The sequence below is a fragment of the Euleptes europaea genome, chromosome 19 (genome assembly GCF_029931775.1).
Source record: "Euleptes europaea isolate rEulEur1 chromosome 19, rEulEur1.hap1, whole genome shotgun sequence".
Lineage (NCBI taxonomy): Eukaryota > Metazoa > Chordata > Lepidosauria > Squamata > Sphaerodactylidae > Euleptes > Euleptes europaea.
Window position 1 is genome coordinate 12,011,096 of NC_079330.1, and position 70,277 is coordinate 12,081,372.

The 70,277-nt window shown below is 47.8% G+C and overlaps 4 protein-coding genes across 6 annotated transcripts in view; all 4 read right to left on the bottom strand.

Moving 5' to 3' along the window:
• The window catches only part of OTUD3 (OTU deubiquitinase 3), an 8,292-nt gene extending 6,612 nt beyond the window's left edge, over nt 1-1,680 (bottom strand). Inside the window, exon 1 of the mRNA XM_056865290.1 lies at nt 1,474-1,680. Coding sequence (XP_056721268.1) covers nt 1,474-1,676 — 203 coding nt within the window. The 5' untranslated portion in view covers nt 1,677-1,680. The remainder of the gene's footprint in view (nt 1-1,473) is intronic.
• Nucleotides 1,681-6,621: 4,941 nt separating this feature from the next.
• LOC130491769 (E3 ubiquitin-protein ligase RNF186-like) lies at nt 6,622-7,482 on the bottom strand. Its single transcript, XM_056865558.1, has one exon. It carries the CDS (start codon nt 7,480-7,482, stop codon nt 6,622-6,624), a length of 861 nt encoding a protein of 286 aa, XP_056721536.1.
• Nucleotides 7,483-13,803: 6,321 nt separating this feature from the next.
• On the bottom strand, nt 13,804-27,136 carry YBX1 (Y-box binding protein 1). 2 transcript variants are annotated; one of them, XM_056864883.1, is made up of 8 exons: nt 26,702-27,136; nt 24,355-24,418; nt 21,705-21,738; nt 20,052-20,141; nt 19,446-19,748; nt 16,345-16,427; nt 15,985-16,268; nt 13,804-14,176 (listed from the first exon to the last, which is right to left on the bottom strand). In XM_056864883.1, exons 1-7 carry the CDS (start codon nt 26,931-26,933, stop codon nt 16,016-16,018), a joined length of 1,059 nt encoding a protein of 352 aa, XP_056720861.1. In that variant the 5' UTR covers nt 26,934-27,136; the 3' UTR covers nt 13,804-14,176; nt 15,985-16,015. The 2 variants fall into 2 exon arrangements, with proteins under 2 accessions (XP_056720861.1, XP_056720862.1); XM_056864884.1 differs by lacking the exon at nt 13,804-14,176 and having other exon boundaries at nt 15,972-16,250; nt 26,702-27,133.
• Nucleotides 27,137-32,886: 5,750 nt separating this feature from the next.
• On the bottom strand, nt 32,887-45,046 carry PPIH (peptidylprolyl isomerase H). Of its 2 annotated transcripts, XM_056865130.1 has the most exons (9): nt 44,936-45,046; nt 44,548-44,612; nt 42,585-42,608; nt 40,796-40,840; nt 39,430-39,472; nt 36,954-37,046; nt 34,552-34,639; nt 33,732-33,772; nt 32,887-32,988 (listed from the first exon to the last, which is right to left on the bottom strand). In XM_056865130.1, the coding sequence occupies exons 1-9, from the start codon at nt 44,999-45,001 to the stop codon at nt 32,920-32,922; spliced, it is 534 nt and encodes a 177-aa protein (XP_056721108.1). In that variant the 5' UTR covers nt 45,002-45,046; the 3' UTR covers nt 32,887-32,919. The 2 variants fall into 2 exon arrangements, with proteins under 2 accessions (XP_056721108.1, XP_056721109.1); XM_056865131.1 differs by lacking the exon at nt 33,732-33,772 and having other exon boundaries at nt 32,892-32,988.
• Between the last annotated feature and the right edge of the window lie 25,231 nt (nt 45,047-70,277).

A 70,277-nucleotide genomic window follows, 5' to 3' on the forward strand; every position in this document is an offset into this window, starting at 1 on the left:
ACCACCAAGGATGGAAAATTGTTGATCGCACCCCCTCGCTCCAAGCAGGGGCCTCCTGTTTCTTCAACAAAAACTTCAGCAGATGATTCTAGTACCTGCCAAAAGCTTTCAATAACCATATTCTCCCCAGTCTGAAGCTGCTAAAAGACAGAAAAGCCTGGCAGGAGAAACAGGTAGACAAATCCCAAGGAAAGTGATGTTTGAAGGGGATGGGTGGGGGGAAGAAAGGATATTTAGCCCCCTCCCCTTTCCTTAAAAACAGCCACCTTAATGGGCGGTGTGGACAGAATCAGCCCTCTATGGGCCACATGGGCCCCAGGCAGGGTTGCCAGCACCGGGTTGGGAAATACCTGGAGATTTTGGGGGCGGAGCCTGAGGGGGGTGGGGCTTGGAGAATCATCGAGTTGGAAGGGACCACCAGGGTCATCTAGTCCAACCCCCTGCACAATGCAGGAAATTCACAACTATCCCTCCCCCCAGACCCTGTGACCCCTAATCCATGCCCGGAAGAGGGCCAAGATGGACTTCAATGCCATAGAGTCCAATTGCCAAAGCGGCCATTTTCTCCAGGGGAATCGATCTCTATCGGCTTGTAACAGCGGGAGATCTCCAGCCACCCCCTGGAGGTTTAGGTAAATAAAGGTTAGCCTGCTATACAGTTAGTTAGCAAATACAAAATAGCAGAAAAACAAGCATTCAATAAATGCAAGGTATGTCTTTGTTCAATTTGGGCATATAGTTAACATACAATTATATAATCATTGTCTGTGCAATATTTTGCAGGATAAACCATAAACAACTTGTAATTACAAATGTCTGAATCCCATTCAAAGAGTCTTTGTGCAAATATCTTGCCAAACTTGCACCAAGGAGACGTGGATATACTCTCAATAACGTCCAAACTTGGTAGTAGAAATAGCAGGTATCTTCTGTTGCTGCTGTTTGGAGTATATTGACTCCCAAGTAGAACGAGTGGCAATATTATATAATTGTATGTTAACCATATGCCCAAATTGAACAAAGACATACCTTGCATTTATTGAATGCTTGTTTTTCTGCTATTTTGTATTAGCTAACCCCCTGGAGGTTACAACAATATTGCACTTGGACCACAGTATAGGAAGTTAGTCAAGAATATGGAGTCACTATGGCTTAAAAATATTATTATATATACAACAAACCAATAACACAATTTTTCTCACAAGTGTATAATAATTTTCTTAAATTATTAATTTAGGTAACATTTAAGAAAATTATTATACACTTGTGAGAAAAATTGTGTTATTGGTTTGTTGTATATATAATTTTTTTAAGCCATAGTGACTGCATATGCTTGACTAACCCCCTGGAGGTTGGCAACCCTAGCCCCAGGGCCAACAAGGCGGCGCGGGAGGTTCCGGCTTGCGCGCGTGGCGGCTGGGGGCGTGGCTTACAGCCCGGGCGACGGTTGCTGGGGGGCGTGGTTTGGCTCACCCGTCGCCCGGCACCTCCCTGAGGCGCAGCCCCAGCGCTTGGAGCTGACCGGCCAGGCCGCCCGCCGCCGCGACCCCCTCGCCTTCCGCCTGAGGCCGGTTCCGCCTCTCGCGGGCCAGGGCCCTCCGCGCCGCCCGCTCATCCCGCTTGCGCTCCGTCTCCGCCTTCCCCGGCCGGGCCTTCGCCGCCTGCTTGCGAGACATCGGACGCCGAGGGGGCAGCCGCCACTGCGCCTGCGCGAGTCGAGGCCCCGCCCTGGCTCGGCCCCCGCTGGCGTCACGTGAAGAAAACGAAGGGGGAAGAGCGCACCGGAAGTGGAACCATAGAGAGGAGGGCCAGAGCGGTTGTTGCCAGCCCCCTTCGCAAGGTGCATTGGCGGAAACAGGTATCGGCTGCCCGTCCCTGGTAGGGCCTGCTCGCGTGTGAAGGGGAAGAGGTGCTGGTAACACCTGTTTGCCGCTTGAGGCTCATTGTGAGGTTCTCCAGCCGACCTCGGCAATCCCAAAAAGTCACTCGCTCAGGCAGGCAGGTCTAAAGCAGGTAAACGTTTATTCAGGGGCCGCAGATACAGCACGAGCAATCCACAGGTTCAAAGCTGCTAATGACAAACCAAACTACAAAGCATAACTTTAAGCATTGAGTCATCCCAGGTGCAAAACCAAGCGGCCTGGGAATTAGGAGATGATGGTGCCTAGCAGGAGTAGGGAGTGAGCAAACCAAAATACTGAAGTTGCCTGCTAGAGACTCAAGGTCAGAGCAGGGCGGGGAGGCAAGGAGCGGGGATAGCTTGAACAGTTCAAAGAAACAAAACCAAAGGATAACACGTGAACAGTAATGGGCCTAACTCATGTCAAGAGCCTGCCTGGCATGACTCCTGACAGCTGGAACATCAGAGAAACAAACCCACTGGATACACTTGAACAGCAGAACCAATAGATACACTTGAACAAAAATAAGCATGGCACTTGGCATGACTCTTGACGATAGATACACTTGAACAGAAATAGGCATGACTCTTGACACTCATCTGTATTAATTTTTGTGCGAGTGTACTGGAGTCTAGAAGCTTCTGCTGTTGGCTTAGAAATGTAGGGCACTTTCATACCGCCCAAATAATGCACTTTCAGTCCACTTTCACTGCACCTTAACGACCGTTTGCAAGTGGATTTTGCCAGTTCACACAGTAAAATCCACCTTCAAAGTGCATTGAAAGTGCATCACTTGGGCTGTGTGAAAGTGCCCTTAACGTTCTAGTGATGAAAATAGGGACCTTGGAATGCAAGCTTAGACACTAACACAGTACAAAAGAGGAGGAAGGACGGGGACACTTTTCTCACTAAGCCTCAAAGCGGATTACACTGCATAAAGCCAGTATCACACTCTCAGCCTAACCTACCTCACAGGGTTGTTGTGAGGAGGAGTTGGTTTTTACATGCCGACTTTCTCTACCACTTAAGGGAGACTGAAACCGGCTTACAATCGCTTTCCCCTCCCCACAACAGACACCCTGTGAGGTAGGTGGGGCTGAGAGAGGTCTAACAGAGCCCAAGGTCACCCAGCTGGCTTCGTGTGTAGGAGTGGGGAAACAAACCCAGTTCACCAGATTAGCCTCTGTCACTCATATGGAAGAGCGGGGAATCAAACCCAGTTCTCCAGATCAGAGTCCACCACTCTTAACCACTACACCACGCTGGCTCTTAGGAAACATCTGGCTTGGAGAATGCTCTGGGATGTAGGGTTGCCAACCTCCAGGTGGGACTTGGAGTTCTCCTGGTATTACATTTGCTCTCCAGACTACAGAGATCAGTTCCCCCGGAGAAAATGGCTGCTTTGGAGGGTGGACCCCGTAGCATTGAATCCTGATGAGGTCTCTCCCCTTCTTAAACACTGCCCTCTCCAGGCTCTGCCCCCAAAATCTCCAGGTAGTTCTCAAACCAGAGCTTTCAACCCTATAAAATGGCAGTGGGAGCAGATGGAGGGCATAAAGGGGAAGGTTTACTGCTTGATCTCTCCCTCTGTGTAGCCAGGGGGAACGGCTGCAGGCGGAGACTGTAACCCCAGGGGACTTGTTGTGTATCTAAGACACATTTAAGCATTGAAACAAATTTATGTTATTTTACAAATATTGCATTTTTATTCAGGTTAAGACCATAGGAGCCCTGCATGATCAGACCAAAGATCTCGTTTGTCCCACACCCTGTTTCCCAGAGATGCCCTTGGCAAACACTGAAGCAGGCATGACTGTATAGTTGGCACCCTGGAATTGAAGTTCGATGACATACTGACTCTAAACCTGGAAGTTCCATTTAGCCATCATAGAAGAAGAGTTGGTTTTTATATGACGACTTTCTCTACCACTTAAGGCAGAATCAAACTGGCTTACAATCACCTTCCCCTCCCACAACAGACACCCTGTGAGGTAGGTGGGACTGAGAGAGCTCTTAATATAAATGTGAATAGCCCAAGGTCACCCAACTAGCTTCATGTGGAGGAGTGGGAAAATAGCTTTTGATGGGCCTCCTCCTATTCTTTAAAATTATTTAATCCTAAACTATTGTGAAATAAAGTTGCTTGCCAGCTAAGCCCTGGCTCCATGAAATTTGATTTTTGGCTGTCAGTTAATGATCCTGTGGGCTACGCAGTTTTGATCTCCTGACTCTGTGCTGAGCAACTGGGAATGTTCTTGCTGCCCTCTCTGGTCCCGACCCTTGTCATCCACAATCACTGGAACCTACACGCAAGTCTATGGCCACTGCAGTCTTGTGTTGTCCCTAGATTAATAAGTCATGTTCAATTTATTTATCGCCCCGACCTCTGTACTGTATTTATTGCCTAGTTTTCTTATTAGATTCCCCTCCCTGCTGATATCAGTAGAATTTGCTCAGTTGCAGGACTGCTCCTTTTGGTTATTTCCAGTTATGCTGTAGTTCAACGTGTACCAGATGGTGATGAGGGAACAGGGCAGGAGGGCGTTGAGGCAATGTGAAACCAGTTCTTCTCAAACAAGCATTAAGTCTTTTTTGTGCAGCAACGTAACTGCTGTTCTGCTCCCCTCTTTTCAAAACTGAGGGTCCTGATTCACCCCCACAACTAGTGAAAGATGAAGTTTACATAGGCAGCTACAAGACTACTTGTAAGCAGCAGCAGAGCCACAGTTCAGGAAGAACCTGCTGCTTCCCCGTGTGAATGTGCCCCCTCTCAGTACAAGATACGGTTTTTATCAGGAAGGTTGTATGAGAACCATCTATAGAACTGTCCTTGCTCATTGGAAATACAGCAAATTTAAGATACCTTGTAAAGTCAAACAATCAAGCATCCATTGAAAATGCAAGAGAAACATGGAATGGAGGAAGTGATATTGGAGCAGCCTTTGACAAATGTTCCATTAGCTTTAAATTAACCGCTTGTCTGGATTAAATCAATTTACATGTAGGTAAAGATGTCTGTTACCAAGACTTCAGTACCAGTGTGCCTTCTTGAGATACTGAAGGATGATCAAGAGAGACAAACGTAATGAGCAAAAAGCTAGCATTCACTGTTAGAAGGAAACACCATTTTTTATCTCTCCTTTGTCATTCCGTGTAGCAAGAAATGCCCCCGAACCAAAACAGACTCACAAAATAAAGAGGCAGCCTGACCAATTACAATTGGCCCCCTGCTGCTTAATCGTAATTAGATCTAGATTGATAGATGTACTGATTAAAAACTGGCAAGCCCGCTTGCTTCATCAGGCAGATACGAAACCACGGCTGGTTGAGTCAGGCCAACGAGTAAGGTCAACAAATATAAAGCATTTGAACATTCATGCATTCCTTACCACAGAACCTGGAAATAGTAGTTACAAGGGAACCACTGTTCTCTCTCTGTTCCTTCCTGGGCATCCTGTGGTCTTTTAGCAACTACTTTAGATTTGACCCCTCCCAAGTCTTTTCCCACTGCTACCATGGCACCGCATTTTCTTGTGGTCTTATTTTTCATACCTGCGAACAAACAGAAGACCATAAAGTGACATATTTTATTGACGTTACTTACAGTCCGCCTTTCTCACTGGGACTCGAGGTGGATGACACAGAATTATATGCCACTCTAGCAGACACAAAGTGGGTGCCCATTTTAACAGCAATATTTCTATAAAAAATTGAATATGGTCGGTAAAAAAGGACCAGATGTGGAGAATCCTGTTAAGAAACTTGAACCTTCAAATACAACCAGCGTTGTCACAAAATTCAGCAATATTATTAATTAGGAAGCGGAGTCCCCCCCCCCATTCACGCCTTTCTTTCTGCTGCATGGAAAGAGCATAAAGACAGGTTAACACCCGCGCACACACAAGCGCATACTTTTTACCTAATTGCCCTGCATAATCCATGGTGCTCTTCAACAAGAAGTTTGCTGTCTATGAGAAAACTAACACTACTATCCTTTTTAAAAAGTCCTTGATTATTACTGGCCAGCAAATAGTCCATCTATTTAAAGGTCCAGGTTGGAGCAGATGTACACAGGGGCCAGATCTCCAGTTCCTTTGCTGTTCCAGATGAGCATATAAAGATGCCGTGCCAAGTCAGGCAATCGATCGATCCACCTAGCTGATTTTCATCTCTCCCTGCCAGCAGGGTTCTTCCTTCTTGGGCAGAGGCGCTCTGCGGTTGCCTTGCCATTCCTTCATGTTGCCACTCAGAATCCATGTACCAATGTGGGAAGCAGTGCACCAATCGGAGGGAAATGCACAGAGCAGCTTCCCCAAGGCTACTGCCCTGAGAAATACCCTAGGGCAATGGCCAAATGACCTCCGCCATTGCTCAATCACAGAACTCTCCACTGCCGTTCAGCGGTAGCAATACCGGCAGGGCCGGTTTACATTGCAAAACACTTTCCTCAGAACATCCCTGAAGGCAACGTTCTGGCTGCCTCTTGCATTCCTGAGAAGGCTGCAGGGTGAAGAAGAGTCCTAGAATCCATGTGAGAGAAGTGGAGAACCAGCTGTTACCTTCCTGACTCCCGACAAGTCAGCAACCAAAGGCAGTTCAATGGCACAACCTGTTTGGAGTCTTTGCAAGATGGAAGCCAGCGGCGGAACCTTGTCGAGGTCCAAAGCATCCCTGCCTAAGGGCCGTTTCAGGTAGCAGATGTGATGTGGCTCATACTCATTCACCAGAAGGGGGGTAAAACATTTGGGCAGCGGCAACGCCAGTTAGGATCGCAACAAAGCACCCCTGCCATGATCAATCCTAAAGCGACAGCGACGCAAAGGACCCACTTCATAAGGCCGCCGTACATTATGGGGAGAATGAAGATGATGAGGATCACCAAGAGCAGCAGAAGAAACAGTAGCCTCTTGGCAGCCACCCTGGTGCTGCGTTCTTCACCTTGGCTGATAGAGAAAGCGCTCTGAATCACCAGGGTCCCACTCAGAGCATCTGGAGCAAAAGGCATCTCTGTGTTTGGGCCAGGATCGCCCGAGTGCCCAACGCCTACCTTAACGGGAAGACTGCAGATCAGCCCTCCGAAGACAGTGGTGACTTTCCGGCAGACAGGACAAGCAATTCTCCAGGCGCCGTCTTCGTTCCGCAGCATCAGCTTCAGGCAGACTGCACAGAAGACGTGCCGGCAGGCGAGCACCTTGGGCTGCCGGCTGCAACTGTACCGGTTAAAGCAGATAAGGCAGTCCCATTCTGCGGCTGAGCCATCGGAAGGGCGTCGAAGGTCTGCTGGATCGGCCGAACTATCAGAACAACCCGAAGAAACAGGTACAGACAATGGTGACATCTGGACGGTTGTGGATTTCCTACCCATAACTGGTTGGTCCAAGGCACGCGAAGATGGCACTTTCACATCAGATGCCGCGTTCTCTTCTTCGGAAGCTGGAGTCCCACATCCTACGTTGCCCGTATTCTCACCTTGGTCTTCAGAGGCACTGGGGATGTCCATCCCCACCGCTGTACCTTCAGCGGAGTCACACTCGTTCATTTCCTGACTGGCAGTTCCAGGAGAGATCGCTTCCCGGCTCATGCTGCCAAACCGAGCGGCCGTCACAAAGGGATCGTGCCCCGGCCGAGCTTGGCTTCAGGGTAGCAGCTGCCACTTCCACAGCTGTTTGTGACAGCCTCGTAATAATGTCAGCAATTATCAGGTATCGGTCTGAAGGCGCTTCTGCATCAAGACTGCAGAGAGGTGGGTTAATCAGTAACGCCACAGCAACACCAGGCCCCCAACGCTTGCCAGCATCGCTGAGTAGCTGCCCTTTTTAAGGTAATGATTGAAACGTGCATGTCAAGCGGCCGCCACGTCTGGAGTCAGTCATCGTTTGCTGTAACGTAAGTGCTTTGCAGCTCTTACCTAACTTCTTCTCCCGGGGAGCCTGCAAAACAGGTTTAGCTTGAGAGAGAGAGCAGTTTTGACCAAGAGCTTTGTCAGAGGTTAAGGATTCAAACACGGAGCACTTCTAGCCAAACCCAACCCTCTGGCCCCAACCCCACAGCAGCTGCTTAATTCTTCCTGTTCCTCTTTGACTACACCATCATTATTTAAGGTCTGGAAGAGTGGCTGTATGCAGTTGGTGCTGGACACTGATCAACCAAGTCCCTTTCTGTACCCTTGCAGCCCACCTTCTGAAGTAAGGTGGTTGGCCCCCATAAGAACATAAGAAAAGGCCTGCTGGATCAGACCAGGGCCCATCAAGTCCAGCAGACAGTTCACACAGTGGCCAAACGGGTGCCTCTAGGAAGCCCACCAACAAGACAACTGCAGCAGCATTATCCTGCCTGTGTTTCACAGCACCTAATATAATAAGCATGCTCTGATCCTGGAGAGAATAGATATGCATCATGACCAGTATCCATTTTGATTAGTAGTCATTGATAGCTCTCTATGAACATGTCCACTTCCCCTCTTAAAGCCAGGTTGGCAGCCATAAAAGCCATGCTGGATCAGACTAAGGCCCATCAAGTCCTGCAGTCTGTTCACACAGTGGCCGACCAGATGCCTCTAGGAAGCCCACAAATAAGATGACGGCAGCAGCATTATCCTGCCTGTGTTCCGATGCACCTAATATAATAAACATGCCCCTCTGATCCTGGAGAGAATAGGTATGCATCATGACTAGTATCCATTTTTACTAGTAGCCATGAATACTCCTCTCTTCCATGAACATGTCCACTTCCCCTCTTAAAGCCTTCCAAGTTGGCAGCCATCACCACATCCTGGGGCAGAGAGTTCCACAATTTAACTTTGTGTTGTGTAAAGAAATATTTCCTTTTATGTTTTTAATCTCTTACCCTCCAGCTTCAGCAGATGACCCCACGTTCTAGTATTATGAGGGAGAAAAGCCCCAGATACAGAGCCTTCTCTGTTGTGGCCCCTCAGTTGCAGAACAATTCTGCCTGACACCAAGTCTGTTGAGTTTTGCCAGACGCCTCAAGCGAAGACATTGTTTAACCAGGTCTCATCTTAAGTTTTGTCTCACAGGCATCCCCCACCCCAGTAATCTTTTAAATGCTGCTTCAGTATTCTAGTGGTGTTGGTAATGAATGTTTTCCTGCAGGAGCGCTCCGTTGCTACTGTATTTGTTTTCTGCTGTTTAATATTGGAGTTCCTTCTTATGCTGTTCCATTTAACTTGGAACTTAAAAACTGCAATATGTAATCAAAATGAAACTGTCAAGGGAGCTTGGAGGGAAAGGAGTGAGTGTGAAAAGAAGTTATGCAAAGTTTCCATCAACTTTGAAAATATTTGGAATCTGGTGACCTAGGCCATTTATGCAGGGCTATTTCTCCGCGGTCACCCCTGCTGACTGCTTGAGGGCTTCCTTTTGATTATGCATGCCTTTCCCAGCCGTCGGAGGTCGCCTCACGCTTCCCGGGCGTTTCTGCGCCTTTTGCCCATGTTTTCCAGGTTCTGGAAAACACAGTAAAACACACAGAAATGTGCGGGGAGGGCAAGGCAACCTCTGATGGGCAGAAAAGGCACGCATAATCAAAAGGAAGCCCAAAGCAGTTGGCAGGGGTGACCGTGGGGAAACCGCCCTGCATAAATGCCCTAGTTGAACAATGGTTTAGTTAAACAACAGCTAGTTGCCAAATCTCGGGTGGGGGGGAAAGAGAGAACAGACCTCCCTCACCAAGATGGCCAAAGATCTTTTTAGTTTTTATATGCCGACTTTCTCTACCACTTAAGGGAGACTCAAACCGGCTTACAATCACCTTCCCTCCCCACAACAGACACCCTGTGAGGTAGGTGGGGCTGAGAGAGCTCTAAGAGAGCTGTAACGTGCGCAAGGTCACCCAGCTGGCTTTGTGTGTGGGAGTGGGGAAACAAATCCAGTTCACCAGATTAGCCTTCGCCGCTCATGTGGAGCGGGGAATCAAACCCGGTTCTCCAGGTCAGAGTCCACTGCTCTAAACCACCGCTTCTTAACCACTACACCACGCTGGCTCTTAGGTTCTTTACAGCGCACCCTTCCATTTGGCTCCATCATCCCTGGAGTTTAGGCGGCAGGCGGTTTCAAAGAGAGCATTTGGGATGCCAAGCCAGCAGTCATGACATCAAGGGATTCTCCTGAGCAGTGTTTTCTGTGCAACCGACATCACCCGCCACTAAGAACTGCTTTTTGGTGGGCCTTTCAGGTAACGCCTTCTCCTTTTCAAACAACTCTGACACCTTGTGGCCAGCTGGCCCTTGCTCAGAGGATTTCCCTGGTAGATGACACCCAGCGGTCACGGCTAGTATTAACCAGCATTGACCAAAAGAACGATGTTTTGTTCTAAAGCAAAAATCCAGCCAATTGAATATCCCATCTCTAAAGAATTCTAAAGTGCGGAACTGTTTGAATGTGTTAAGAGTACTGTCCACCTGATGGCTGGCCAAAGCATGATTTCTTGCTCAACCCAATCTATAATTTCCTGGTTAGCCAGCGGATTTCAGGGAAACTGACTTTCAAGTAGGCATATGTAGGATTAGAGGCTTGGAATGCTAGATCAGGAATAGGCTCAAACGTCGTCTGGACCCCTTCTAAGGCTACCCGACACTTAACGTTGTTGGTGCCCATCCAGTCTCTCCTTGGAAATCTCCACTTGGCACCCTGCAGAGCCCACCGCTCTTTGCACTAACAGGATAAACAGTTCTTCCCACTCCTCCTCTTGACACTTGTCTACGTTATTTCCAGTCTGCAAACAGATTACGCTCTCGAAGCAGATGGCCGCAGCCATTTCAGTCTGCGAACATGTTGCTTCCGTAGCAGACACGAGTTATTTTGTTGGTTTACGGGGGGAAATGCAGCCAGTTCCGTCCGTCCTGGCATGATCCGTCTCTCAGACAACTTCATCAGCTCTCCTCGGGATCCTTTCCAACATGCCAACATTAAAAAAAAAAAATGCAGACAGCACTCTAGCAATGCCCCTTGCTCTTGCTGACTCAAAGCGGTACAGTTACAACCAAAAATGGCATCAGCCATTTGTGATATGACCTGCCATTGTTGACTCATGTTCCATTTGTCAACTAACTCGCTTGATAGGTATTTTGGAGACAGCATCAGAGCAGGCTTGCCCATGATAAAAATGGGAAGTACTAGCTAAAGTCTGGGGGGAGTTTAATTAAAATGCAAGGCACCTTTGCCGGAGTAAAGTGGAGCAGCAACCTAATACCTCCTAATCATCTTTTGTAAATGGTTGGGCAAACTGAACTGGGCAAGGGGGCAGAATTCCAACCCCTGTAGAATACCCATATGAAATAGTCAAATGTATACCTTACTTGCAGAGGAAGGCACTGGCAAACCACCTGTTAGTCTCTTGCCATGAAAACCCCAAAAAGGGGTCGCCTTAAGTCGGCTGTGACTTGACGAACGGCACTTAACACACACACACACACACACACCTTACTAGAGCAGTTCAAGAATGTATTTTTCTTAAGCACCGAACTGTCCCCCCACCAACTCGTTAACTGATCACTTGTCAAACCACCTCAAGATTAAGATGTCAGGAAAGGCCTGCCCAGTCAGAAGCCAGGATCAGATATTGCAGCAGTCCCATCTCTCTGCCTTCCTTGCCCCCATAACATCTAGCGCTACAAACCATGTAACGTACTCCCACTGTGCTGGAAGTCCTACTCTATTTTGTGGTGATATTGGATCACACGCTTAGACAGTATGGAGGAGGCCTGAGATAATGCTTTTAGCACGTCTGCAACATCTACCTCTAGCCAGTCTCCCTCTCATTTGCACACCAGCTAACCTTCCCTTCAAGCTCTCCCAAACCCTCTGGAGCCCACTTTCTGGGCAGATTGTTACCACTTGAACATGGATAGTTCAGAGGCATCTCCTATCACGAGACCAAGACGGCTCCCACCTTCATCCAGTGCCGTTTTGCTCATCTAAGGATGATATCTTGTTTGCACACATGAAGTTAGGGGTTAGGTTTTGCAATATGGGATTTTTAACAGAAATGACTTGTTATAAGGAGAATCCTTACCAGGTCTGTTAAAAAATGGACTTCTGTTATGGAATCCTGATTAACTTTTGTGTTCCACGAGGCCATGTGTAGGATGCCTTGCTTTTAGACCAGTTTACAAGCTGAAGCCCCACGATGGAGAAACACGACTGAGCAAAGCCAAGTTCATCCAGGTATTGTCTTATGAATGCATTTGCTCATTAGGGGTCAATTTGTGACCTGAAAGCACACATTTCCCCTTCCATTGTACATTCTGTGTAAAATAGCTTGTAAAATGTTCCATTTTGTCCCTCAGCTACTAAAGATACGTAGAACTATGCATCACAAAGCCATGAGTATCACATTTACTAAAAGGAAGATTACTCAGCGTGTAAGACAACCTCCCCCTCCCCCCGGTTATACACAAACCATTTATTACTGCATGTTATCCAGAAACTGTGTGAATTTTAAGGGACCCCATATTTTTCTTGACCGTATTCCTGGGAGGAAAACTTCGCCTTCTTTTTGGGCAACTATAATTAAATCTGAAACCACAACCTAACAGCATCAACTGCTGTCATGCTGGGGCGCAGCTGCTCATGGTAGCCCTTGACACACCAGGCTCTGCCTCATGGAATTACCAGGGAACATGGCAAGCTCAAATTGAGGCATCAGTGTCACAGAAGTGGGGGGAGGGAGACACAGTGGCAGAGATTTCGCAGAGCCAACAAGTCTGCACAGCATCTACTAAACCCACAGCCGACCTGCTACAGAACTTCTGAAACACATCTTGTTGCTAACTTCCTCCCTTTCCAAGTTACAATGTACCCTTTCAAGAGAAACGGGCAGCCATCCAAAGTAGAAACACCCTCTTGTGAAAACTGGAGTCAAAATAGCTCAGATTAAGACAAACACCCCCCCCACACACACACACACAGAAGCTTCTCTGTGGAGGGGGGGGGGAGTGACTGCTCCACACCTGCTCTCCAGAATGAAATATTAGCTTCATCTGGAAGGGCAAACTCTTAAGTGTCAGCAACAGACTTTCTAGTGATGTTTCCAGGAATTCATCTTAGACTTTTGAAATGGGAAAGAGGCACTGCAGACAAGCGCTCCAACTTATCAGCTATGTATTTGCTGTTAATGCCATTGTATATAACCCAATGACTCAACCACATGTGGAGAATGAAGAGGCTACTCATCCTGCTCCTTTATGTGGGGCAGAAGCATGCCAAGCAGAGAAAAACTTGGCTTTGGCCAAAGGGAGGGTGTTACCCGTTTCCTCATGTAGGGTACCCCCTCACTTAGCAGCAGGTACAGAAAAACTGGCTCACGTTCAAAGAGATCTGAGCAATCACTGCGCCTTCCCACAATAAACCAAAGCCCCAGGTGCTTAAAAACTGCTTTGGAAGAGGTTTAAATGTCAAGGAGGCCCTACTATTTTGGCTCCTTTTTTGAGCTGTGGCAATTGTTTTCAAGTCCTCACTTCAACGTGGTCATGTTAATAAATTTTCCTTTAACTGAACCCAACTAAGCTTCAGTGAAAATGAAGTGTGACTGATGTTCAAAAGTCACAGGTTCCTATGGTCCCTGTTTTTTGTGTGTGTGTGTGTGTGTGTGTGTGGGAGGGGGGTGGCAAGGGAGGCCAGCTCCAATGATTTCCAGCATCTTCTCCCTCCTGCCCCTTGCCTGACTAATTTTCGCAATAATATCCAATGTTTCCATTCTCAGTTAACTTCAGTGCAGTTAGCATATTAAATTCAAATCCTCCATGAATTTCTCTACTTTTAGCTAGAGTATTTATCTCCCCCTCCACTGAGCTTATGGGGTAGGCTACAAAATGGGGGAGGGGGAGGAGGCTTAGTTTTATTGCTTCTGGAAAGCAGAATCAGAATAAAAAAGCACCCCAGGCAATTCTTAAGACCTTTATTAAGAGATGCTTGCAGTTTGACTTGAAAAAATCAGGTGTATTTTTCATACAAATTAAAAATGAGGTTCTTAAAAATCCCAACTTGACCAGATATGAAACAATTTAAAAACCTTTAAAGGTGTATTGAGAAAAAACAGGCCTTTAAAAAACATGTTTGTGGCTCCCAAAAGGAGACTGCTTTAGGTAAAAATAATAAAAATCCCATGCTGCATAGATAATGCAGAGAGTTCGAGTTATCTGGTCAACAGCAAAAAGCAAGCACTTAAGGTCTTCAGTTCCAATTCTTCTGTTCATTTCTTATTGCTGGAATTTCATATTCTCTTTATTTCATATTCTCTCTTCTTTGATGACTAAACTGAAAAAGAAAAGACAAAAAGAGGCCATTATCTCAACCACGTTGGGTGTGACCTCCCTCAAGCCAGTGGCAGAACTGATTTGCCTGTGGAATTATCTTGCATCCCTCCCCCCAAGCACTGCGACATCTTCAGGTATGCAATTTAGTTCTCACAAACAGTAGATGAAGTAATTTTAGATTGCAAGCGGGGGCTTATGGGATTGATTGCTCCCCCATACGAATTCCCTGCACACAGAAAGCAGATCATGGTACTTTTCTAATGCTTGCCCTTGAGGGGCTAGACTTCTGCGTGCAGGGAACGTCTTCAGCATGGCGGAGCATTTAATCACTCTGAGCCTCCACCTCAGTGGTATACCCCAGACAATCTTAGTCTTACCAAATTAAGATCGACTTGACAAAAAAAGCCCTAAACACCTATTTTAGCAGCTCAGAAGGGAATCCTCCTGAGCATGCAGTCATTAAATCCATTACCATCTACTGTTTAGACAGGCCCAATACCAGTTGTCATCTATGCACGAACCATCATCACACCTGCCTGAAGGAAATCCTGGTGAAGTCAGTGGGACCAATGTCCAAGCTTCCACTGCCACCTAAAAGATGTCTTCTGCCAAGCATTCACAGAGTTTGTGCAAACACCCTGTTTTAGCAGGAGATTGCGCCCTTGATATTCTGGTAGTATTTCCCTCACATCCCACATCCTGGCTTTTAAGACCACTAGGAAGATAGGATCAAGATCCCCCGGACCAAAGAGGCAAGCTTCTTGCCCATTCTGAACAGACAATTGCATCTCCGTTGTTAAGATTGCTCTCTTGGCATATGCATTCCAGAGATTTCACAGCCTTTCCAGGCTCATCAACAAAGATCTAGAGAGGAATGTATGATTTCTAGATTTGAAAAGACAATGACGATTATACCAGGAGAGCCAAATGCCTTGACGCTATGGCAGTGATGGTGAACCTTTTAGAGACCGAGTGCCCAAACTGCAACACAAATCCCACTTATTTATCACAAAGTGCCAACAGCTGGGTGGCGGGCAGTCCAGGGAAGGGGGGGGCTTTGAAGATGGGTGGCCTCCGTGGGGGTGGGGGGAGTCCCCATTGGGAAGCTTCCCCCGTCACTGAGGCCAGGTCTACCCATTGGTTTCTATAGAAGAGGGGGGGCGGTGGGGAAAGCGAGCCTGGCCCTCTCCGGGGCCAGGATCGCACGGGAGGGGGGGGGCGGCGGGGAAAGCGAGCCTGGCCCTCTCCGGGGCCAGGATCGCTCAGGAGGGGGGGACGGTGGGGGGGCAGGCAGCACGGCACAGTTCAAAGCCCCCGCCACCCAGCTGGGCAGTCCCTTGGGCTTTGAACTGCGCCGCGCTGCCTGCAAGCAGCGGTTCAAAGCCCCCGCCGCCCAGCTGGGCAGTCCAGGGAAGGGGCAGGCTTTGAACCGCACCTCGCTGCCTGCACGCAGCGCGGTTCAAAGCCCGCTGCCCAGCTGGGTGGCAGGCGCGTGCCCGCAGAGAGAGCTCCGCGTGCCGGACTTGGCACGCGTGCCGTAGGTTCACCAACACGGCCCTATGGCAAGCTTGTGGTTTCAATCTTGATACAAACATGGCTAGAGCCTCCCAACCCCCCAAGTAACGACAGCTCCCATCATGATCTGATCAAGATTTGAAGAGCCACCTGATTTACATTCCCGATGCTAAGAAACACAAGCGCAACATACCCATCAATAGCAGATTAAACTCCCGGTGCCGGCAAATCCTGGCCCCCCACTAAATAGGCTTTAGCGGGGGATCTGTTGCCCTCTCCGGTTAGAATACTCACCCGGATGATGGTAGAGATGGTAAGCCGGCGTTTACTCAGCCCCGCCCTGCTCGGCCTCGGGAGCGGACGTGTTCTCAGCTGGTGGTTCGGCTGCCTTTGTCTCTTTGCCATCTTGTGGTTTAGGGTTTTCTGGGCGTCTGCGTCGGTAATTGAAGTTGCGGCGGTACCGACGTTGAGGTGGCTGCTGACCCTGGGCCTCATCACCCTGGTTCTCTTTGTCTTCTTCGTTGCCTTCCTCCCTGGGCTGTCGTTGGCGAGGAGGACCCCTGAAAGTCCCAGAAAATCTTTAAGCACCTACCTCAGACTCCTAGTTCTAGTGTAAAGCAACTCAGCGCTGGACACATTTCTGTGGGAGCTCACCTGCGATAGCGTGGTCTGTAACCCCGATACATGTTCTGTCTGACAGGTCTGCCTTGTTCTCCCGCACCCTGGTTGTCAGCACCCTGAAAGACAAGAGGAGGCAAGGTGCTTTTTAAAATCCCATCCTCAGGGAATTGGGACTGTGACAAAAACGCCCCATCTTTCATTGTGACCTATGCTTGTTAAACCTAAAGAGTTAAACCTGACTTTAAATTTATTTAATGGAACTGAAGAACTGTCAAAATATTGTCGAAGGCTTTCACGGTCAGAGTTCATTGGTTCTTGTAGGTTATCCGGGCTGTGTAACCGTCGTCTTGGTATTTTCTTTCCTGACGTTTCGCCAGCAGCTGTTGCAGGCATCTTCAGAGGAGTAACACTGAAGGACAGTGTCTCGGTTGAGCTGAATCATTGTCCTGCAAAAAGTATCAAAGGTAATGTGCTAATCGTTGTCCTGTAAGTATCAAGATAATGCGCTAATGAGGGTGTGGTATGTTAATATGGAACCATTGTATCCTGAAGTGATCTGTTGATGTGTGAAATCCAAAGCTAATCTGCATAGCTATTGTGGACTGTGGTCTTTGTTAGTCTGGAGTTTTTCAGGACAGGAAGCCAAGCCTTATTCATTCTTAAACTTTCTTCTTTTCTGTTAAAGTTGTGCTGATGTTTATGAATTTCAATGGCTTCTCTGTGCAATCTGACAAAATAGTTGGTAGAATTGTCCAGTCTTTCAGTGTCTTGGAATAAGACCCTGTGTCCTGTTTGTGTCAGTCCATGTTCAGCCACTGCTGATTTCTCAGGTTGGCCAAGTCTGCAGTACCTTTCATGTTCTTTTATCCTTGTTTGTATGCTGCGTTTTGTTGTCCCGATGTAAACTTGTCCACAACTGCAAGGTATACGATATACTCCTGCAGAGGTGAGGGGGTCTCTTTTGCCTTTTGCTGATCGTAGCATCTCTTGTATTTTCTTGGTGGGTTTAAACACTATTTGTAGGTTATGTTTTTTCAAAAGTTTCTCCATCCTATCAGTGACTCCTTTAATAAATGGCAAGAATGTCTTTCCTATGGGAGATTGTTTTTCCTGAGTTTTCTGATTTTTGTTTGGTTTAATGGCCCTTCTGATTTCATTTCTGGAATAGCCGTTTGCTAGCAGTACGTGATTTAGATGATTAGTTTCTTCCTTGAGAAACTGTGGTTCACAGATCCGTCTTGCACGGTCCATTAATGTTTTGATTATTCCTCTTTTCTGTCGGGGGTGGTGGTTGGAGTTTTTGTGTAAGTAGCGATCTGTGTGAGTTGGTTTCTGGTAGACATGGAATATTTTGAAAAGACAGCATTAGAATCGGCACCTTACAAACCTACAGTCTGGTTCAGGTTTGTAGATGATACATTTACCATTTGGAGCCATGGTGAAGAAAAATTAATGGACTTTTTAAACCATCTTAATAATATCCATCCAAACATTCAGTTTACCATGGAAAAGGAAATTGAGGGTAAACTCCCATTTCTTGATACCCTTATCATCCGTAAAACAAACTTTCAGTTAGGTCACAAGGTCTACCGGAAACCAACTCACACAGATCACTACTTACACAAAAACTCCAACCACCACCCCCGACAGAAAAGAGGAATAATCAAAACATTAATGGACCATGCAAGACGGATCTGTGAACCACAGTTTCTCAAGGAAGAAACTAATCATCTAAATCACGCACTGCTAGCAAACGGCTATTCCAGAAATGAAATCAGAAGGGCAATTAAACCAAACAAAAATCAGAAAACTCAGGAAAAGCAGTCTCCCATAGGAAAGGTATTCTTGCCATTTATTAAAGGAGTCACTGATAGGATGGAGAAACTTTTGAAAAAACATAACCTACAAACAGTGTTTAAACCCACCAAGAAAATACAACAGATGCTACGATCAGCAAAAGACAAAAGAGACCCCCTCACCTCTGCAGGAGTATATCGTATACCTTGCAGCTGTGGACAAGTTTACATCGGGACAACAAAACACAGCATACAAACAAAGATAAAAGAACATGAAAGATACTGCAGACTTGGCCAACCTGAGAAATCAGCAGTGGCTGAACATGGACTGACACAAACAGGACACAGGGTCTTATTCCAAGACACTGAAAGACTGAACAATTCTACCAACTATTTTGTCAGATTGCAGAGAAGCCATTGAAATTCATAAACATCAGCACAACTTTAACAGAAAAGAAGAGAGTTTAAGAATGAATAAGGCTTGGCTTCCTGTCCTGAAAACCTCCAGACTAACAAAGACTACAGTCAACAATAGCCATGCAGATTAGCTTTGGATTTCACACATCAACAGATCACTTCAGGATACAATGGTTCCATATTAACATACCACACCCTCATTAGCACATTATCTTGATACTTACAGGACAATGATTAGCACATTACCTTTGATATTTTTTGCAGGACAATGATTCAGCTCAACCCAACCCCTTTCTGACTATATATTACTCTTTCTACACACTTGACACTGAGAGACACTGTCCTTCAGTGTTATTCCTCTGAAGATGCCTGCCACAGCTGCTGGCGAAACGTCAGGAAAGAAAATACTAAGACCACGGTTACACAGCCCGGATAACCTACAAGAACCAATGAAGAACTATCATTTGGCCTTTGGACGTGTGTGTGTGTGTGGGGGGGAAGAGTTAGGATGCCCAAGTGAAGAAAAAAACCTTTGCTTCTCACAGGTGAGCATGGCATTCTATGCAGGTTTCTCAGATATTAAAAAACGTCCTGGGAATTTCAGCGGTGTCAGCAGGCAACAGACATACTACCAAAAAAAAGCAATACCTATTTCCCTATAAAAGAGCGCTGCCAAAAGCGGGCGGGGTGCAGTGATCCAGGGCCCTGCACTTATATGGGTCTGAACAAAACACAGGGTAATAGCAGGCACGCTGGGTGTCTTCCCGCAAAATACATTTGATACAACGCCCAATCAGTTTCACCCGCCTAAGCAAGGTATTTCAATCCCACAAATGCCCACAGGACACAGAAATACGTGCACATACTTGCCCCTCCCCCGGCTAAGCCACAAAGGCAAACAGTTCTTTCCTGCCAAGTTACCTCCACTATCTCTCCTTGCACAGGAGCATTGGAATACTGTGGTCGGCGGCCATAGGGCCGGCGCATGTAGTAAGGCGGGTACCGCCTCCTGCGGTAGGGGCGGCGCTGTTGGGACTGGCCCTCTGGCAAGCTCTCCGACCCCTCGTTCTTCTCCCCGCTGTCACTGTTTTGGTAATTTTGCTGGTAGTTGCGTGGAGGACCTCTACGCCGTGGATATCGTCTGTACTGGTTACGGTCTGCCGCGTATTTACTGCCTTGCACTGGAACTCCACCAGGGCCTGTAACGTTGGCTGCCTCCGCTCCCTGAAAAGAGCCATCACAAAACACTGTGAACGAGAGTCGGCACGCACAGGAACCAAAACATCCATATTCTGTACCCAAAGGTAGACTTCCAGTCTTCTGGGCGAGCGATGTCATGAGGCTGTGCTCCGTCCCAGGGCATTTTATCTTTATTTTAGTTTTTTTTGTCCCCTCCCCCATCGCCGTTTGCTTTTGTTTATCTCTTGTCGTTCTGTAACCAAAAAGAAATGCAGCGGATTGTTTTACCTGCATCCACTGCCTGGCCCAGACAGCAGGGGCTACTGAAGCTTAGGATAACAAGCTCACCTTTTCTCCTTCAACCACATCAAACTCCACAGTCTCTCCATCTCCTACGCTGCGAAGGTACTTCCTGGGGTTATTCTTCTTTATAGCAGTCTGATGGCAAAACAGGTCAGATTTAAGACTCTTAAATTAAAGTGGCCAAGATTTAACAAGAATGAAGACAATTTTCTAGATTAGGGAAGGACTACCCAAAAGTATTAGAGAAGAGGGCAGGATGGGGGGGGGGAGAGAAATACCGGCAGGCTAAAATGTAAATAGGGATATCTGACCTAAAATGTCCATTTTCAAGGCTGCAACCCTGGGAGGTATTTTGACTGCTTCATGGTTCACAGACTCAGCCTTCTGAAACAGCTGGGACGTACTGGAAGCAGGTGCTTACCGATGACATCGTTTTTGAGTCCCTTCCAGCCCTATAGGCTGTGTTCCAGAGACATCAAGAGAAGAAAAAAACCAGGGGTTTTCTAGTGCTGTCTCCCAGCAATCCACATAATACAGGGAAGTCATTTTGGCAGCTGATACGGGTGCCACGTTAGCCTCTCTAACCAGACCCAAGCCAGCCATGTGATCACACACATTAAACTGACCTTCACAGTTTGCTTACCAGACACTTTTCAGTGTCAACAGTAACAGCTGCACTGAGAGCAAAGTTATACAGTGCTGACAACGTCCTGGTGCCCCGCACCCCTGAACAAGTGCCACTAACCCTAATTGCAGATTTAACCCCCTGTGCAGCCCTAATGCCCTAGTTCTTCAGAAACAGCAGAAGAGGGCCGCAGACAGAAGCATGCACTGTTCTTGTGGGGCCTGTACCCATCTCCTGGGGGTAAAAAATCCTCAGGAGTCTTATGACAGGCTGGTGGCAGAGCATTAGCTACAGGAATGCTTGTCCAGGAATGAGCAATGTCGCTGATTTCAAAACGCAGGTCAGGTCATGCGCACAACAGAACCATCGCACAGGAAAAAGCAGCAGACCAAGGAGACAGTTTCTAACAGTTAGAGCGGTTCCTCAGTGGAACAGGCTTCCTCGGGAGATGGTGAGCTCTCCTTCCCTGCAGGCTTTTAAGAAGAGGCTAGAGGGCCATCTGTCAGCGATGCTGATTCTGTGACCTTGGGCAGATCATGAGAGGGAAGGCATCTTGGCCATCCTCTGGGCATGGAGTAGGGGTCACTGGGTGTGTGTGTGTGTGTAGGGGGGGGATAGTTGTGAATTTCCTGCATTGTGCAGGGGTTTTACTAGATGACCCTGGTGGTCCCTTCCAACTCTATGCTTCTATGAGACTTGCTCAAGCAATACACAGCTGTTCCCCATGTAACTGATCCAAATGGTGGGTTATTACAAAAAAACACGTATACATTTCTGCCAGAAGACTTCATTTTGCCTTTTTGAACAAACACAGATGTGAACTCAGTTACGAGCTAAAGGGGAAAATGGGGCCAAAAACTATCAATTGTTAGGCCCACAAGCCCAATGAAACAGGAGGCAAGGCAGTTAAGGGGCGCAGACCAAGGACCCTCGTGTACATATGCAGCATGCAGTGAGAGTATAGGTCTTCCAACGGCTGAACCAAGTGACTCCCAGCCCCTTCAGCCAAAACAGAACATGGTCTCGTTTCACCAGAATCTGGTATATCGAGCTCCGCCAGCAAATGGCCTCACCTGGTGGACAAACACATCTTCCTTGGTGTCATTCCTGCAGCAAAACAAAACATTTTCAGTTCAGAAAACACGACACAAAGAAACAGCATTCTCCAGCAAGGAGTGGTGGTAAGGTTTGGACCGAGGCCAGGCTGTGGCTTTGGGGTACTGCCAAGGACCAACTCATATATCACATCCCTCCTCCCTTCCACACCCATAACTTTCTTGGGCTAAAAATACACGTAGCACGTAAGTTTGGAAGTTTCATATTTCTTCCTGAAAACTGCAGTTCTGCGTACAATCATCCAGCAATCTCAACCCAGGTGTCAAAATGCTTTTTGGACTCATGACAGCGCTTTCCTACAGAAACACTTTCATTAATATTTGATATTACATCTTACATTTAACCCCCCCTACCCACACACACATAAATCTTACTTTCCACTAAGGTCAATTTCACAGCAAAGCACCACGTACAGTCACTAACCTTTCCTATACTGTATCCATAGAACCATAAGAGTTGGAAGGGACCACCAGGGTCATCTAGTCCAACCCCCTGCACAATGTAGGAAATTCACAACTACCTCCCCCACACATACCCAGTGCCCAGAAGATGGCCAAGATGCCCTCCCTCTCATGAACTGCCTACGTTCATAGAATCAGCATTGCTGACAGATGGCCATCTAGCCTCATTACACATTGTAATATGGGCTAGATGTTTACAGGTGGAAATAGGTGGGGGTGGCTGGAGTACGCCTCCCCCTCCCCAGCAACTTCCAGTAAAAGCTCTTATCACTCAGTGTATTGAAACAGCAGCTGGGCCGTTTACAGCCACATATGGGAAGGGCTACAGGTAGGGCAGTTTTTCAAAACCTACTGTGCCAAAAGATAAAGGGCCATAACCCTGTGCAGGGCATGGCATTTTATATGGCATCACAAACATTTAAGAAAGCAATTAGCATTCCAACAAAATTCAGTGACCCAGTGGATTTGAACCTCCATTTTAACTACAGCATCTTTTGACCCTGTGGGTCATTTTTCATCACACACCACTCAAGTGAGCTCATGGCACTCCATGAGAAATTCAAGGCGTGTCTCTAAGGGGATCTCCTTGCTTTGGTTTCTAGCTCAGCTCATTGCATTACTGTCCAGCAAAACCTTATTCAACTGCCTGGCCTAAGAACAACCCCGCCAAGACTTGGCAGCAGAAGCCAAGGGCCAAATAGTAGGTGCCTTTATTATTGCTGTTCAGTAGTCTCCATGGCTAGTAACAGTACAAGAATATACTGCCATCAGCAAGGGAGCCACACTTGGGGAGGGGAAGAGGGAAGGAACAAAGGCCCCACCTTTCCAAAGGCCCCACCGCACAATAGAAGCCAGGGGTCAAGGAAAAGCTGTGTGTGGATTCACACGACCTAAATCAAGGCATGCTGAAATCCCAAGGCAAAGAGGGATGTAAGGCCCTGCAAAGGTCACACTGGAGTCAAGCCGTCATAGAAGATGTGTGAGAGGGAGGAGCGATTGAAGCTCCAGTGACTGCATTTTCATTGGCTGCACGTTTCTCATTTGGTGTGTCCTAGAAGATTAAAGAAACCGAGAGTCCCCGTAGCATTTCTCTAGGTAAGGCCTAATGTTAATCTAATTAACAGAGTGCACTTGCACCTCCTTTGAAAAACAACCACGGTTAACCACTATTGAGCACTTTTTTCACCTTTGTTGTGGGCTGGGTGGAGGATTATTTTGGTTTCATTTTAATCTGCTACTTTTCTTGATTGCCATTTTCATTTTAAAAAAGTAGTTACTGCTGTAAATTGGTATGTATGCCATAAAAGCCCAACAATCCTCTACACACTAGCAGATTGTGTTTAGTCTGACCATCTATGCCTGCAGTTCAAAAGCCAGCGATAACTTGCTGTTATCCCGGGCAGCAGATGTTCCCTCCATCTGCCATCCAGAACTCTGGATTCCTTCTCTTGCTTGGGACTGCAGTGCCCACAACTGAACTGCACACAACTCTCTTGGAAAACCAAGCTAAGAATCAGGGGAGGAGCTGTGGCTCAGTGGGAGAGCCTCTGCTTGGCATGCAGAAGGTCTCAGGTTCAATCCCCGGCATCTCCAGTTAAAGGGACTAGGCAGGTAGGTGACGTGAAAGACCTCTGCCTGAGACCCTGGAGAGCCGCTGCCAGTCTGAGCAGGCAATACTGACTTTGATGGATCGAGGCTCTGATTCAGTAGAAGGCAGCTTCATGTGTTCATGTGAAGAGCCTGAGCACCTCCTAAGCCCAGCTTCTCTACCACTGTGGCTCTCTTGAGTCATGCACAAGGTAAGCCCTTTTAGAAGAACTGCAGCCTGCACTGTTGTCTTATTTGATACCTGTTCATACAGAGCTGACACCTGCCAAATTCTACCTCATCTCCAGTGCCCAAGCCTTGTTTGCTAATCAGCACTGCCAAGGCGGACTGTGCAAAAACCATTATCAATAGCAGAGCCCAACCTCACTGAGATACACAGGAAAAAAATATATAAGCAAAATATGCTAAGCAGGACAGATCCCATGAAAGCACTGGGCTAAAAGACAACCTGAGAACCTTAATTCCACTTATCCAATCACAGCCTTAAAAAAAACACAAAACAAAAGCTAAGCATTTGGCACAATTCACTCTTTCTCACCTGTTGATGAAGCCATAGCCGTTCCTTACGTTGAACCATTTCACTGTCCCCAAAACCTTCGTTGCTACGAAAGAAAAAACAATGCAGATTAAGACATGCAAGGGCTGGCAAGGTATCACTATGTGGTTCCCCCGCTGCATTGGGAGGAGCCAGTTTTTATACATGAAGCTGCTGGATTGCAACATCAAGAGCAAAAGTAAACTTCCACATTGCTTCCGACAACACTTGTTAAAGGAGTCAGTTCACACCAGGTGGAGAGTAAGCAAGCCTGTAGCCTCAAAGTTTATTAGGTGGCTTTAGGCAAGCCCTTCTTTTAGCCCGGGGGGGGGGGAGGAGAACTATTCCAATGGAGCTGTTCAAAGAATTTTGAACTAAAATGCCATATCAAGCCTATTATAATTAGTCCTGCAATTCAAAGAGTGCAGTGGCTAAAGGTATGCAGTGATGCTCCAGATTAAACCTCACCTAAGCTACAAACTCACTGTGAGTTCTTAGTCAAGCAGCTATTCTTTCAAGATCATGTCCCTGCCCCTGAAACATGGAAACAGTATTATTGGCTTACCTGACAAGCTTATTGGGAAAGCTATACTACAACAAGCTTGTCAGGTAGGCCAGCAGTACTATTTTCATATTCCATGGTTGGGGAGATGACCCCCAGTCTTCAAATACTCCATGTACAGGCAAATGTGACAATCCTAAGTAACACAATATATTTTACAGGTTTACAGAGAGCATGGGGCTAAAGGCAAAAGAATGCAGAGGGAAAATACACTAGTATACAAAATGTGTTATTTTCTAAATTCAACATGTACAGAGACCAAACATATGCATGCTCAGGAGTAAGTTCTACTGACTTCAACTGGACTTAGTTTCAAGTATAGATACACACAATTGGAACTTTAAGGGTTTTACTCATAAAGTTGCAGGCATGTAAACTCATCATTGACTCCAGTGAATTTTACAAATCCTGAACCACTAAGCAAACAAGGGTGGAGGAAACAAGTTATGTATTGTAGGATTACCAGTCATCCAGAAAAAGTAATAAAAATCAAAACCTGGCATGGCTCTTTCCCACCATTTACTATTAAAGGAGACCCTTAAAATCCCCCACACCCTTTCATAGAGGCTTTCAACCCCCTCTGTTCACTGCAACCAGCGGCAGGGCCTTCTCGGTTACAGCCCCTGAACACTCATCTAGATCCCTCCTTTTTATGTAAGAAACTATTGCTTTTACTTCTTCCTTGTTTAAATATTTATTGCTCTGGTTGCAACTGCCTCCCAGGGTGCTCAGACTGGAAAACAGCATGGAAATCTTTCAAAGGAGTCCAATGAGCAGGTGAATGCCACTTTTAGGAGGAACTTAGACCACGTTATATCTCTCCCCTTTTAATATATAAATCTAATGCCCCTGTATCTGACATAATGCCTTCTTTTATTAAGTGACAGGGATCCCAAGGCTATATTGTCAGTGGCAAGATTTATTTCAGTCCTTATATCCTTCAAACATCAGATTTAAAATCACGCTGCTCAAGATCAACGGATCAATGAGCTTCTAAGGGTTAAAGGAAAAGAGCAGGTGAAGCTTTTAATGGAGCCTCCCACCCAAAAAAAAGGACCGAAAGGTGGTAGGCTTTCCTCGCATTCCTGAAAAGCACGTGTGAACTCGACAGTTGGCTCTGCAAGGCGCCATTACTAAAAAAAAAATTTTCGGGGGGGAAATAGAAAGGGAGGGGCAGGCCACTGATGTATTTTCATCCCCAGCCATTCAAAGGGCAGGAGGAAGAACCACCACCTTTAATTCACATTCCCCAAACTGGAGGCAACGAGATAGACACCTTTCTCCCCTCCCCCCTTACCTCAAAGGCCCCCAATCGTAGGGACGACATATTGAACCGTCCCCCTCGACCACGCCCCCTCCCACACAGGCGCACGCGTTTCCTCCCCCCCCCTCCCCTCCTTCTTTGCGACAGCGGGGCGCGCAGGCGTGGAAAGGGGGGAAAGGGAGAGCGAGCCCAGCCGCCTCAACCGCCGGGGCACGCGCTCAGGCCCGCCATGAGTGGGGAAGATTAGAAGGCGACCAGAGGAGGGGGGGGGAGAGAATCGCGCGCGCGCGCCCTTTAGCCAGCCAATCAGCGGACAGTAAGGAAGGGGGAGCTGAAAGGAACGTGGAGGGGGGGGAAGGAAAGGATGAGGGAACGAGGAGCGCGCGCGCGCGCAGTGACCACCAGGCGCGGGGGGAAGGGAGAGGCGCGCGCACGGCCCGCCAGCCACTCAGCCCCCAGCCAGGAAGAGGCCCCGCCCCCTCCTCTTCCCCCCGCCCGTCGTGCCTCGTTTTTACCCCCCTCACCGATGACCTTCTTGTCCCCGCCGGCGGGGGGCGCTGCCGAGCCCAGGCCGCCGTTGGTGCCGTTGCCGTTGCCGCCACCGCCGCCTCCTCCGCCGTTGCCGTTACTGGGCTTGGCGTCTGGGGCGGCGGGGGCCGCGGCCGCCGCCAGAGGCGCCGCGGCGGCGGGGGCCACCGCGGCGGGTAGTGGGGCGGCGGCGGCGGGGGGCGCCTGGGTCTCGGCCTCGCTGCTCATGGCGACGGTGGCTGCCGGTGGACGGTGGTGGTGACTGGCTCACAGCAGCAGCGCCGCCGCCTCCTCCCGCGCGGTGTTGATGGTGACTCGGGGGCCGGCCGTTGGCGGGGGGGGCTGCTCCCTTACTCCGGGCTCGCTGGGCTCCGCTCTCCGCTCCCGATACCGATCGAACTGGCCACAATGGCGGCGCGCACTGGCTAGCCACCCCGCACGCACCGCCCACCCCGCCGCCGCCATTGGCCGGCGGGCGCTGCCCGTCACGCGAAGGACGCCCCTATAGGCTCCGCGCCTCGCGCCGCGACGCTCGGCCGCGCCCGGTTGGACCGCCCCTCCTGCCAGTCGAATTTCTCGCGAGGCTGTTGGCCCGTTTCCGATTGCCCCCGCCCCCTATCCCCGCCCCTCTTCCCCCCCTTAAAGGCTTCGCTTTGATCGCTCGGGCTTGGCTTGCCTGGCGCCGCCTGCGGGGGCTGCTGGAGTTTGGATCTTGATTGGCCGAGAGCCCGCTTTGTCCCCGCCCCCCCAGGGGAAGACTCCGCCAGGAAATGCCCTTTCCTCGGACCGTAGATGGGGACCATGCGGCCCGGGGAGGCCACGCCAGGGACTTCCCCGCGCTGCCCCGCCGCCAAGCGCTCCTCCCATCCACGGACCGGGCCTGCCGCGGTTGGAATGAATCTCAAAGCTATTAATTGCCATTAATCTCGCCGGCAGACAAAGATGGCTCGGGTTCAGCACGTTTTGGCTGGGGCTGTTGCAATGGCTCCCCTTCGCTCGGCCCTTACACCTGCGGTGTCTGGTTGAAGCCAGCCAATGGGTCTCGTTCATTCGCCGAGAGGGACTCCCTGTGAGCAAACAGGAGTCTGAACAATTCCTCGATTGCTTGATTGTATCGTACCCCTTTCCATGGCTCCTGTCCACGTTATTTGGGCAACTGGTGAAGCGACCTCTTAGCCAGTCAGACTGTGGAACGCGTGAAGCTGCCTTCTACTGAATCAGACCCTTGGTCCATCAAAGTCAGTTTTGTCTACGCAGACCGGCAGCGGCTCTCCAGGGTCTCAGGCTGAGGTCTTTCACATCACCTACTTGCCTGGTCCTTTTAGCTGGAGATGCCGAGGATTGAACCTGGGACCTTCTGGTGCCAAGCAGATGCTCTACCACTGAGCCACGGCCCCTCCACAAAGTCAGTATTGTCTAAGACTGGCAGCGACTCTCCAGGGTCTCAGGCTGAGGTCTTTCACATCACCTACTTGCCTGGTCCCTTTAACTGGAGATGCCGGGGATTGAACCTGGGGCCTTCTGCATGCCAAGCAGATGCTCTACCACGGAGCCATATCCCCTCCCCAATAGAACACACATGAATACATGAACCAGACCCTTGGACCATCAAAGTCAGTACTGTCTACTCGGACCGGCAGCAGCTCTCCAGGGTCTCAGGCAGAGGTCTTTCCCATCACCTCCTTGCCTAGTCCCTTTAACTGGCGATGTTGGGGATTGAACCTGGGACCTTCATCATGCCAAGCAGATGTTCTACCACTGAGCCACGGCACCTCCCCTTTGGTCCCTCCATCTCAGTGTTGCTTGCTTTGATGGGTATTCCCCCCCCCCAGCAGCACCTGATACGTACAGCTGACCACGCCAGGGATTCAGCCTTCTGCATTCAAGGCAAATGCTGCACCACAGCTCTGACCCATGGAATCTCCTCTGCTCATGGTTGTCAGAGGCGTTTCAGGGACTAAAGCGGGGAGAGGCTATTCCCAACACCTGTGACCCTTTAAAGGGGCCATATTGCCATTGTCGAGGTGGGTCTTGGAGATCTCGCAAAATCACAGCAGGTTTCCGGATACCAGTTCCCCTGGAACTGGAGCAAATGGCTTCTTCGGAGGATGTGGCATTATATTCCAATGAGATTCCTCCTCTCCCCAAACCCTGTCATCCCTAGGCTCCACCCCCCCCCAAATCTCCAGGAATTTCCCACCGCGGAGCTGGCAAGCCCAGGGACATATCCTAGGGGACTGAATGTGCATCGCTTCTGTTAGTCAAGTATGTGCCATTGATACAGCCCTTTCCTTAGACTTTCACCACTAAGGCTATTTCTTGAAAATGAAGAAAGCTGCTGTATCTGGACTGATCTGCTTTGGCTGTTTCCAATAGCAAACTCATTCTTAGGAACAATAATAAGAATGAGTTTGCTATTGGACACAGCAAAAGTCAGAATGTTGTACATGGTCCGTTCCCCACCCCCACGGAAAATCTTTGGCTTTCCAACGACTTTGAAGGTGGCTTGGATGTGGTTTAGCAGCAGGCTTAGCAACATCCTGTCAATTTCGTAGGGTGCTGGGATTGGAGTCCAGATCTCTCTGGTTTAGGTCCAGCGCTAGCCACTGTGCCACACACGCCCCTCTGAAACATGTGTGCCCACATATACACTCTCCTGGGCCTCTTGTTAAGCAAGTTCTGCTCGCTTCATCTCAGTCCATTCTATCTTGCAGCCCCTCATGCCCGGATCGTCTTCCCTAGCAAGCAGCAATGACCGATAACTGCCAAAAGGCATCTGTGGGTTTAGGGTACCGCTTACTGGGTCTTCTGGGAAAACATCTGGTAAGCCATTGTGAGAAAGAGGACTTTTGGCTAGATAAATCTCTGGGCTGATCCAGTCCGACTTCTAAACTTTCTTAACATATGCAGTGCTCCCTTTTCCCCTCTAAACCCACCTTTCCCACAAAGCCTTCGGAGCTGAGTTTTAGTCTTCTCTCTCAACTGAAACCAGTCCGTATAAATGAATTGCTTTTATTTGCTCGTGATATTGCCGTACACTCCTTCCCTTCCTCTCTAAATTTAGGCCTCTGCGTCAAGGCCTTTTCCTCCCCTCCCACCCCCTTCGCACTTACACAACTCTGGAAGTGCATTTATGTGACGAGGTTCCTTTTTTTTGTATCCCCAATGAGACACGAGAAAGCAAACGTCCTCACACAAAGTGAACAGGAGCTGCAACAAACAGAGTGGCAAAAAGCTCTTCCGGTAGGGATTATGAAGATGGAGAAGGCCTTCTCCAAAAGATGCCTGCACAACCGCAACCACTTACAGGCTAAGTCCCTTGCACCCTTAATTAGGGAAGGGCTGTGGCTCAGTGATAAGAGCATGGCTTGGCATTCAGAAGGTCCCAAGTTCAATCCCCAGCATCTTCCATTAAAGGGACCAGGCATGTAGGTGATTTGAAAGTCCTCAGCCTGAGATCCTGGAGAGCCGCTGCTGGTCTGAGCAGACAATACTGACTTTGATGGACTGAGGGTCTGATTCAGTATGAGGCAGTTTCATGTGTTCAATTCCCTGCAAGCAAGCCTCTTGAGCAGATCTCCAAATAAACATATGCAAGATGCCAGATGGCCGTAGCTCCACGTGTTCACGCTGGCAACTCACCTTGAAAGAGTTTACTTTGTGTTAACATGTGGAACGGCAGTGCCAGCCTCCCTCCACCAGCCTCCATTGTGCCACTTAACAATTGTAACAACTCAGCCAACTAAAGCACAATGTCCAGTTTCTAGACTAGGGATATGGAGTTTCGAGCCAGAGTACGTGGCTGCAGGGAAATCCCCCTAAAGTCCCCCACCGGGATGGGAGCCCTGCTTTAATTCAGTGGTCTGGCACTGGCTGCCTGGATTGGGGCTACTTGGCCTGATGGTGCCAATTCTTGCCCTCGGCGGATGCAAAAGAAAAAGATGGAGCTAAGAGCACTTTTGCATACCCTTTCCATGCACTTGAGCAATTGCTTGCAAGTGATTTTGCCTTTTAACACAGCCAGCGTGGTGCAGTGGTTAAGAGTGGTGGTTTGGAGCGGTGGACTCTAATCTGGAGAACAGGGTTGGATTCCCCACTCCTCCACATGAGCGACGGAGGCTAATCTGGTGAACCGGGTTAGTTTCCCCACTCCACTCCTCCAATGGGTGACCTTGGACTGGTCAGTTCTCTTAGAGCTCTCAGCCCCACCTACCCCCCAGGGTGTCTGTTGTGGGGAGGGGAAGGTGATTGTAAGCCAGTTTGATTCTTACTTAAGTGGTGGAGAAAGTCAGTGTATATAAACCAACTCTTCTTCTAAAATCCAGTTGCAACGTGCAAACCTGGTTCTCCAGATTAGAGTCCGCCGCTCTTAACCACTACACCACACTGCTCTCTAATTACTGGCGGGGTCTTTTTGCTCACTCTACAGCTGTACGTATTGCACCTTTCCTCCGCCTGCACTGCCTTTTTATTCTAGACCCACCTGACATCACAGTGCCTGTCCTACCATCTCCCTTCTTTCTGGGAGGCAGTGTCCAAATGCCAAAGCACCCCCCCTACACACACACACAGCAAAGCCAAAGCTGCTTCTGGTGTCTGTTCAGCCCATCAGGTCCTGCCTTTTCCCACCTGGTCTCCTGACATTTGCAGCCCTGTGGACCACACACGGCCAGCACTGGGATCATGGTGGCTGGACTCTGCTGAGGCCAGCAAGCTAGGGAGCCAGCGTGGTATAGTGGTTAAGAGCGGTGGACTCTGATCTGGAGAACCGGGTTTGATTCCCCGCTCCTCCACATGAGCGGCGGAGGCTAATCTAGTGAACCGGGTTGGTTTCCCCACTCCTCCACATGAAGCCAGCTGGGTGACCTTGGGCTAGTCACAGCTCTCTTGGAGCTCTCTCAGCCCCACCTACCTCACAGGGTGTCCTGTTGTGGGGAGGGGAAGGGAAGGTGATTGTAAGTCAGTTTGATTCTTCCTTAAGTGGTAGAGAAAGTCAGCATATAAAAACCAACTCTTCTTCTTGAAAAACCTCAGCACCCGATGGTGCACGTGGGGTGCTGGAATGACAGGTGTTTAAATAAAACCTTTTTTTATTTACAGTGGGCAAAAAAACCAACAAAAATGTGGAATGCGAGATGGATGAGGCCCGAAGGGAAGCAGGGAAGGTGTGACTGAGTGTTTCTGGAGGTCCAGGCTGAAGGGAGAAACTTTCCTGGAAGCAGGAAAAGGAGAGAATCAGTCATAAAACCACGGAAGCTGCCTGGAACATATCCGGGGACCCCCCCATGTATAACATGCCACTGAGCTTCTGGTTCCTGCCTAGGTCTCCGGGGATCAGCGGCTAGGAAAACTAGCAAGTCCATAACTGGGTGTTCATGCAGTTTACCTGCTACTCATTCTGGTGTGTAGCCAGTGTCTCCTCGTGAGTCATCGGTGTGTATAGGCTGTGTCTATTCTGCATTCAATTCTCTTTAAAGGTGTTTTTTTGGGGGGGGGCACGCCAAGGTAACCCGGCTGAATCTGGCGATCTGCACAATCCATGCATCGCTGTATAATATTTTCTGCCATAATTTTCAAAACATTGTTTTTCCCTGCAAGGGAATTCAACTACGGAGGAGCCTGAATTCCCACCTCCTGACTGCTGGGAAACTTATTCAACAACTCATTTCAGACTTGACCAGACAGGGGTTGCTGATGTGACGTTGCCCCCATAGGGGCTAGAAACATTTTTTTTTTTAATACGCAGCATCTAAGGAAGCTGAAGTCTGTGCTTGGTTCTGCTCTTCATTGGCATGACAACTTGTGCAAAGCCCTTACACAACCTAGCAAGTCCTCAGTCCGAAACTTAAAAGGGGTTTTTCATTTAGCCATGTGGCTAACAGCCGCTGATGTCTCCTCCTTTGTGAATTCGTCTCATTCCCTTTTAAAGCAATCAATCTAGTAGGCATCACCACCACTGTGGCAGAGAGTTCCATGCGTTAATTCTGCCTGGTCAGAAGAAATACTTGCTTTTGTCCTGAATCTGCTGCTTGCCAGCTGTGTTAGGGTGCCCTCCCAAGATCTAGTATTATGCGGGCGTACCTTCATAACCCCACTCCACCCCCACTGTGCATCTTTCCCTCCCCACAAGCAGAAGAACCTTCCCATCATGTTGCTGTTGCATCAGCCACATGGGAGGATGGAGGTGCGCAGTGCATACCTGATGGTCCACTACCTACATCTCACCACACTGGGCAATCACCACGGGCAGCTTGGGTTTATTGTTTGGACCGGTGGGCACATTCTGGGGGGGAGAAAAAGAGAGACCGGGTGAGTCTTGGTCTAGCGGAGTTCTTCATGTGCAAGTCGCATGATAAGATCAGGCAGATCACGAAAGGGAGGGCAGGAAGGGCTGCGTCAGTGTTCAGCTCTCGTGGCCCTTTCTTACATGCCCAGGGAAATGCTGATTGCCATTTTGGGGTCAGGAAGCAATTTTCCTCCAGGCCAGTTGCCCAGGGATCCTGAAGGGTTGGGTTTTTTTTTTTTTTGCCATCTTCTCGGCATGGAGGAGGGGTCACTGGGTGTGTGTGTGGGGGGGAGGTTGTTGTGAATTTCCTTCATTGTGCATGGGTTGGGCTAGATGACCTCATCATAACCTTCTCATCATTTATTTACTGCTCAAAGACCAACAGGTCACAAGCAAAATAAGTAGGAATAATCTTAAAAACCATTAGGTAGTATACTATATTTCAATTAAGGGATGTCAGAGTTCTTTACAATAGGGTCTTCCAATCTGGATATTTTTAATAACCTAGCTGTTCTAGGAGGCAGTTCTTAGAAGGTTTGATATACAATGTGTACTGCTTATGTACGAGTATGTATGTATTGTATGTAGTGCTTAGGTTGTTTTTGTAATTTTTTTGTTAATAATTTTTTTAAAAGGAAGTGAAGGGTGTCCAGGATGCCAGCTCCGCATCGGACCACACACTTCTGTGTTGAGTCCACCAAAGTGGCACCACATGTACAGCCCCCAACATAAATACTTACTTCAATTTTTCTCATGACGAGCAGCCCATCAATTATTTTACCTGCCAGGTTAAAAAACGAGAAGGATTTCTCCGCTTCAAGATGCTAACTGCAGCATTAAAGCCAAATGGCCAGTCACAAGAGGGGACACACGGTGCCTAAATGGTCAACCTCACCGAGAGTTGGGGCCTGGGGGATCCAAACATTTTCTGAAACAAACTTTGAAAGAGCCCCTCTAGAAACCTAACATGAATGTCAAGACTATTCACCCAAATCCCCCCTGGATTTCAAAGGATTCTGGAATCCCTCTCAAGGAGGCCATTGAAGGGGTCTCTAGATCCCAGTGGACCTAGACAACTGCTGAAGAGGATTCTAGTCCCCAGTGAACCTGGGAAATTATGAAACGTAACAAAAGAAATAAAGCAATTGAAGCAAGTTCCTCCAGGCAAGATTGGCCAGGGATCCTGAAGGGGTGGTGGTGTTTTTTGTCATCTGGGCATGGAGTGGGGGGAGGTAGTTGTGAATTTCCTGCGTTGTGCAGGGGGGTTGGACTAGATGACTCCAGTGTACCTTCCAACTCTATGATTCTTAGTTTGAAGACAAACCTCTCTCTAAAGAGACCCCCACAACCAGTTCTAGAAGTTTACAAGGGGCTCTGTGCTTTACAACCCCCCCACCCCGGGCAAGCAGCTTGTGAAACAATGGGATTTTTCAAAAGGAGGGGGGAGGGAGCGTTTTGCGTTTGCTCTTCCAAAGGCAAAAAAAAAATCTAAACTCCCCCTTGGCACACCGAACGCCATTCTCTACATCGATGGTCCGAGCCCAGGCTATGATCACTCACCAAAGACGACGTGCTTCCCGTCCAGCCAGTCACACTTGGAGCACGTGATGAAGAACTGGCAGCCGTTGGTGCTTGGGCCGCTGTTTGCCTAGCAGAAAATGCACACACAAAAAGTCAGGGGAGAGAACCCGCCTCTTGGCCTGAGAGCACATGCTTTCACATGCAAGCTATCACAATTGTACTTGGGGAGGGGGAGAAAGAGACACAGTAAAAGAAGTAGAAGAGTTCGGTTTTTTTATGCCGATTTTCTCTTACCTTTTTAAAAAGGAGAATCAAACCGGCTTACAATCTCTTCCTCTCCCCACCACAGACACCTTGTGAAGTAGGTGAGGCTGAGAGTTCGAAGTAGGGCTGGCAACCTGCAGGTACTAGCTGGAGATCTCTAGCTATTACAACTGATCTCCAGCCGATAGAGATCAGTTCACCTAGAGAAAATGGCCACTTTGGCAATTGGACTCTTTGGCATTGAAGTTCCTCCCCAAAACCCACCCTCCTCAGGCACCGCCCCCAAAATCTACAGGTATTTCCCAATTTGGAGCTGGCAACCCTAGCTCGAAGAGAACTGTGACTAGCCCAAGGTCACCCAGCTGGCTTCATGTGTAGGAGTGGGAAAACCAATCCGGTTCACCAGATTAGAGTCCATTACTCATGTGGAGGAGTTGGGAATCAAACCCAGTTCTCCAGATTAGAGTCCGCCACTCGTGTGGAGTGGGGAATAAAACCCGGTTGAGAGCCAGCGTGGTGAAGTGGTTAAAAGCGGTGATTTGGAGCAGTGGACGCTAATCTGGAGACCCGGGTTTGATTCCCCACTCCTCCACATGAGGGGCGGACACTAATCTGGTGAACTGGATTTGTTTCCCCACTGCTAAACATAAGGCCAGCTGGGTGTCCTTGGGCTAGTCACAGCTCTCAGCCCCACCTACCTCGCAGGGTGTCTGTTGTGGGGAGGGGAAGGGAAGGTGATTGTAAGTCGGTTTGAGTCTTCCTTAAGTGGTAGAGAAAGTCAGCATATAAAAACCAACTCTTCTTCTCCAGATTAGAGTACGCCACTCATATGGCAGAGTGGGAAATCAAACCCGGTTCTCCAGATTAGAGTCCACCGCTCTTAACCACTACACCACGCTGCAGAGCGTGGTTTTGCTGCAAATCTACTGGTGGCAGCCACTCTCTCCCCACAAAGCAACCTTACAGCGTTCACATTGTAAAGTTATAATGGAGAGAACCGGGTATACATTCCTGGGCTCCTTGGAGGAAGGTTGCAACGGAAACATATTACAGACAGAAATGTACACACTGAACTAGTCAATGTGGCTCTTGTGCATCTTCTAACAATGCAAAGCAGACATCCCGACTCTGCCACAAAAGCCGAGAAACTGGAGCTTAGGGAAAGCAGGAAAGATACGGGAAAGGGATTCTGAACTGATCGATTTCAGGCAGGCCACTCACAGATTCGCCTTCTGCGATTCCGCACACGCGCAATTGCTCCTGTGGGCCAGGAGGTATTACCGGAACCTCTCTTAAATCAGCCCAACCGAGGCCAAGATTAGCCTGAAGGCAGCGCCATCTGCACCCAGAGACCAAATTTAATCAAGCGCCTTCCCGTTCAGAAGCTTACGTTCTGAGTAATTGCTCCCAAGCCTAGCCGAGGATAGTCTGGCCAACAAATTATCTTGCCGGGCCAAAGACAAGGATTATGACTTGGCCTTCTCCACTGGCATGCTCCACCAGCCAGTTTTCACCAGTCAGTTTCACACTATATAAGGATTTCTAAGCCCTCCCCGTGGAGACACGAGCGATCTTTCATTTACTGAAGCTGCGTTCACGCTAAGACTGTTACATACGGTTGCCAACCTCCAGGTACTAGCTGGTGAGCTCCTGCTATTACAACTGATCTCCAGCCGACAGAGATCAGTTCACCTGGAGCAAATGGCTGCTTTGGCAATTGGACTCTATGGCACTGAAGTCCCTCCCCCAACCCCACCCTCCTCACGCTCCGCCCCCAAAACCTCCTGCCAATGGCGAAGAGGGACCTGGCAACCCTACTGTTACAGATCCTTCCAGGAAAATAGGTTTGTAACACTTTAATCCCACGTTTCCTCCAAGAAGCTCAGGAGGTAGTCCATGGGGAAACATACATACAACTCACTCACTGACCAAGCACAAGTTGGGATTCGAACCCAGAGCTCTTTAGTCCCACCCTGTAGCTCCAGGCAAGGGATTTTCCAGTGCAAGAGGTCCAGTGGAGAACACCAACCTACCACTGACACGCCTTCTTTTTAAGTCACATGGTACAGCACATGGTACCTTGTCGTTCCCGTCCCCAAGAACAAGCCATGCGCATGAGCGCCAGATTAAGCCAGGATGGGGAGTTCAGCCACAATTCTGTTCACCTTGGGACTTACCATAGACAACAAGCCAGGAGCTGAGTGTCTCAGCTTGAAGTTCTCATCGGCAAAGGGACCCCGGTATATGCTGGCCACCCCAGTCCCGTCGCCCTGGTGTGAAGAAAAGGAGGGTGTTCAATTCCACCTTCCCGAGCACAGGTACAACTGCTGATGTCAGAACAGTTTCTTTTGGAATTTTATGCTAATTTTTTTCAGGCAATTCAAGATTTTCAACAAGGAGAATTAATTATCACAGGAGACATGAATGGAGTTCTGATCCCAAAAAAGACAGATCTAAGAATCATAAAGGAAGTATGCTACAAAAAACGTGGTATATTATATGGACATTCTACAATTATAGGATGCTTACAGAAGCAAAAACCCAAAATTTAAAGATTGTACTTTTTTCTCTGATAGACACCAATCATACCCAAGAATTGATATGTGCTGGATCTCAAGAACATCAATAATTTATTTGAGTAGTGCTAAGATACTGCCTAATGAGCCCTGTGGCGCAGAGTGGTAAGCTGCAGTACTGCAGTCCAAACTCTGCTCACAACCTGAGTTTGATCCCGACGGAAGTTGGTTTCAGGTAGCCGGCTCAAGGTGGACTCAGCCTTCCATCCTTCCTTCCGAGGTGGGTAAAATGAGTACCCAGCTTGCTGGGGGTAAAGGGAAGATGACTGGGGAAGGCACTGGCAAACCACCCCATAAACAAAGTCTGGCTAGTAAACGTCAGGATGTGACGCCACCCCATGGGTCAGAAATGACCTGGTGCTTGCACAGGGGACCTTTACCCGTTACCTTTTAAGGATAACATTACAGTGCCATTCAAAACCACATAGAATACTCCATGAGTTCTTCAAGGGTCACCCAGCAGGCTTCATGTGGAGGAGTGGGGAAACCAAACCGGTTCACCAGATTAGCATCCGCTGCTGGTGTGGAGGAGTGGGGAATCAAACTTGGTTCTCCAGATGAGAGCCCACTGCTCCAAACCACAGCTCTTAACCACTACACCACGCTGGGTCTGTGCGCATTTATGAATATTTCCTTATTTTATTCAACTTTTGGTATCCGTGGGAGAGGGACAAGAAGGACCGCGGGACTCTGAAGCTTCTGCCATTGGAAGTCTTCAGACGCCGCCCCGTCTTCTTGGAGATTTTTTCACCAGGTGCTGTTTGCGTACTTTTTCTAGCGTTAACTTCTTAGCCATAAAGACCAGCCCCCCCTTTTTAAAAAAAATGCAAAAGGAAGCTGAGATTCTCAAGCAGCCAAAGTTTGCCCCTTATTCTACATTCTTATACCTCTGCAGAACACATATACTCCGCCCTGCTCATTTCTGACTCGGGATTAAAGGATCTAAAGCACTCAGCTCTGCCCGGAATAAAAAAACAAACCCGGTGAGATCAGCCAAGCGAGGGAGGTTTTGTCATTTCAGGCAGAACCTGTAAAATCTGTCACTGGGCTGGAAGGAAGGAGGACAGTTCCCTTTGAGAGGACGAACCTGTTAAGTGCAAGTTATTGAAAGTGATTGGAAGGCCAAAAGGGGGTCAGGAGCGGTTGTTTGGTCCTGGGAATCGACTTCCCTTGAGGAAAGCGCAAAGGTCACATGTTGAGCAAACAAGGCAAGGGCACCTCGTGAGAAGGTGCGCGCGGCACCTGCCTCATGAGGCTGATAAACCACTGCTCTGTTTTGCACCACCTGCTGATTGTCCCAGCAGCTTTTTTTTTAAAAGAAATATTTCTATCAAAGGCGAGATTGTTTGCAGCTTGTCCTGGCCTTCCCCCATGCCGGGGCCTCAACGATTCTCTTCATCTTGGGAGACACCTACATGGGCAACCGGGTGGGATTCCCTGGAGTCATTTCCCTTGGGTGGCAGTTTTCAAGCATTCTGCATTCCGGGGACACTCTTCCTACGGCTGTCTCCGCCAGCCCTGCACATCGGAAAGCCAGCGTGGTGTAGTGGTTAAGTGCGGCGGACTCTAATGTGGAGAACTGGGTTGGTTTCCCCACTCCTCCACATGAAGCCTGCTGGGTGACCTTGGGCCAGTCACAGTTCTCTCCGAACTCTCTCAGTCCCGCCTACCTCACATGTTCTCTGTTGTGGGGAATGGAAGGGAAGCCGCTTTAAGACTCCTTAAAGGTAGAGAAAAGTGGGGTATAAAAACCAACTTTTCTTTTTTCTGGGATGCCTTTGGGGGTTCACAGGCGCTTCCCATGGAGCTACTGGGGCTACTGGCTATTGTCGTCGTTTAGTTCTGGGAATGGGCTTCACTTAAGGAAAGAGCTATGGTCACGTTGAGCAAACAAGAAAAGGGCACCTCGTGAGAAGATGCACACGGCACCTGCCTCGCGAGGCTGATAAACCCTGGCTACTGCCAGGTGAGCTTCTCATTCAAACGCCCAGTTCGAGAGTGACATTGGTTCCATAAACAAACCCCAAACGTTTGCCCTCCTAAAATGCAGCAAAGAAGAATGAAAATGGCTACCTACATTTACAAAGTCGCCTCCTTGGATCATGAAATCCTTTATAACCCTTAAAAAAGAAACAAGGGAGGGGGGAATTGAGAAGCTTGAAAGCGGCTGTGACATTGACGTGGGATCCATCTTTAATCCCGACAGTTAAGAGTGCACCCACTTTTCATTTCTCTCTCACCAGGTCTCACTCCATCTCTTATGTTTATTAAAATAAAAGGTAGTTGTAGCTTATCTGGATCACCTCAGACTTAGAATCACAGAATAGAATCGTAGAGTTGGAAGGTACCACCAGGGCCATCTAGTCCAACCCCCTGCACAATGCAGGAAATTCACAACTACCTCCCCCCCCACACCCCCGGTGACCCCTACTCCATGCCCAGAAGATGGCCAAGATGCCCTCCCTCTCACAACCTGCCTAAGGTCATAGAATCAGCATTGCTGACAGATGGCCATCTAGCCTCTGCTTAAAAACCTCCAGGGAAGGAGAGCTCACTACCTCCCGAGGAAGCCTGTTCCATTGAGGAACTGCTCTGTTAGAAAATTCTTCCTAATGTCTAGACGGAAACTTTTTTGATTTAATTTCAACCCGTTGGTACTGGTCCGACCTTCTGGAGCAACAGAAAACAACTCGGCACCATCCTCTATATGACAGCCCTTCAAGTACTTGAAAGATGGTTATCATATTGAAGATGGTTATCACATCACCTCTCAGTCTTCTCCTCTCCAGGCTAAACATACCCAGCTACTTCAACCTTTCCTCATAGGACTTGGTCTCCAGACCCCTCAACATCTTTGTTTTCCTCCTCTGGACACGTTCCAGCTTGTCTACATCCTTCTTAAATTGCGGTGTGGACGTCCATGACCCGGTTTGGTCTCAACCTACCAGCTGAAGACTACTGGGTTAACATTTGTGCAGAACAGTTCCCTTCTTTGGAAGGTCGGGAAGCTTACCACTGGATCGCCTGTCCTTCAACAGCCTTGCAGCCAGTCATATAACCAAGCTTCCTTCTCTAGCCCCCTGCAGCTACTTGCAGGCCCTGCCGCATAACTACCTGGGAAACTAGACACTATCTCCTGCCACAGAATGAGTGGAAGGCATCCATGCCACTTGCTCATGAATCTGCCCCATTTGCCCCTTGGCCAGAGAGCTGTGTCCTGCAAGAGAGGCTGGGGTGTGCTCAGTAACGCTCTTTGCCCTGTTAAAGCCAAGAGACAGAGGTGACCCTCTTTGCCGAGCAGCAGGACACCTGTCACTAGCCACGCAAATTCACCCAGCCAGTATACTGATCCCCTTCACTGATCCCCTATCTCGTATTGCTGGCTTCAAGGGAAGATGTAGGCTCTGGAAGGGGCTTGAAGTTAAAGTCCAAATAAACAGTACCTGTGGAAAGTGCTGCCTTTGTAACCGATGGGGACGCCGTCTTTCCTAGAATGCAGAGAAAGAGATGCTGGGAACTGGTGCAAGCTTCAGAGCGCAGGAACCCACCCACAGAGGTTCGGCATGCGGGGGGCCACCCACCTCTGGCCTCCAGGGAGCTTTCCTTGCACTGACAGAGCACAGTGGGTCAGGTGACAGGCCGTGTTGAACACACGAAGCTGCCTTATACTGAATCAGACCCTCGGTCCATCAAAGTCAGTATTGCCTACTCAGACTGGCAGCCGCTCTCCAGGGTCTTTCCCATCACCTACTTGCCTAGTCCCTTTAACTGGACATACCGGGGATTGAGCCTGGGACTTTCTGCATGTCAAGCAGATGCTCTGCCACTGAGCCACAGCCCCTCTCCATGGCTCTCCAGGGTCTCAGGCTGAGGTCTTTCACATCACCTACTTGCCTAGTCCTTTAAACTGGAGATGCCAGGGATTGAACCTGTGACATTCTGCATGCCAAGCAGAGGCTCTACCACTGAGCCATGGCCCCTCCCAGGTCAGGCTGGCCCACCGGTCAGTAGAAACAAAAGAGGTCTTCTTGCTGCTACAGTACCTCCACAAGGGAGCCAGGCTGAAAGGACAAGCTAGGCCTTGCAAAGGATGTGGAAGACAGTGCCAAGTGAGAGGCAGAGTCCGCTCCCTTCCAGCCCTAGCGTGGGTTGGCCTTCACTGGACTGAGAGGTGGACTTCTTAGCCACTCCAAGCTACATTGTGCTGTCCTCAAATTCGTTCCGGGCAGAGGAAATGGGCAAAGCCCCTAATCCTTCATGGTTTTCTTGCTTCCTTGGGAAGTTTGCATTCCCAGTCTTAAATCATGCAACTAACCCCCAGAAGAACTGGTCTTTCAGTTACATAAAGGAGGCTTACTAGCCCAAGGTTTGACAACCCAGAGAGCTCACGTGGAAGAAAGGAGCTGCAGGGTGGGGTGGGGAGGAGGCAATGACATAAAGGAAGAGAAATCAACACAATATTTGTGTCGACATCTTGCAGCATCTTAAAGACTGACTGTGGCTGAAGCTTTTGTGAGCTGGAGCCCATTTCCTCTGATGCACGGAACTATTTTCAGTTGATGGATCGCTCTCTCCCCAGATACAAGCAGAAGGATGTTTTCTTAAAAGACGTCAAAAGGGCCCGCAAGCCAAGAGAAGGGCATCTTACATGTTCAGCGTGGATCAGAAATGAAAGCATAACCCAGTCCAAAGAACCAAAGATCTAGTCAGAGCAGGTGTGACCCACTCCCAAATAGTGACAACTACACAACACAGATCGTTCGCAATCGCCCCAAGTGTGCTGACTAAGGGCCATGATTCATGGTTCTGGTCCAGAAAAGCTTCTGTCTTGGTAACTGCATGTAGTCCTTTAGGGGCCGCAAGACTCGTTGCTGTGTTTGCGACATTTGTGCACCCCCTGGCATCATTAAACATATCTAAATAGGGATTCTAAGTAAGTTTCCGGCCCTCAAGGTTTGAGCATACCACTGCTAACCGAATTGCTAGCCTTGAACGCTCTGGAATAAGCTCAGTGAGTTAGGCTTCTTCTGAGCCCTTCCCTGTGTGTGTGTGTTTCCCCTCTGCCAAAGAGACAAGCCGCTGTTTGGTTTAAGAAGTGCCTTGACACCTCAGCAGACAGCGCTGCTGCTGTGGAAGTGACGTTCTCTTCCTCGGCATGTTCTCGTGTCCTCTGGAACTCAGTCGGTGTCACCGGTTTTCCCAACTTGCTCGATTTGCACGAGATCAACATACCTGAATTCACCGGTACAGAACTGCCTGGGAGGGAGAGGGAAGAAAAAGACAGGCAGCCATGATTCAAGTCCACTCCGAGCCTGACTTGAGTGCATGTGAACTATTAGGACAAAAGCCATCATGGTGGCTCTAAAACTTAGAAGGACAAGTAAGTGGCAGCTTTAGGGAACGTCTTTGCAACAAATAAGCCCCAAAGGAAAGGAACCAAAGAGAACCCAGCCCACCCCCTGGCAAAAACTTTTACAAACAGGCCAGCTGGAAAACTACAGGTGCCAACCAGCCTGGAGAAAAATGTCTCCCTGTCCCTTTAATAGAGGTGTTAGTGCATTCCTTTTAAGGGGAGGGAGAGATTTGGTTGTTTTTTTATGCTGGTTTTAACTGGTAGTTTTCAAAACGATTATTGTAAGCCACCTTGAACCATGAGGAAGAGCGGGGTATAAATGTTTTAATAAATAAATAGTGGGCAGTTGAAGCTTTTCATGACATGGAAGTAAATCATATCCCATTAAACCTCTTTTAAAGTGACAGGGCCTTCTTTTGCTCTAGGCTTGGCAACAGTGGGTGGGGTCCTGGGACATGCCAGCTGCAGCTCTGTCTTCCTTGGGCGCATACTGCCTGAGCATGCGCAGTTACCGAAGGAGTTCCCTCCCACCCCTCAGACAATCCTCTGGCTTGGCCCTGAAGCCGCTTTCTGGATTGAGGGGGCCAGCCTCCAGTTCCTCTTGACTTCTCATAACGAAGGACAAGACAATGCATTCTCCTGGATTGGATAGAGATCTGGGATTCCTGTCTCATTACCAATGCTAATTTATCCACGCCTACTACCCCTCTGCATCTCACGCCTCATCCAATCACGCCTGCTAATGTCATTTACTTGCTTTGGACATTTACATCGCCATTGTGTGCCTAATTCACTCATCTCTACTTAAGGACAGATGGACTCACATTCTAGTTGTAACTGAAGAAGTGAGCTGTGGCTCACAAAAGCTCGTACCCTGCCAGAAATTTTGCTAGTCTTTGAGGTGCTACTGGACTCTGGCTTTTTGACTTCTCACGTAAGACACTGTCCTGAAGACGAAGGAGTGGCATGAACCAGAACACTGCCCGACGAGCTCAAGAAGGAAAGCAGGAACTTGGGTGCCAGCCTTCAGGAGTCCAGGTTCAGCCTGGGGGCTGTCGTTTGCCAGCCAATTTTCTTGCAGGCTGGGAGATAAAATTCCTGAATTTATTGTTGCCCTGCTACGGGCTTGCCAACGGGCACTGTGTGTTATGCCAGGGCAGAGGGCAAACCAGCCTAACCAGTGGTTGCATGATTTCCCACCTAACGTGCGTGTGGTTTTTAGGAAGGGAGGGAAATAAAACCACTGCCAAAATTCTAGGCTGGGGGGGAAAAACGCAAGATTGTCACCGTCTAACCAAGCAAATTAGAGACCGACCATCCAAATGGACTGGTTTTTTTGGGGAAATGGCAAAACCATGGGAATCTAGTCATGTATTTTACTTTGTATGTTAGAACAACCGGAAAGTGATCACTAAGACCCAACAATGATTATTTCTGCATAGGATTACACTGCTTAGGGTTGCCAACTCTGGCTTGGGAAGTTCCTGGAGATTCGGGGTGGAGCCAACGGTTAAATTTGGAGAGGGATTTCACCTAGGATGTGTGGTGTACCATAGAGTCTGCCCTCAGAAGGTGTCGTTTCGTCCAGGAGAACTGATTTCTGTGTTATGGTAAACGCTCAGGGAAGGCACTTCCGGTTGCCAGAGGCAGAGCGGCCACGATTTTCCAACGGACACGTCGAGCGGACCCTCTGTGCCCGGCGCCTCTATGATGAAAGCGCGCAGGAGGCGACACGCTGAGCGATTCCGGAAGCGCCGGCGAAGGGAGGACGGCGTCGCTCTAGCCACACCAGCCCTCCTGAGTCTCTATGGCTACCGCCCGAACTCCGCACTGGCGGCCTACCTGAAGTTCTCCGCCGTCTTGGGCACCACGTCGGCGAAGAGCTCCACCTTCATGCGGCCGACCTCCTGCGCAAGAGGAGAACATCAGAGCCGCCCCTGCCTCACCGACACTGCCGCCCCCTTGCATGCATGCATGCTCCCCCATGCATGCATGCTTTCCCCCCGTGTGTGCATGCTTTCTCCCCCCATGCATGCATGCATGCTTTCCCCCATGATTGCATGCTTTCCCCCGTGTGTGCATGCTTTCTCCCCCATGCATGCATGCTTTTCCCCATGCATACATGCTCCCCCCGTGTGTGCATGCTCCCCCCATGCATGCATGCTTTCCCCCCGTGTGTGCATGCTTTCTCCCCCCACATGCATGCATGCATGCTTCCCAAGTCACCTACCTGGCCTCCGATTGTGACATCGAAAAACACCACCGGGTTGTTAGGGTTGGATGCGAGCACCGCCATGGCGACCAACTCTGACCCGGAGGACGATCTGCGCAGCCCGGCATGCGGACCGAATGGGCTCGTCTGGCGTCACTTCCTGCATCATGTGCGGGGCAGCAACCGGGGACGAGTGATCCGCTCTGTCCCTTTTTCTTTGGCCCGAATAAAAGGCGTTAGGGAATTTATATTCGGGTTTCCTTGCATCGGATGCCCCTGTAATACTATTGTTGGGGCGGGGTGAACAAACCCGCAAGTCCTGCATTTCAGACTAAGACACCTCCCCTCTTGGGCAACTGCCTCCGTGGACCCACATAAATAGTGCAACCCTAGAGAATTACTCCAGTCTCAACCCATTCATTTCAATGGGTTGAGACTGGAGAAAACCTGCATGGAGTTGCACTGGAAAAGTCCCCGCATATGCCAAAGAGATATGCGTAGCCTTACACTTCCGACTGCAAATTGAAAACCGCCATGGTAAAGAAACATTCGTCACCCCCTCCCCCCCTTTGTTATTTTTAGTTCGGTCGCATCCTTTGCGGATAGAGATGTCAGGAAATCCACCTCTTATCCTCCTTGGCATTACTCTCCCACTTGTCCATGCTCCAATGCTTGTAAACATGTCTGCAGTGCCATTTCTTTGTAAAGAGGAGCCTCTGGTCATACAGCAGTTCTAGAAGGAAAGTCTCTTGTTGCTGAACAAGCAAGAGTCTTGTGGCTCCTTAAAAGCCTTTCTTTAAGCCTGTAAATCTTTGATTGGGTCACAATTAAGTAATCTGCAAAGTGCTTCTCTCTGATGTTTTAACAGCTATGATAAACGGCCAGTAAAAGAGAATGTGTAGAATGCTTGTTTTAAAAGGGATACCTTAACATACCTTAAAAACACACCTTAACTCCCTGCCCCAAGATATGGGGATGGCTGCCAACTTGGAAGGCTTTAAGAGGGGAGTGGACATGTTCACGGAGGAGAGGGCTATCCATGGCTACTAGTCAAAATGAATACTAATCGTGATGCATACTGTTCTCTCCAGGATCAGAGGAGCATGCCTATTATATTAGGTGCCATGGAACACAAGCAGGATGTTGCTGCAGTTGTCTTGTTTGTGAGCTTCCTAGAGGCACTTGGTCAGCCAGTGTGAGCAGACTAGGGTTGCCAACTTCCAGGTAGTACTATAAAAGCACACACCAATACTGTAAAGTTCAGTTAGCAAAAATGGACAGTATCCAGACTCATTATTTACAAGCAATAACATTCTATATTGTACAGTTATTCTATGAACCACCAACACAGTTGTTTGTGTGTTATTCATGTAATGCGTCTATGTTATGGAGGTATTGTTACACTTTATGTAATATTTTCTGTAAGGTTGTTGTCACTTTCTCACTGTTTATATTGTGTACAACATAGAATTTTGTTGATTGTAAGTAGTGAGTCTGAATACTGTCCGTTTTTGCTAACCTCCAGGTAGTAGCAGCAGATCTCCTGCTATTACAACTAATCTCCAGCTGATAGAGATCAGTTCACCAGGAGAAAATGACCGCTTTGGCAATTGGACTCTATGGCATTGAAGTCCCTCCCCACCCTCCCCAGGCTCCACCCCAAAAACCTCCCGCCAGCTGTGAAGAGGGACCTGGCAACCCTAGAGCAGACTGCTGTACTTGATGGGCCTTGGTCTGATCCAGCAGGGCTTTTCTTATGTTCTTACGCTGAATAATCATAGAATTACAACGGCCCATGTAGTGCAGCCCTTGGATTATAAATACCTCAGAGTGGGATCCTATCTTTTTTCCTTCTACTACTCATATATAACACCAGGTACATTGCACACATTTATCAAAGACCTTTTAAATCCCGCTTGGAGACCAGAATAAAACGATTTTAGGAATCCACTCAAGTGTTGAAAAAGATAGAAGAGCAGCTTGAAGCCAAGATTAATTTGTTAGGTTTGGAGGATACTATGTGGTCCCTAACCTTTATTTGCAAGTACGAATGTATAGGTAATTAGCAACAATTCAAAGGGAAGGGAAGCTTGGACTTCAGCCAAAAACACTTGATTCAAAAACAGCACAGACGTTCAATTTATTTTTTTAATCCAATATAAAATCAGTTTCAGACTACAACTGTACAAGTCCAATAAAAAAAAGTATTCTGAAGACTCTTTGCTGTTAAACCGGAGTAGCAGGACCAAGCAGCTGTGGAAAGTCACCTCCCGGGATCCCTCTTCTCCTTCCTCTCTCTTCGTCACCTTAGACGTTATCAGAGCAGGAAGGCTGCTCCTGTTCCTCCTTGTGGCAGTCTGTGGTATCCCTTGGAGAAGCCACATTCAGGTAGCCCATCTCTAAAGGTTGGGAAGGCAAAGGTGAGAGCAGAGAACCTTCTGCTGCCTCTTCAGCGTTGACATCCTGAAAGGCTTTGAGGAGGCTGAACGAGTCCAACAGCTCCATTGGAGAGAAGCTGGAAGAGAAATCGGTCCCATGATTGCCAGGCAGATCCATTGCCTCAAACTACGACATTACTACCTAATCGTTTGCGAGGTAGCGGCTGAACAAGAGCCGCTTCTCCAAGGAAGAAGAAGAGTTGATTTTGATACGCCGACTTTCTCTACCACTTAAGGAAGAATCAAACCGGCTTACAATCACCTTCCCACAAAAGACACCCTGTGAGGTAAGACAGCTCGAAGAGAGCTGTGACTAGCCCAAGGTCACCCAGATGGCTTCATGTGGAGGAGTGGGGAATCAAACCCGGTTCTTCAGATCAGAGTCTACCACTCCAAACCACCACTCTTAACCACTACACCACACTGGCCACTGAAGGAGTTCACGGTAGAGGCGAGATTCAAGCTTAAGGACTTCTTGCCTTGTTTTCTCAGCCCTCTCCCTGCACCATTTGGAGGGGGTGGCCTTGGGAACCAGACTTTATTCTCTGCTTGTTACGGGGATGGACAAACAAGACAGAGGAAAGGGAAAGCAGCAGGCACTTGTAGCTCTCTACAAATCGTGCACACAGAGCTGAGGTACAGTACCTTACGCTGGGAAGGGGCAGTGCTTTGCTTTGCAGCTGGCATTCAGGGAAGCCGACACTCCTCAGTTCCTGGAGAAGGTTGAGCATACCCAGAAGAAGAAATTAAACCAGGTTTTTAACTGATAAAACTTTGGCTTTCTCAGGCGTTCAAAAAAAAACAAACATAACAGGAATAACAAAGATGGAAATACTATTGGAAACACAAAGGGGCAAGGTTAAGGATGCATACATGCATTTCTTCTTCTGGACTGTTAAAGATGCACAGTAGTCCACAGCACAAAACCAAACCAGTTTTCAGTTTCATTCACCATCATGGTGCTTAAAGAAAGAACTCTTGGTGACCTCAAAAGGGTCCCTAGATTCTCTGGGGGAAGCCGCCACTTTTCAACTGTGCTGCTTTTCTCTTCAACGTTTTAGCATAATCCCACCCAAAACTTTTCTTTCATTTTGAGCGTAAGGCCCCAAACTTTGTGTTGTAGTTTTTTTAAAATTTGTGTGTGTGTGTGTGCACATTCGTTCCTAGAAACAGCGAATTGTGAGGTGTGCTGTTGCTGCACAAGCAAACTGGCCGCTTTGATCAAAGCCACACTGCATCATGGCTTTGGTAGCAGTAAACACATTTATCATTCCCACGCCCGTTTCACTCCAGAATGCGCTCCAGAATGTTATGCTGGAGCCTTTGGTACTAAAGTTTTGATACTAAAGTATCACAAAGTATGCATAATTCCAGACGGGGAGCTGTGTGAAGCTAGGCTAGCAAAACAAAACTGGAGACCAGGTTACCTGCATTAGGCAGAGCTTTCTTGGTCAGATGCAAGTATGCTTCACGCATCTGATCTGGTGAGCTCTGACTCACTAAAGTTTATGCTGGAATAAATTCTGTTAGATCTTTAATGTTGCCTCTGATCTCCTGTTTTTTTGTTTTTTTGTTTTTTTACAGTACTATATATATAATACAGATGTAAACATGGTGGGGCAAACAATTCAGAATGAACATGCTGTGTGGTTCTTGGAATTATGGTAGAATTTGGTTAAAAGCTACTATTTTCAAAGGAGGGTTCTGGGAAGAAGAAAAATAGTTGGTTTTTATATGCCAACTTTCTCTGCCACTTAAGGAAGAATCAAACCGGCCTACAATCACCTTCCCTTCTCCTCCCCACAACAGACACCCTGTGAAGTAGGTGGGGCTAATAGATTGTGACTAGCCCAAGGTCCCCCCAGCTGGCTTTATGTGGAGGAGTGGGGAATCCAACCCGGTTCTCCAGATCACAGTCCACCGCTCCAAACCACAGCTTTTAACCACTACACCACGCTGATTCTCCTGGAATGGCCACGACAGGTACTCCTAAGCCGAATTCTGGGTTTTGCCATTTTTGCTGGCAAATTTAAACATAAGTAAAATGGCATCAGGAAAATGGTGACTGAGATCAGATTCCAGGAAGCAGCTGAGATAAGAACGGGAAGAAGAGCATCGGAAGGCAAAGGAGAGGCGGCACTGCAGGCTGGTTAAAGATGGCCTGCAAGATGCCAGTGGAAATATGGGGTTTGGGGAAGTCCTTACCCCAAGCAGTGTGAGAGAAGGCATGCCGATGGATGGGAATGGGGTCCCGCCCCAGACAAGACTTGAGCCGGGTTTTCTTACTTCGAAGCTGCAGTTGTGAATGTTCTGCAGGGCAAGCTCCAGGGCAACGACCTGACTTCTTAGCTGCACAATGTGTTCGTGGAGCTGCTTGTTTTCTTCATCCAAGAGTCGAGCTCTGGGGGGTGGGGGGAACCAAAGAGAGGAACGGTCAATACCACATCTCCCCCAACAATGCTCTCCAGGCGTGGTTCGCTCCAATGATCTGTTTTGGTCTCAACTGACAGCAGAAAAAAAAAGGAAGGAGAATCAAAAGACAGAGCGAGACCAGCCCTTCTGCTGGAACTGCAAAAGCTGTTCTACGCTGGAAGACCATTTGACAAACATGCACTGAAATGACTGCCTGATGTTACAGAAGACTTTTGCTGCTGACTGCTTGTTTTATTGACCGCTGTTTTGATGATGGGAGCCAGCGTGGTGTAGTGGTTAAAAGCGGTGGTTTGGAGCGGTGGACTCTGATCTGGAGAACCGGGTTTGACTCCCCACTCCTCCACATGAGTGGCGGAGGCTAATCTGGTGAACTGGTTTTGTTTCCCCACTCCTCCGCATGAAGCAAGCTGGGTGACGTTGGGCTAGTCACAGCTCTCTTAAAGCTCTCTCAGCCCCACCAACCTCACAGTGTGTCTGTTGTGGGGAGGGGAAGGGAAGGTGACTGTAAGCTGGTTTGATTCTTCCTTAAGTGGTAGAGAAAGTCGGCATATAAAAACCAACTCTTTTTTGTTGTTGTTTAATTTTTTATTAGAAACATTTATTCTTACAATAAAAGAAAAAGGAAAAAAACCCTAGATATATCATTACTTTGAAAAAATCAAATACTGGTGATATAAATTATTTAAAAAAACAAAACTAAAACAGCGCTAATATAACTAAAATACCCATAGCACTTAATCAAATAATACTCTATTTGTCTATTTAACTAAAATCCGCATTATTATTATATCACTCCCTCTCTACAATTTACACATTAGAATGCTTTCTCCATCCTTAAAATTGTTGAATTCCAGCGAGCATCAAGTTCTTTGGTATTTTTATCGTCATTATAGTACGTCAGCTTTAATGCTTAATTAAAGCATAGGTTTCTTTAACCTTGTTGAGCCAATTATTTAAGTCAGGAAATTTATTGCTTTTCCAATTTCTCACAAAATTTGTTCTAGCCACTGTTAACATATGGAGAAACATAACTCGAATATCCTCTGGTTTGCCTGGAAAATAATTTAATAAAATTGTTTCTGGTCTTACTGGAATAACAATTTCAAGACCATTGGATATGATTTCAATCACTTTCCTCCAATATGTTTGGGCTCTACTGCAGCTCCACCATATGTGTAGAAAATCTGCGCCAGCTGAATCACAATACCAACATTTACTCGCATTTTTATCCAAGTTACACATTTTTTGAACTCTGCTTGGGAGAGATGCCACGTATGTGTCATCTTAAATAAATTTTCTCTAAATGCAAGACTTATTGTAAAATTTAAACCCTTTAAGTTCCATTTCTTTTCACCCAACTCATAACCTAATTTTTATTCCATTTCTCTTTAAAGGGGGGTTAATTAATCTATTTTTTGTACTAATATTCCATATAACTTACAGAGATTTTAAATGATTTTAATAATTGTTCAAATTCGTTAAGGATTCTGGGTATCAGCTTGCCCTTCTTGATCAATTGTGCTAAATAATTTCTTATTTGAAGATACTTAAAGGGGGTCAAATACTTTTTTTTACTTCCTCTGGGATCTCTGTGTACGAGATTATTTGTAGATTTTTAAACCAAAGTATATACTTATCAAAATCCTTCAATTTAAATTTAATCCATGAGTGTTTGCCGATATTATCAGCTGTCATATCTGCCGTTACTGATGCCAGTAATTAATTCCCTACTATTAATCTATGCTTTACCTGATCCCATGCCCCAATTAAGGTATTTATAACCCCATTATCATAATTATAATAGTTTCCTCTATATTTTTTATCGATCCATAGCCATTTTCCAAACGGGAACTTTATAAAATCTTGTTCCAGAGCAACTGAGTCTTCTTCAACACGCCATGGCTGGTTAGCAGTTTTCTTGTCGGTTCTAGGCCTTTAGGCTTAGACTGCAGTTTTTGTAGAAAGGCAGGGCAGAAATCCTCCATCTAAATCAGTAACTACAATTTCTGCTGCTTTACAGTCCTCTATCACCTGTAGTATGCCAGGCACTGTACGTAAAGCAAAGCATTCAAACGTATTCAAAGTATCCCCCTCTGGACATCGTACTGGAAATGAGCAAGAAGAGACAGAAATACATGTTTGCATGTACTAAAGAAGAAAATGGAGAGTCTGGGTTTAGGGTTGCCAACCTCCAAGTACTAGTCAAAAAACGGCTACAAGTGCTAAACAGGAGTTCTGGATTCAAAGCCCTATCCAGCCATCCATGCATACAGGGAAGATACACTCCTTTATCTTATGAATGAACCTTTGGCATACGGAAGGACTAGAAGCTTGAGAAAATTCTACATGCAATGGGAATTATACCGGACGCCCACTGCACAGTGTCTTGATTCCGTTGCTTGATTGTTGCACTTTATATGTATGCACTTGATATGAATTGAGAGTTTCACACCTATGTTTACATTTTTGTAAAGCCTAGTGCGCTATTATATTGGGTCTAATTTTGACCATTCTGTAAATTTCTTGCTTTTTCTCAACTGCGGTTGTGTATGTGAGGTTTCACCTCGTAATATGTTTTTCTAAACAGCAATATTGTATTCGAGTAGCCTTATTGTGGGCTTATCTTTGCTTGTGCTCTGGCTTTGAATCTAAACCTCCAGGTACTAGCTGGAGATCTCCTGCTATTACAACTTATCTCCAGCCGATAGAGATCAGTTCACCTGGAGGAAATGGCCACTTTGGCAACTGGACTCTATGACATTGAAGTCCCTCCCCTCCTCAGGCTCCGCCCCAAAAAACCTCCCGCCGGTGGCAAAGAGGGACCTGGCAACCCTATCTGGCTTACCTCCAGCATTCTCCAATTTTGCTCCTGTATGGGCCCTGGAAAGCTAAATAGTGTGTCTGCATTTAGAATATTGTGTACCGTTCTAGTTGCCATACTGTAGCGCTGGCAAAGGGGCTGGAAACAGTAAGCAAAACAGCCAAGGGATTTGAGCACCTTCACTGCAAGGAAGGGGTTTTTAGTTTAGAGAAAAGATGGCTAAAGGGAACTGCGAGATGTTAAGATTTATGAAACTGTGTACGCAGGCCAGAAAGTGGAAAGATTTCCCCTCTCCCTCTCCACGAGAACTCATGAATGCCCAAAGAAGTTCCTGGGTAGGAGATTCAGAACAGGCAAAAGGAAGTCCTTCTTCATTCAAAAGAGAAATCAACTCGCAGAATTCACTGTCACAGGAGGCTGAGACAGCCGCCAGTTCAGTTGTTTTAAAAGGGCAAATTCATGCAGGAGGTGTCTATCAAGGGCTACTAGCCACAGTGACTAAATGGAACCTCCGTGTTCAGAGGAGGCAACTCTCTGAACACCAGTCCTGTGGAGGAAATGGGGAGGGGCTTTGACCTTCTGGAAGCACCTGCTTGGCCACCGTGGAAAACAGGATGCTGGACTAGATAGAAGAAGAAGAGCTAGTTTTTATACCCAGCTTTTCTCTACCTTTAAGGAGTCTCGAAGATGGCTTACGATCGCCTTCCCTTCCCCTCCCCACAACAGACAACATGCAAGGTAGGTGGGGCTGGGAGAGTTCGGAGAGAACTGTGACTGACCCAAGGTCACCCAGCAGGCTTCATGTGGAGGAGTGGGGAAACCAATCCAGTTCACCCGGTTAAAGTCCACCACTTATCTGGAGGATTGGGGAATCAAACCCGGTTCTCCAGATTAGAGTTGGACGCTCTTAACCACTGTGCCATGCTGATCTCGCAGGGCTGCTCTTGTGTTGTTGAACACAGCCTCTTTGGGTAGAGTGTGATTCATCTTAAAACAAATGTATACAGTGTGCTCAGATTGGCTTTTGTTGCAGATCCACCCAATCCCGTAACTCCTCTGAGTCACATCACTGAACAGTAGGTTGCATCCAATTGAAATGGGATTTTAAAGGGGTGGTTACTTGTGTTGGGTCGTGGAAATGAGCAGCCTGTTGTTCCGCTCGGCGTCTTCTAGCTCCTGGAGCTGCAGCAAGAGCTTCCTGTTCTCCAGGAGCAAGCTCTCGTTCTCTGTGGTCACTTGTCCCATCAGCAGGCGGCCCTGTGTTCAAGGGAAGCAAGGCAGAAAACCGTCGCTGCACAAAGGGTCTCCTGGGCATTCCACATACCCCGACTTCTACATCCGTCCCTGATGTCTCCCAAGCGTGTAACCCCAGAGCATGAAGAAAAAATAAAACAAATTCATTTAAATACCTGCACTGGTGGGCATCACAGAAACAGCTCTTTTAGATAGGTCTCGACTACAAATTAACTATGATTAATTCTCTATATTATACAGGTTGAGCATCCGAAATCCGAAATGCTCCAAAATCCGAAACTTTTTGAGCGCTGAAATGATGCCACAAGTGGAAAAATTTCACACCTGACCTCATGTGGTTAATGTACACAAACTTTGTTTCATGGACAAAATTATCAAAGATAAAGCACAAAGTTACCTTCAGGCTTTGTCTAGAAGGTGTATATAAAACATACATGAATTTCGTGTTTAGACTTGGGTCCCATCCCCAAGATATTTCATTATATATATACACAAATATTCCAAAATCCAAAACACTGCTGGTCCCAAGCATTTTGGTAAGGAATACTCAACCTGTGATCTGTCCTCATATTGATCCTTCCTTTCCTCCAAAGAGGACAGCCCAGTTGGCCAGGCTTCACTCGAGCTCATTAGGGCTTGCAAACTAAGTAGGGTCGGCCATGGTCAGTACCTGGATGCGAGACCACAAAGGAAGACACGGTTGCTATGCAGTCACCTCTACTCCTCTTCTGCCCGGAAAACCGTATGGTAGGGGTTGCCATGGGTCGGCTACAACTTGGTAGCACATTCCTCTTTGAGCGCCAGCATGGTGTAGTGGCTAGGAGCGGCGGACTCTAATCTGGAGAACCGGGTTTGATTCCCTGCTCCTCCACATGTAGCCTGCTTCGGCTAGTCACAGTTCTCTCAGAACTGTCTCAGCCCCACCTACCTCACAAGGTGTCTGTTGTGGGGAGAGGAAGGGAAGGCAATTGTAAGCCAGTTAGAGTCTCCTTAAAGGTAGAGAAAATCAGGGTATGAAAACTAACTCTCCTTCTTCTCTAAAGAGGTCAGAGTGGCAAATGTGCTTCTGTACCTCCCCATGCTTTTGTCTTTACAACACCCATTTGGTAGACCAGGCTGAGAAAGGTATTAAGATTTATACCTTGTTTTTAATTTTTTGAATTTATTTATTGGATTTATATCCTGCCCTCTATCCCAGCCAAGGGGGAGCCAGTGGGGCCCCAAGGCACCTTACAACATCATTCTCCCCACCTCCCATTTTTAGCCTCACAACTACTGCCCTGCGAGGTGGGTCAGGCTGAGAGAGAGTGACTGGTCCAAGATCAACTTCATGGGTGAGCGGGGATTTCACCTGGGGTCTCTTGGGTCAGATGTTCAACCACTGTACCGCACTGCTTCTCACACTGGTATAGCACACGCTTTGCAAGCATCACAGTCCACGTTCAAACTCCAGTAACAGGCAGCTTTTAAGTGCAATCATTTGGAGTCATTCCGAAATGAATGATAGTTCCTTGTACTCTGCCCCAATCCTTCCCCACCCCCAAATCCCAGGCAGAACCTAAAAACGTATTCACATCTGCGTGGAAACAGCAAAGCCCTCCTATCCATTCTCACATTTTCCATCTGGCTCTTGTACAGCATGGTTTCATTTCGGAGTTCTCTAATGTGCTCGTCCCGCTGTTTCACTTCGCAGACGAACGTCTCCTTTGCCCTTCGGAGCTTGGCTTTGTGGCGAAGATGCCGCTCGTTGTGTTTTCTGAGGAGGCAAGAACATCCTCACAAACAGCTGGGCACACTTGAGCAATACCGCTACACAGTACCCCACAAATTCCAGCTGTGGTAGAATTCAAACTGTTTGCAGGCTAGAGAAATCTGGGGCAAAAAAAACGCATGGAATGTTTTCAGAGGCTGATCTGGAGTTTTCCTCTTCAGAACTCAAAGGCCATTTTTGCATGGTCAATTTTGATGCTCTCTCAAAGCTCTTTTTTAAAATGCAACTTTTAAAATGCCTATTCACGGTCCCGAAGCAAAAGGAGAAATTCCACCCCCGCCCACTTGCCTGCTCCTTTGTTCCTGTTTGCATAGCCATTAGCATGTGCACAGCTAACGCGCCTCTGTTGTTTTGCATGGTTCCTTGAGGGGGATTCTTCACCGCAAACATCAAAGGTCACGTTAAATGGGCTCTTTAGTAATGCAAAGCAGGTATGCGCCGGCTTCGCAGTTACTTCCGGAATGACGGGTCAGCGTGCCAAATTTAAAAAAATACACGGGGAAATTCATCCTGGAACACGCCGCTAATTACCATGCAAAAATGGCCAAAAAGTACACACATACCTCGGAGATATTTCAGGTTTGGTCCCAGACCACTGCGATAAAGCAAACATCGCAATAAAGCGATGACTTCTTTTGGTTTCCCAGTGCGTATAAAAGTTATATTTACACTATACTGTAGTCTGTTAAGAGTACAATAGCATTATGTCTAAAAAAATGTGCTGTAATAATAATGAAAGTTTGAAATATTGCGAGAATTACCAAAATGTGACACAGAGACATGAAGCGAGCACGTGCTGTTGGGAAAATGGTGCCGACAGACTTGCTTGGAAATACAGTATCGGAGAGGTGCAATACAGCGAGGCGCAATAAAACGAGGTACGCCTGTAACGAAATTGTGGGGCTCACTCCTGATGGCTGTCATGATGGCCACAGACCTGGAGGGCTTTCAAAGGGTATTCGACAGATTCAGGGAGGACAGATCCGTCGAGGGCTATAAACCATGGTGATAAAGGGAACCTGTGCATCTGGAGGCACTGAACCTCTAAATGCTAGGAGGCAACATCTGGAGAGGGCCTCATCCTCTGTGCCTTGTTTGTTGGCCCTCCGGAGTAACCAATTGGTTGCTGCATGGAAGAGGATGCTGGACTAGATGGACCACTGGTCTGATCCAGCGAGGCTCTTCTTTAACTGAGCTCTGGGGAAAATGGTTCTGCGACTTTTATTTATTTATTTATTTATTTAATTTCTATCCCACTCTCATTCCCGGCAAGCCGGGCCCAGAGCAGGTCACAACAAGATCAAAATCATAAAACATAGGTGAAAACATATCAAAACATACTTTAAAACCATTCTTCATTATACATTAAAAACAAGATGACATTTCCTTTCGTTTGGGGCCACTAAACGGGCCTGGACAACTGTGGACCCCGAAACCAGGTTGGGGAGGATGGGGAGGACAGCAAATGATGAAAGTGGAAAAGGCTTGTGGCTGCCCTCGGGTGTAGGCGTGGCGAAACAGTTCCGCTTTGCAGGCCCTGCGGAACTCCTCTAGGTTCCGCAGGGCCCTGATGTTACTTGGAAGATTGTTCCACTAGGCTGGGGCCAGGGCTGAAAAAGGCCTAGCCCTTGTCAAGGACAGCCGCACACTTTTTAAAAATATAACTGTCACTTGGCTTTCTACCAGGTGGGCTGAGTTTACCAGAGGCAGCTGCCTTACAGTGGGGAGTGGGGGGGGGTTCCATTTGCCCCACAGACTTGTGCCCCAGAAATTCCCAGAGGATGTGTCTCCTATCCTCAACCACGTTTGGACTGGACGTTACCTGACAGAGATGTCCAACTGCTGAAATATGTGACTGTACTCCTCGCAGAGGGTTTCTTTCTCTTTTTGCAATGCCAACAGCTGCTCCGAGAGTTTCTGACTATATTTTTGACAGTGCAGGTGCTGGAAAAGCAGAGTTGGGGGTTTTCAGTCTCACTTTCGAGTGAGGTCCCCTCGGAGGGGGAGCTGTCTGGAAACATAGCGATTCCAGAATGCAGGGGTCCGAATGTGCCAAGGTGCAGAACGCAATGCCGGGTTGCAGAATTCTGCACAGCCTGAGGCATGTGACTCGTTTAAACCCCGTACGCCCTCTCGGACCGTTCTGCAAAACGGGGGGGGGGGGGGCACGGACCTGCCTCGCAGGGCTCTCGAGCCGTACCTCATTGGAGAGGGTTTTTTTCTCTTCTTCCAGGATCTGCAACTGCGCCTCCTGCCGCTGGCACTGGGCCCGCAGCTTGGCAAACGTCCTGGTGAGCTGCGTCTCTTTCTCCAGGGAGCATCTCAGTTGTTGCTGGAGATCGTCCGTCTGCTGATCCAGGAGCTTCCTGAGTCGGTGGGGTTGGGGTGGGGGAGAGAAGAGTCACGTGAGGGCTCAGATTCCTTGGATGCCACTAGAGTTTTCTATGTTAGAAATTGTAACTGTAAATTATGTTTTAATTGTCGAATGTGTTGTAAGCCGCCCCGAGCCTGGGGAGGAAGAAGAAGAAGTTGGTTTTTATATGCTGACTTTCTCTCCCACTTAAGGAAGAATCCAATTGGCTTACAATCGCCTTCCCTTCCCCTCCCCACAACAGACACCCTGTGAGGTGGGTGGGGCTGAGAGCGTGTGACTAGCCCAAGGTCACCCAGCTGGCTTCATGTGTAGGAGTGGGGAAACCAACATGGTTCACCAGATTAGTCTCTGCCGCTCATGTGGAGGAGCGGGAAATCAAACCCGGTTCTCCAGATCAGACTCCACCGCTCCAAACCACCGCTCTTAACCACTACACCACGTGGGAGCGGGATATGAAATAGAATAAAATAAATACGTAAATAAATAACATTACTTAAAGCAGATCGTTACTATTCTATTTCTACAGGAGATTGAGGACTTGTTAAAGGGCAGGGCAAACTAGAAAGGAAACGTGGATCTGGGTGTAGAAATCACAGGGTGGTACCTGATTGGCTGCTCTTCTTGAAATTGCCACTGTGCCTTAGCTTCCCTTTCTCTGGCCTCCTTCCGTTCCTGTTCCAGCTGCTTCTGCCCCAAGAGGTGGGCCTCAGAGAGACGCACCTGGTGGTCAGACTCCTTCAGCTTCTGCTGCAGCTCCAAAATCTGGGGAGAAGTGAATAATGGGTGAAAGGCTTCAGCTGGATGGGGGCAGACGGCTGGACCACAGTGAAAAAAGGGGAGCTTGGAGGAGACACATGAACAAGTGAGGCTGCCTTATACTGAATCAGACCCTTGGTCCATCCAAGTCAGTCTTGTCTACTCAGACCGGCAGCAGCTCTCCAGGGTCTCAGGCAGAGGTCTTTCACATCACCTACTTGCCTAGTCCCTTTATCTGGAGATGCCGGGGATTGAACCTGGGACCTTTTGCATGCCAGGCAGATGCTCTACCACTGAGCCACAGCCCCTCCCCTACGACGACGGCATGTAAAGAACAGAGGGGTCCTTATGTCTCTCCAGGACGTACCTTTGGGAGGAAGAAAAAGAGCTGTGCCGAAGAAAGTTTTACACCATCTTCAAAGTCACACTCTCAGGAAACCTCTTTCCATGGCTGTGATTGATCTGCTGGCCGTCCTTTAAAAGATCTGCCACCCCCAAGGTTAATGTTGCTGAGCTTGGGATCAAGACACACACACACACAGACGGTTCTTGCCTTTTTCTCGGCCTCGGCCACCTTGGCTTTCTCCTGCAAAAGTTTCTCTTGCAAGCTACTCTGCTGTTTAACCGCTTGGGAATGTTTCAGCAACTCCAGCTCCAGTTCTTTGACCTTCTGGTGTTTGAGCTCACATTGAGAGGTGAGGGAGGAACACATCTTGGAGGAGTCGGAGAGCTTCAGCTGCACTTGCCTCAGCTCAGCCTTGATCTAAAGGGGGGGGGGAGAAAAAGGATGCATCCTCACATTGAATTAAAATTCCTGTAATCTTGAAAGGCTCTGCAAGACTCCTGTCTGTTTTTACTGCAGCAGCCTGCCACGGCTATTCCTCTGCAACTGCTAGCAATTAAACATTCGCCTACAAGGCAATTTGAAATGGGATGCCGGTTGGCGTCTCATAGCTAAAGCTTAGAACATGGGCAAGCCTCCCCCCACCCCATGTCCCCCAACAGTGGTTGGATTTCCCGCCACCGTGGCACTCACCGTGATGTTTTCTTTCTGGAGGAGGATGTTGTGCTTCTTCAGCTCCAGGTTCTTCTCCCTCTCGTACCGCAGCTCCTTCTCCGCTGAATTGCACACGTTCTGAACCCTCTGAAAGTCTTGCCGGAGCTGCTGGAGTTCCTCTTGCCGCTGCTGCCACAGGAGTCTCTCGCCAGGCAGGCACTGCATCGAGGAAAAGAGAAGCCGGGTGGAAGGCTGCCAAAGCGTGCATGTGCACGGGGCGGTTCTGCCAGCCGTCTTGTGGATCAGGCCGTAGGTTCCCTGTGTCGTTGGTACTGCAGGCCGGAGGAAGGAATTGGAGGCAGCTCAAACTGGGGACCCTATGTCAGCAGCCCAGGCCCCAGCGTGGTGTAGTGGTTAAGAGCAGTGGACTCTAATCTGGAGAACGGGGTTGATTCCCCACTCCTCCACATGAGTGGCAGACTCTAATCGGGAGGACCTGGTTGGTTTCCCCATTCCTACACATGAAGCCAGCTGGGTGACCTTGGGCTAGCCATACTTCTCTCAGAACACTCTCACATGAAGCTGTCTTATACTGAATCAGATCAAAGTCAGTATTGTCTACTCTGACTGGCAGTGGCTCTCCAGGGTCTTAATTGAGGTCTTTCACATCACCTGGTCCTTTAACTGGAGATGCCAGGGATTGAACCTGGGACCTTCTGCATGCCAAGCTGATGCTCTACAAACTGAGCCACAGCCCCTCCCCAAAAACTGTAACTTCCCATACTGGGAGTCGAACCCAGGCCGCCTGGGTGAAAACCAGGAATCCGAATCACTTGGCCATATGGGAGGCTCTTAGCCCCACCTACCTCACAAGGTGTCTGTTGTGGGGAGAGAAAGGGAAGGAGATTGTAAGCCGGTTTGATTCTTCTTAAAAGGTAGAGAAAATCAGCATATAAAAACCAAATCTTCTTCTTGGTCATAAGAATCAGGTGATGCCAGAGAGCCAATCCTGTACTAGTGCCTCCTATAAAACTCCTAAAGCTGCTGCACTCCCTCAATCTGCTCTCCAAACGACCTCGCTATAACTACAGGATCCTTCGAAAGCATTTTATCAAAATTATCGCTGGTCCCTTGTTATCCTTGTCTTTATTATCTCCCTCACACTCTAAACTGGGAATGTAAGCTCTTTGGGGCAGAGAGCTCTCTTCTTCTTCTTCTTTTTTTACCTGACTCATATCGCTCTCCATATTCCACATGTGATTCTGTGGCTTGAGAGACCAGTTCTCTGCACCAGTGGCTTCGACTTTCGCCCTTACAGCATTGTTAAGCTGATGCCGGAGAGCAAGGGTGTCTTTCCGCAACTGAGCATTTTCTTCCCACAAGAGCTGCTTTTCTTCGTTGCTCCCTTTTGCCTGCTTCTTGAGTTCTTCCATTTTCATATCGCTCTCCGACAATTTCGTGCTTGAGGTTAAGAGAGAGAAAAACAAAAAGAGAGCAAGGCAGGCGGATGGCAAAGTAACCATTTAAAGGGGACGTGCATCTCATAATTCCTCTGTCCCGGGGATAATTTCGAGCATTACAATGGAGATATGACTGTGCCTACATAGGAACCTGGTGGCTTCTTCGCCTGGTTTCTGAACTCTAACTGGACCAAATAAACACAGAGGAGTAACAACAATAATAATAAAGTTTTATTTATATCCTGTCCTCCCTTGACAATGCTGGGATCAGGGTGGCTAACATCCTCTGCTGGGGAGGGCAGGATATAAGAGCGAAAAATAAATAAATAAATAAAATATGACGTACACATTAACATACATTCAACCATCCACAGATTAAAACCTTTTAACAATGCTGAATTAATCATTCTAATCACTGGTGCCAATGTAATTCCCCAGCAAGGAGAGCTGTTACTATGGCAGAAAACGGACTTTCTGCTGCTGTGGCAAATACTACGCCTCTGTCTGCTCCAGGGTTCCCCAACAGGGTGCCTGTGGGCACCACAGTGCCTGCTGACACTTTTCCTGCCACTCACCAAATGTCTGTGGAAAGTGGGCAGGGCCAGATGGGTCTTTTGCCCAACAGGGTTTCTGATTGGCCCTTGGAGATTTGATTGGTTGTGCAGATTTTTTAAAAATGTTGCTTTGGCACCTGTTGCAAGGAACTTCACTGAGTGACTGAAGGCAAGCTGTGTGTATGCTGCAGGAATATATTTTAAAACAATATGTTCATTTAAAAAGGCAGCCGGTTCGACAGAGCTTCTGCCTGAAATGCTGAAGTGTTACAATTGTCTAAATGTACACTGGGGGGTTGGGGGCGGGAGAGAAAGCCTGAGAATCCCCCAGGCTCATTTGTTTAGAGCAAACTGTGGTTGTTCATCAAATTTACTGTATAAGACCATAGGCCATTACAATGTAAAAACAGTATAACTTTAAAGTATGCCAACCAGCATCGTTAAAAGAAATACATTAAAATACACCCATTGAATTCTATCCAACTTTCCACAATTTATATTTGCTTCTCTCTGATTTTCTTGGCCGCCAGGCTATAAAGTGCCATGTTTTGAGGAAATATAGATTAATTTATCTGATGGCAGATAAATTAATCTATATTTATCAAAAAATAGCGGGTAAATTAATCTATCAGCGTCAGATGACAATTGCAATGCAGAAAAAATATTTGCCAAAAACGTCTTTCGGGGTTCAGTGTATAAAGGACAGGCCAAGACATAATGGGGGAAGGTCTTCTACTGCCCCACCACATAGGCAAATACGCTGAGCCAGGTTATTATTATTTTTTTAGAAGACTGTTGCTGTTGTTATGTTTGTGCCTGGCTATTGCACGGCATACCCCAGACAGGCTTGACACAGCAATGTTCCGATTCGGAATGCTTTTTCTATTTATTTTTCCCAACTGTGGAATTATGCGCAATGTTAAACTATGGATGTATCTGGTTTACCATAGCTGCTGCTTCTCTTCTTCTAGGCTGTGGATCTGATCTTCCAAAATCTTCTCTTTACACAGCACCTCTGAAGATCGTCCACTCGTCAGAGGTCTTTCGCTGGTGTCTTTTTGTTCCGTGACAAGTCGGTTTAACTCCTGGCATTCTTGGTATAGCTCCGACACCTGAAAAGGAGACATTTGGTAATACAGAGATAAATTATTGGCTGGGATCAAAAGATTCCAGTGGGCACTAACAAACAGCCCTAAAATAGCTCCTATGGAACCTAGTCGCTTCAGATGAATCTTTGAAGCTAGAATTTTGTCAAAGGAAAAATAACTGTACATCTTTAAACAATGGTTTAGATTAATAGTTCATGAATTAAATTGTGGAACTCCCTGCCCCAGGATGTGGTGATGGCTGCCAACTTGGAAGGCTTTAAGAGAGGAATTGACATGTTCGTGGAGGAGAGGGGTATTCACGACTACTAGTCAAAATAGATACTAGCCAGGTTGCATACCTATTCTCTCCAGGATCCGAGGAGCGTGCCTATTATATTAGGTGCTGTGGAACACAGGCAGGATAATGCTGTTGCAGTCGTCTTATTTGTGGGCTTCCTAGAGGCACCTGGTTGGCCACTGTGTGAACAGACTGCTGGACTTGATGGGCTTTGGTCTGATCCAGCATGTCTTATGTTCTTATAATTTAAAAATGTGCAATTGTTTATAGGAGCTCTGCCCTTCATGCTTTCTTGTGATCTTATAAAAAGGTAAAGGTCCCCTGTGCAAGCACCAGGTCATTCCTGACCCATGGGGTGACGTCACATCCTGACGTTTCCAAGGCAGACTTTGTTTGCAGGGTGGTTTGCCAGTACCTTCCCCAGTCATCTTCCCTTTACCCCCAGCAAGCTGGGTACTCATTTCACTGACCTTGGAAGGATGGAAGGCTGAGTCAACCTTGAGCTGGCTACCTGAAACTGACTTCCGTCAGGATCAAACTCAGTGATCTTAGAGGGTATCAAAACACCTCTACAGAAGAGCTCACACTTCCCATGCAGGATGTCCTAGGTTGAACCTCATCCTCTCCAGACCCTTAAGAAGCCAGCCTAAGAAAGGTCTCAGACATGACATCTTGGACTGCTGCTGCCCATCCCAGCAGACAATACTAGGCAAGGGAGGCCAAAGGTTTGGGACAATACAAGGCAGCTTCACAAGCTGTTTACCAGGGTACACAGCTTTTATGATTATTGAACTGACTGTAATTCTTACCTTGCTTTCCAGCAGAAAATTCTCTTGCTGCAGTTTCTCACGCGTCACGTTAAGAAAATCTCTTTCCCCTGCTGCCTCCTGGAGTATCTGGAGTTCATTATGAAGCCGCAGAAGTTCCAACTTTGAGTCGTCCAGCTCCTGATTAAAACAGCCAAGGACTTAATGAAAGCACTGACCTCATGGAAAGTCAAAGGAGAGTTGTTGTTGTTTTTTTTTGGGGGGGTGGTTGCTGAAGAAAAGCTTAATACCCAAACCCTTAAAGTGAGCCTTTCCTTACAGGAAAAGCGCTCTAACAACTTGATCATTTTAATTGTCCTTTTCTGCACTTTCCCCAGCTCCATAAAAAGCTTTTTGAGATGGAGGGACTAGAACTGTATTACAGTTCAGCCACAGTTAGAATACTTTGCAAAAATCACCGACGCTACTGGCTGTTTCATTTTTAATCCCATTCTTAATAATCCCTAGCGTGGAATTTGCCTTTTTCACTACCAGTGCCACACACAGGTTTGACGGAACAACCTTGCAAGTTAAGTCTTGTGCCCTGCAATCCTGAGGACTTGGACAGTGCTGTTTTTAGAAATACACGTTTAACTTATCAGGATTCCAGAGCTACCAAATTTAGCGCTCATTGCCCAATCAATTTAGCCACCGAATGACAGCTGCATAGGTTTCTCCATCTCCAGCTTGCAAGCAGCGACTGGCCTGGTTGCTAGTGGTAAGTAAGAATCACCTCCACGCAACCACGTCAATAAGTTGTTACAAAGTGAGAAAGAGCTGGTTCTTTTTTCTCTCTTTCAGGCAGCTGATGTGCCACAACTGCATATGTATGTATGGGTAGGCAGGCCAGTAAAAATATGTGCAGGCTGGTAAAATCAACTTACTTACAAATGCTTGACGAAAGCACTCTTCCTTATTTTCCCTTTTTATTCTTCTATGCCTCACTTGTCCCTAGTCATGTTACTCCTCCTTTCTGCTCTCACTGTTGCCTCCCTCTCTCTTCCCAACTTCTATTAACAGCTACGCAGTTTGATTCCAGTGGGCTAAGGCATGCCTAACTGCAATGGATTGTGCAATTAAACTTCTTCCAGCTTTCAATTGTCTTTTCTCCTGCTCCTACTTGTCTCTCTACTGTTCTCTCTCTCTCTCTCTCTCTCCATGACCTTCTCTGATATCCTTGCCTTCTATAATCCCAAATTTTACACTTTCCATTCCCTGGCTTTCCTTTCTGCCATGTTGCTCCTTATTATGAGTACCCCAGGCCACCGATCTGGCTCCTTCTGTTAATGTCTAAGGATCTGATCAAGAACACTCCCCTTCACCATTTAACTGATTGTGTACCTATACATTTCCTTCCCACTTGTACCTGATGAAAAAAGCTTCGACTCTCAAAAGCTTATACCCCCCAAATCTTGGTCTCTAAAGTGCTACTGGACTGGAATCTAACGATTTCTTTTCCACTCTCCTTCCTCCATGTTAAATGTATGATTTAGATAGTAAGCCTCATGTCAAGTATAGATGCAGCACCAGTTCCTAAAACCATCCAAGAAATAGTCCAAGATGCTAATTTGGGGGCATCGCACCTTCTTTTCATCTTTCAACACTCGCCGCGTCGTTTCGAGGTCTTGAGCCAGCTGCTTTCTCCACTCCGTCTCCTCGGATAGTTTACTTTCCAGCACTTCGACCTTCTCCTGTTGAATTCTCAGCATCTGTAACCAGAAAAAAAAGCAGAACAGAGTGACTTGCTGGCAGCAAAAAGCAGAAATGGGCATTTGAGGCCAAGGCCCCTTGTGCTTGGCCTTGGAACCTTTTGCAAATTAGCGGTTGTTGAAGAGACACCCGCCTCCCCCAAATCCCATTCTAGAACTCTCAAACCTTTACACTGTTTCTTACCTCTTGGTGGCCCTGCCTTACTTTAGCTGTGTCTTCATCTGCCTCGCCCATCTTCATCTTCTGCGCTTTGCATAACTCCGCCTCCAAATGTGAGATCTTAATAACAACAACAAAACATTTCCTATGAGAAGTTTCCTTGTTCGGGCTTTTGATACAGTCCAGAAGGAAGATTCCCTGCACAAGCCCCATCAATCACCCTTCACCTTTTACTGGGACAAGAGAAATGAAATCACAAGGAGTTCAAGTAAGAGCTGGTGAAGCCAGGTGTGGTTCAGAATGGGAACTTGCACTGGGATGGGTCAAATAGGACCTCTGCCGTGAACCCTTGGGAAAAGGGCCAAAGTTCATTGTCTGAATGTGGGTGTCACATTTATTTATTTTTGCCGTTGAGTCACAGCTGACTTATGGCATCCCTGTAGGGTTTTCAAGGCAAGAGACCTTTAGAGGTGGTTTGCCACTGTCTGCCTCCGCATCATCCTGGTATTCCTTGGAGGTCTCCCATCCAAATACTAGCCAGGGTCAGGGACACTTGGATTATTTTATTGTTAATTTTTTACTAGAGGACAAAGATGTTAGTATTTCTTACACAGTGGCAAAGGTTTTTTTTATATAGCCAGTAGAATGCGGCAATCTCTGATTGGTATAACAAAACTGTAATCTTGGTTCTGTATTGATATTTTTTAAGTTTTTAAAATATTTTAAAGTTGCTGGTCAAATCTGTAAATAAATTAACTAACTAACTAGCCAGGGTCAAGGCTGAGAGTGTGTGACTGGCCAAAGGTCACCCAGCAAGCTTCCATAGCGCAAGTGGGGATTCGAAGCTGGGTTTCCCAGGTCCTAGTCCGACACCTGCCTCCCTGAACAACCAGTGGGAATCACCCAATGTTTCAAGATGCCCTCCTCCTCAGAGTGAGAACATTTGACAAAACAGAAAAGGCGGAAAGGCTCGAGGATCTGGCGATCTGATTTACCTTGTCCTGCAGCCCGTCAACCTCCCGCTCGAAGCGCCGGCGCTCTTCTCTGCTTTGGTTCTGCGTCTCTCCCAGAAGGGACTCCAGCTCCTCATTCCGCTCGACCAAGTCCTCCTGCTCTTGCTCCAGCTTGCACAGCTTGTGCCGGAGCTGAGAACTGTGACGCTCGGTCTCGTCGATGGTTCTGTGGCACCTACATCGATCAGAGCCCTACAAGTCAGCCCCTGTAATTTCCCCTCCAATCTAGTCCTGGTAGAGATCAGACACAGATGAATCTCCTTATCTGCTCTTAGTGTGACCAGCCCTGGGACCAAAGACACAGTTAAGTAAACGACCCCGCAAAATAAAAGTATGTGGAAACAAGAATAATGGTTACTGGAAGATAGGTGACTTATATTTCATATTCCGTAGCAAAATTTTGCTCTTATGTTTGCTGGAAACAGAAGGCATTTATGAAGAACAAAGACCTTATGGGCAAACCTTCAGATTAATTAGTACGGACGAGATGCTGTAAGAGGGAGCTGTATAATTTTATCATAGGATGTATATTTTATGCTGGCCTTTGGCTGTAATAAAATAAATAAATAAAATAAGAACAAGGGTTGCAGCCAGTTTCAAGGAAGTTACGCTTGCGGAATCACTCGCTCATGCTCGGTTTCATAAGGGGTTGGATCCAAAGATGCCCTTCCACTGTGGGAAGAGTCTTCCTTCATTGGTGGAAGATCCCTTCTGCCCGAGGGTGACTCCTCAGTCAGTGAAAGGACGTCTTTGAATTCGACACCTGCTTCAGGCCATTCACCTTTTGTGAAGGATCTCGCCGTTCTCCGATGTTCCTTGGTCATCTGAGGTGGCTTCCCCTGACTCACTGGCCTCTTCAGCCTTCATCGCTTCCTTTTTGCCCTGAGACCAAATGGAAAAGCCTTCAGACATGGATGCAGGGAAGTCAGCTCTGCCACTATCACCCTCTGACACTTGCCACGAGCACAGGGGTAATCCCAACCCCCTTCCACTGAAATGGAAGCGAACCTTCCTAATGGGACTGCTGTAAATGCTTCCAAGGTAGCTATTCCACTTTGCCCGAGCAAATTGTCCGGGCAGTGCCCTGCTCCTGCATTCAACCAGAGTGTTGGATCCAGTGGTCTGCAGACACAAGGATAATGAATCCTTCCTACGCTTCCTTTTGCCTCCCGGCATTCCTTGCAGACCCTGGGAAAGCTTATTTCCGGGGGGGCTGTGAGACCTGGTTGGCCACTGTGTGAACAGACAACTGGACTTGATGGGCCTTGGTCTGATCCAGCATGGCTTTTCATATGTTCTTATGTGTAGACTGATAGCCATGCAGGGCGGGAGGTTGCCAAGTTGGAGGGGGGAAGAGGCAAAGTTCTGCAAATGCTCTTGCCTCATCAGCATTACATTTAAATCAGGTTTAAGTTTGACCAGGGGGTGGGGGTCAAAATCACCTGCAATAAGGAGCCTTCAAAGTCTTCAACATCATTCATTTCGGGACGTAAATGTCTTAGCTCCTCCTCAGGCTCCGGAATCTCCTCTTTGAGCTTTTCCACCTTAAATATCAAAAAAGCAGTTTCACCGAGTAATGTCGCAAACGAGAAACAAAACCAAAACCCCGAAACTGATCATTAATCTTAGGTGCGGTCCAAACAACAACAGAGCTTCCCAAGAATCAAAAGAACTTGCAAGGAATCTCGTCCACTGTTCTGCTGCCTGCTTGCCCGTCTGGACAATCCTTTCGGAACTGTCCCACAGACTGCTGAAGATTTCTATGTCCGGAGTGTAATTTCAGAACCTCGCTAGCCCAATACCGGCCCCATGATTACATGGAGAGTGCTCCTGCAGGCTCACCCATTCCTCCTCTTGTGGCCCCCTACTCTCTTGCATGTCAATTCTTTTCCTTTTTGGAACGAACCATGACCTAGTACACAAGGAATGCTGAACAGTGGTTAATGCTTAACAGGGAAGGGATGAGAATGTGAGTCCTTGGCCCCTTCCTGACCTCTTAACGTGGGTTTGGCAGTGGTGCACAACACCACCTGTCGTTAGAGACCCATTTTCTTCATTTATTCTTGTTGCAGAATCACAAGTATGCATGTTCACATGGCTGCCTGGGCCCTGCTGACCACCGAGATGGTGCCTGGCACGATTTCGACAGCCAGCTGAGAACTGCCTCTGAGCCCAAATCTCTGACCAACTCCCCAGGTAAGTTGTCTTCCAAAGCACCTTAGAGGTCAGTTGGTTTTTATATGCCGACTTTCTCTACCACTTAAGGAAGAATCAGACCGGCTTACAATTGCCTTCTCTTCCCCTCCCCACAACAGACATCCTGTGAGATAGGTGAGGCTGAGAGAGCTCTAAGAGAGCTGGGACTAGCCCAAGGTCACCCAGCAGGCTTCATGTGCAGGAGTGGGGAAACCAGCCTAGTTCACCAGATCAGCCTCCGCTGCTCATGTGGAGGAGTAGGGAATCGAACCCAGTTCTCCAGATCAGAGACCACCGCTCCAAACCACTGCTCTTAACCACTACACCATGCTGGTTCTCAGAGTCCAAGGTTCCTTCACCAGAGCTTGACTCTTGAAAGATTATCCCTCGAAAATCTTATAGATCTCTAAGGTGCTACGGGACTTGAATGTAGAAGTATGGGAGGCATTCCTTGTTCCCAGTGATGGGCCAGGTTTCACATCTTAACAAATAACAAGCCTGTGCTCTTGCGTTCTTTCTCAGAGTGAATTTGTTCCTCCTGCTTTTGTGGCTCAGGCTGACCTGGTCCAACATGGTTCTTCTCTCGGAATCAAGAAAACGGACTCTGTTGCGTAAAGCCAGGATCTCCTTGTCCAGTCGGAGGTTGTGGTCTTTGGCCTTCTGCAGCTCCGAAACTTCTAGGGGCAAATTGGAAACCATGACCAAGGCAGACGTTGGCTTTTCTAAAGCCTGGTTCATGCATGGAGGAGAACCAGAACAGAATGTAGCCCTTTGCACTGCAGGTGATGGATCACATTTTACATTGCTTCCCATGGGGGGGGGGAACTCCTTGTAAGCAGAAGCGCGACCTAACTTGGATGTCCTGGGTTGGCTCAATCTCGTCAGATCTCAGAAGCTAAGCAGGGTGTGCCCTGATTAGTATTTGGATGGGAACCCCCCAAGAAAGTCCAGGGTTGCTACGCAGAGGACATTAATGGCAAACCACCTCTGTCCATCTCGTGCCTTGAAAACCCTACAGGGTTGCCATGTCATCTGCAACTTGAAGACAGTTTACACACATGAGCACTTGTGGACTAGGGCCTGATTCTTCAGGTGGCATGAGGTTGTGCCTCATTGTCTTGTCTGGACACTGCCACAGGTTGCTGTGGATGCACCCCGTCTGAAAAAATCGATGGACCCAAAACAGGTCAGGAGGGTTGGAGATCACACCATGTGGGGGAGCCACTGTTCTG

Bases quoted from the DNA above. Each gene is read 5' to 3' on its own strand.
- LOC130491769 (XM_056865558.1), bottom strand. From the start codon at position 7,482: ATGAGCCGGGAAGCGATCTCTCCTGGAACTGCCAGTCAGGAAATGAAC.
- PPIH (XM_056865130.1), bottom strand. From the start codon at position 45,001: ATGGCGGTGCTCGCATCCAACCCTAACAACCCGGTGGTGTTTTTCGAT. The intron at 42,609-44,547 runs GTAGGCCGCCAG...TCTCCCTCCCAG, and splicing joins AAGACGGCGGAGAACTTCAG to GCAGTTCTGTACCGGTGAAT. The intron at 37,047-39,429 runs GTAGGTAGCCAT...TCTTCACACCAG, and splicing joins AAGGAGGCGACTTTGTAAAT to GGCGACGGGACTGGGGTGGC.
- YBX1 (XM_056864883.1), bottom strand. From the start codon at position 26,933: ATGAGCAGCGAGGCCGAGACCCAGGCGCCCCCCGCCGCCGCCGCCCCA. The intron at 21,739-24,354 runs GTGAGAAAGAGT...GTTTTGCTGCAG, and splicing joins GGCTATGGCTTCATCAACAG to GAATGACACCAAGGAAGATG. The intron at 20,142-21,704 runs GTGAGGCCATTT...TTTTGCCATCAG, and splicing joins AAGATGTGTTTGTCCACCAG to ACTGCTATAAAGAAGAATAA.